We start from the raw sequence: 70,095 nt of genomic DNA, 5'->3' as shown, positions 1-70,095 counted from the left end.
GTCGACATAGAGGGGAAGTGAAGACCAAAAATAATAAGGGTGTTGATATTCAAATAGATTCGCTGGTAGTTCAAGGTCTCATATTATCTCCAGCTGGGTGTCACTATCGGTCTGTTTGACTGGTGTTCATGAAGTTACACTAGGGTTCCCAGGAGGTCATGTATATTTTTTTTTTCCAGTGGAGGGTGATAAGCAGATTTGCTGCTTTGAGCAGATGTATGTCTAGGGTCCTAGTGTCCCTTGGTATGGAGGGAGGCAATATAAGATATAGGAGTGTTTAAGGTGGGTAGGGTATGGTGGTTCCCGTTATGAGGTGTATGAGACTGGAGATCCGTGACCAGAACTTTTGGTTCACCGTGCATGACCACCAGATGTGAGCCGTGTCCCCAATGGCCTCTAGTCATCTACAGCAGTTATTGGACGTGCCTGGGAATGCCCGTTTGAGTTTGGATGGGGTGTAGTGCCATCTAGCTATCTTCTTATAGTTACTTTCTTGTGTCGCTAAGCTGGTGGATGATTTTTGTGTCAGGAGGAATATTTGCTTCCAGTCATTATCTGCGAAAGATAAGTGCAGTTCTTGTTCCCAGTGTTTTTTGTAGAGTAGGTTGATTGGTTGGCTAGTGTCCTGTAGTAGGCATATGTGGTTTTGACCTGTTTCTTTTTGAGTGTGCATTGGGTGCACGTAAGTTCGAATTTGGTCAGTGCTCGGTGACCTTGTTGGGGGTATTTGTTGGTCCGCAAAAAGTGAATGAGTTGATCGTAGAGAAATTTTTGAAGGGTCGTGGGAGTTCCCTGCGGGTGTAGGGACGACAGGGGCCTAACTCCCTCATTGTCAAGGAGGTCTCGTGAAGGTAGGTATGCTGTGGTATGATATTATCTGTATGCCGCTCCCGATTCACCAGGCTTGAAGAGCGGATTGTGAGTCAGTGGATATAGCGGTGATGGGTATGGTGATATGTCCGCCGCCAATGACTCATGTGTGACCACATTCTCAGTGTCGGAGTAATGGTCGGGTGTTGTTTGTGCATAAGGAAGGATTGGCCAGAGTTGTGCCATGGTATTGTGTGTATGGGGACACGGAAGATGTTATTCTCTACATCTACCCATTGTTTGGTCGTGTTCTTGCCTGTCCAGTCATAAATCCTGGCCAATAGTACTGCACTGTGGTATCGTTCCACATCTGGCAGCCCCAGACCCCCCTCCGTCTTTGATCTTGTGAGCAGCTGATAGGCTAGCCTGGGGCGTTTGTGGGACCAAATAAATGTCGTAAATAGTTTTTGTATGGCAGCAAAGAAGGTTGTGGGTAGAGTGATCGGGAGAACTTGCAGCAAGTATAATATTCTTGGGAGAATACTAATTTTCAGGATATTTATCCTGCAAAACCAGCTGAACTGCGAAGTGTGCCATTTAGTAAGATCTTTGGTTCTAGCTTGGATTAGCAGGGGGGTGGGGGGTGGTTTCATATAGTCGTGAGATAACGGATGGTAGTGCTACCCCCAGATATGTTATATGCTCTGTTCCCCAGGAGAATGGGAAGTTTGATTGTAGATGTGTTTTGGTCGAGTTTAGTACTTTCAGTGGGAGGAGTTCACATTTACCTAGAGTGGCATGAAAGGTGAACACTTTGCTATAGAGAGACATCTCCTCCAGTATATGAGGGAGTGAGGAGCTGGGTTCGGAGACCGTGAATAGCATGTCATCTGCAAATGCTGATATTTTGTGTTCTGCCCATCCAAATTTGAAACCCTTGATGTTAGGATTTTCTCTAACTCCCTGGAGGAATGGCTCCAGGACCAGGACGAAACAAAGAGGGGTGCTATTGGAGATGGGTACTGGGAGTGAGAGTTGGCCGTTCACGAGTAGCCTAGCCGTTGGTCTGGAGTATATAGCTCCCATCCACCTTAGCCAGTTTGGGCCAAAGCCCATCTGTTCCAGGGTGGCAAGCATCAGGGACCAGTCCACCCTGTTGAAAGCCTTTTCGGCATCTCTGGAGAGTAACAGTGTCTGGGTGTTTGTGTGTTCAGAGTGATGCATGAGATTAATGAGTTTGGTGATATTATTTTTTAGCTTCTCGGCCTTGTATAAATCCAGCCTGGTCTGGGTGAATTAGCTCTGGGAGCTTGAGGCGTAGGCGGTTAGCTAGTGTTTTAGTGAACATTTTTTAAATCAATATTTTTAAGTGAGATAGGCCAATAACTCCCACATTGGGTCAAATCTTTACCTGGTTTGGGTAGAGTGCAATAGTGGCTTCCGATGCCTGTGGGGGTATGGAATTGTCTTTAAGTAGGGAGTTGAGTGCGTCTAGGAGTGGGGGTATGAGCTGGATGGAAAAGCTCTTGTAGTATTTGGCCGTGAAGACATCTTGGCCCGGGCTCTTTCATGTGGGAGGGAGTGTATCACTACTTCTTTTTTTTTTCAATGTTTGATTTTTATTAACATTTTCTTCGAAATAACATACAATGGGGTACAGAAAGGAAAAAGGGGAAGGGGTAAAGGTACGTTATGATATAATTGATGAGATCGGACACAGTCATATTACGCTTTTACAGGTTAGTTACAGGTGGGTATAAAAACATAGAGATTCTGTTACAACAGTGTGCATAGCATATAAACCGTCGCTTAATTATATTTGCAGATATAGGATTAAGCATCATTTACCGTCAGATAAGATTTCAACTATGCCATATAGGAGGTAATGGCAAACTGTACCACAGTGTGTTGGTTGCAAGGGCCATGTACCCAAAATTATGGTTGTGCAAATGCATATAAACTTATACATATAAACAGAAACATATGTAATCATAAACACAGTCAAGATGTAATGTGTAGAAGCACAGCAAGATATAATATTGGTGTGTACATTTACGTCTTTGCCGAGACAAATAGTAGGGATAAATAGCAGGTAGAGGTAGAGGGTGCAATAACCTATTACATAGGGCCATTTAGTGTATCTCGTTTACAAAGAACTTCAATTAAATGCAAGTTTGCACACAGCTGCAAGGTTGCGTACGTCTTCACTTGTGAGAGGGATAGGAGGTAGGGGGTGTCAGTTGTGTAAAATAACAAGGCGTTATTGGGTGAAAAGAGGAGTAGGCTAGAGAGCCACACTAGTGTGATGCATAATTATGGAGTGTAGTTGGTGTAGTGAAGAGCATCAGATCAATTTGGTAAATTGGTTATAGATGGATTCCCAGTTCTCCCAGTGTTCGTTGAAATTGGTCAAGTCAACTCTCTTGGCCCATTCTCTCTCATGACAGTAAATAGTATTAACTTTGTTAAGTAATTCTTGCAGAGAGGGGGAGATGTTGCTTTTCCAATGAGTAGCAATACATGATTTAGCAGCTATTAAGATATTGATAATCGCTACTTTCATAGGGGTACATAGCAACTCAGGTAGCAAGTGGAGTAAGCAACCTGCTGGGTTTAAAGTTAATTGCATGCCATACAAAGAGTGTATAATTTTTTTTACAAAATACCAAAAGGTTTGAAGTTTCGGGCAGTCCCAAAAAATGTGTAGGAATGAGCCTGTACCTTTGTTGCATCTCCAGCACGTGGGTGTGGAGGTAGGGTAAATCTTGGTAAGTCTGTTAGGAACTAGGTACCATCTCATTAGCACTTTGAAGTACGCCTCCCATAGAGTTACGCATTTAGTGGATCTTTTAGTGGATGAAATAGCTGTGAGCCAATCTTGTGTGTGAAATTCTACGCCCAGCTCTCGTTCCCATTTGATCATATAGGGGAGTTTAACAGGGTTACGGGCCTCTGCTTGTGCTAGGTAGCATAGTTTAAGGAATTTCTGAGGGAAACGAGATTTGTCAGACATGTAGCAAGTGTGGCCTATCAGGCTTAATGATGATAAATCGAGGCGTGTGATATTAGCCGTGTGTATTATGTGTTTTATTCTTAAGTAAAGGAATATATCTCGATGTGGTAAGTTATGAGTGGACTGTAGGCAGGGCCGGTGCTAGGATTTTTAGTTACACAGGCGAAGATGCATTTTGGCGCCCCCAACCCTCATTAAAAAAAAAAAAAAAATGCATCTTCACCTGTGTGTCTTTCCTCCCAAGCGACAGGCACACAGGCATCATTTTTCAGTCACACAGTCAAAGTCATACAGGTACACTGTCATACAAAGACAGAAATAATCATACAGAGACATACAGACACATACAGTCAGAGACATACAAGCAGAGATATACATGCATACAGAGACATGCAGGCATATAAAGACATACATGCATACAGAGGCATACCGTCATACAGACACATACAGAAACATACATACAAAGACATTCAGGCACATACATACAGACATACAGGCATAAAGAAACATACATACAGAGACATACAGGCATGCAGACACATACATACATACAGAGGCATACCGTCATACAGACACATACAGAGGCATACCGTCATACAGACACATACATACATACATACAAAGACATACAGGCATACAGAGACACACACATACGTACATACATTGACATAAAGGCATACAGTTACATACATGCATACAGAGACATATATACAGACATTCAGAGACAAACATACATCCAGTTACATACATGCATACAGAGACATACAGAGGCATACCGTCATACAGATACATACATACAGACAGGCTTACAGAAAAATACATACTCACACACACACACACAAACTCACAGACACATACTCAAACACACACACACTGACAGACACACATACACACACACACACACTGACAGACACACACACACTCACTGACAGACACACACACACAGACAGACACACACACACACACTCACTGACAGACACACACACACTCACTGACAGACACACACACACACACTGACAGACACACACACACTGACAGACACACACACACACACACACACACTCACTGACAGACACACACTCACTGACAGACACACACACACTCACTCACACACACACACTGACAGACACACACACACACACTCACTCACACACACACACTGACACACACACTGACAGACACACACACACTCACTCACACACACACACTGACAGACACACACACACACACTCACTGACAGACACACACACACACTCACTCACACACACACACTGACAGACACACACAAACTCACAGACACATACTCGAACACACACACACACACACTGACAGACACACACACTCACACTCACATGCACACACACATACACACACAGTAATTAAATATCTAAATTAACTGTAAATTTCCCACCCAGCCTCCCTACCTGGAGTGCTGGCGTGGGTCTTTCATTGGTGGTCCAGTGGGGCTGCTGGGAGGCGTGCGGCTGCAGTTGATTAGGAGGAGGCGGCGAGGGAGCTCTCTGATCTCTCTGACCGGCTCCCTCGCGCGCCTTTTGCTGATGCCGCGGGAGCCGGAATATGACGTCATATTCCGGCTCCCGCGGCATCAGAAAACAGCCTGCGAGGGAGCCGGTCAGAGAGATCAGAGAGCTCCCTCGCCGCCTCCTCCTAATCAACTGCAGCCGCACGCCTCCCAGCAGCTCCGGGGATCCAGGAGGTGACCAGGCAGGAGGGAGCACTTCCCTCCTGCCGGTCACTGGAATTTTGCGCCCCCAGAGCCGGTGCGCCCTAAGGCGGCCGCCTGTGCCGCCTTATGGACGCGCCGGCCCTGACTGTAGGTCAGGAAAGGATCGAAGGCCTGTTGAGTCAAATAAGGAGTAAACATTGGTCAGACCGTGTGTTGGCCAGTGGTGTATGGGAAGATCTGGTGATAACGCAGTAAGAGCTCTTAGAGGAGCTAAGTAAAGTAGTTCTTCTTTGGGACATAACATTGTGCTCCATGAGTTCCAGGAGCATAGAAGAAATTTTGTGCTTGGCAATAAAGACGTGGAAGAATGGTTGCACTTGGACCACAGTACATTGGGTAGGGATGGGATGTTGCCACATGCTTGTTCCAATTTAAGCCAGACCGGGTTAGCTTTCTTGGTCATGATGTCCAAGCTCTGTGCTAAAGAAGAGGCCCTATAATATTTACTGACGTTGGGGATGCCTAACCCTCCTCGGTGGATGGGGCACCATAATGAGTGGAGTGCGATTCTTGGGGGTTTTCTCCTCCAAATATGTGCATTTAGAACAGTTTGAAACTCGGTAAGGATAGAGTTCGGGACAGTGATGGGTAGTGTGCGGAATAGGTAGAGTATGTGAGGAAGTGCCATCATTTTGATCGAATTTATCCTGCCTATCCAAGAGGTATTTAGTTTGTCCCATTGTTTCAATTGAGTTGAGATTTTGTGCAGAACCGCTTCGTGGTTCTCTTTTATAGTTTGTGATTTGGATTGGGTTAATTTAATGCCCAGGTAGGTGATGGAAGTCTTGCGCCAATCAAAGGGGAATTGTGATTTTAGAGTATCGATTGTTTGAGGATTTAAGTTCAATGGAAGTATCTGGGTTTTAGCGATGTTGTTTTTGTAGTACGAAACCGTACCATACATATTCAGAGTTTGTAGGAGGTAGGGAATAGAAGAAGTCGGGTGTTGCAAAAAAATAATAATATCATCCGCAAATGCAGCTAGCTTTTTTTCTCCTGCAGGGGTTTGAAGGCCTGGGAGTAAGGGATCGTTTTTAATTGTGCGAAGAAGAGGCTCTAAGCAGAGAATGAATATTAGAGGGGACAAAGTACATCCCTGTCTGGTACCATTAGAGATATTAAAATTGATGGATGAGAAGCCCGTATTGAAAACTCTTGCTGAGGGCATGGAGTAAAGGGCCATGATGCTAGTGAGAAAGGAGTCAGAGAAACCATAGGCTTTAAGGGTGGCCGACATATAAGACCAGTTCAGGCGGTCGAAGGCCTTTTCTGCATCGAGGGCCATAAGGACCCCAGATTGGCGATGACGAGTGGCCCAATCTATCAAGTCTGTACAGAATCTGGTGTTATCTCCCACCTGTTTGCCTGGCACGAAACCCGCTTGTTCTTCAGAGACTAAGTTCGGTAATATCTGTTTTAATCTATTAGCTATCAGTTTAGCATATAGTTTCACGTCTGCGTTTAGCAGAGAAATCGGGCGTAAGTTACTACATGATGTGGGCGGTTTGTTGGGTTTGGGCAGGGTAATGATATATGCTTCCAACATTTCCTTCGGGAAGCTACCTATTTTTTGTATTGTGTTGAAGAGTTTCGTGATGTGTGGGGTGAGTTGAGGTTCCATTTTAATATAATAATAGTTGGGGAGTCCATCTGGACCAGGGGCTTTATGCTTTGGTAGGGACCTTATGGCTGTGGCTACCTCGTGCTCCGTAAATGGAGTGGTCAATTGATCATTTTGTTGTGGTGTAACCTGTGGAAGTGAAATACGTTGTAGAAACGTCGATATGTTCTGGGCGCTCGGGATGTAGGTATTCTTGTCTAAGTTATAAAGATCGTTGTAGAATGATGATAATTCATTGACTATGTCTATGGGGTTAAATAATTTTGTGTGCGATTTGGAAAGAATATAAGGGATTTTTGTCTGGAGGTATCTAGATTTAAGCTGATTAGCTAGAAGTTTGCCGGCTTTATTGCCTAAGGTGTAATATCTCTGCTGGAGTTTAGTCGCCTTATTGGTAAAATCCTCAATTCTCAGATTTAGTATTTGTTCACGAATTATTGCGATTTGTTTCGTGGTAGAATGAGAGGGTGAGATTTTGTTGGAGTTTTCCAATGTTTCAAGCTTTCTTTGAAGTGAAGTATTTAGGTTACTAGCTGTTCTTTTTTTGATTGATCCTAGTTTGATGAACGTTCCTCTTATTACACTTTTGTGCGCTAGCCATTGGGTTTCTGTAGATGTGTCTGTAGTGACATTGTTATTAAAGTAGTCCTGTATTTCCAAGGCAACTGTTTGTAAATTGTCAGGCGAGTCTAGGATGGATTCGTTTAAGCGCCAAGTGCCGCGGCCTTTTGTGGGATAGGGTACTGCTATGGTGACTATAATAGGTGCATGATCGGACCACGTCCGTTGTCCTATGGTTTGATCTAAGAGGTGGGGCAGGGTCGATTTATCGAGTAAACATAAGTCTATCCTTGTATAAGTCAAATGAACTGGAGAGAAAAAGGTATAATCTTTGGCTGTGGGGAATAGATTTCTCCAGGTGTCAAAGAGATCGTGTGTGAAAATAAGGTTCGAAAACAGTTTACTGTTATGCACAGTGAGTTTGTTAGGTTTTAGGTTGTTGACCCGTTGGACGTCTAGTAAGGGATCAAGTGTGCAGTTACAGTCACCACATATTATGACATGACCTTGTTTTAGGGTAGATATCTTTTTAATAGCCTTGTTGAGAAAGGAGAATTGAGCGTCATTGGGCGCATAGAGGGAAGAGATTGTAACTTGAATACCATTAAGTTCACCAACCAAAATAAGCAGTCTGCCCGTGGGGTCAGCGTATTGTCTAATGGGAGTGAATACCCAGTCCTTGTGAAATATAATTGCCACTCCTTTAGATTTATTTGGTGCGTATGCATGGTATTCTGTAGGGTATTTGGATGATCTTATGTGGGGTGGATTGTTTTTGAAGAAGTGAGTTTCTTGGAGGCAGACTATGGCAGCCTCAGAGTTATGCATATCTCTTAACACTTGACTTCTTTTGTAGGGGCTGTTTAGGCCTTTTGCATTGAGGGAAAGGATTTTTAATGTATTAGTCGTCATTTTAGGTAAGTATGGTGCACGAGTGGAAAGAATGGATACTCTAGAATGAATAGGAATGTCCTAAGCTTCCGTTGGATATTGCACGCAGTAAAGGGCCTCAGTAATGGGGCTTGAAGATAGGTAACGAAGGGTGCGTCGTGATCCCTAGGGGGTAAATTCTGGTACCTTGGAGGAGTGCAAGGGGGAAGTAGGGGAGGGGTAGTGGCAGTAACGGGATAACTATATACACAGACATTTCCTTGAAGTGGAAAACGTAGAGTGGCCATTTTTAGACACTAGGAGTGCCTCAAGTGATGGCCGGGGGAGGGAGGGAGGTGTGAGAGGTCCTGCAACCAGGTTATATTGATCATAAAATAAATAACTGCGGGAAAGCATTTATCTTATATTCTATATAGAGTAGAAAATTGCCAACAGTGGTGTGGCTAGGGCTTTGAATGACAGGAGTTTCGTGCAAGGATTTCCGAGTCGAAACAAGTGGAATGTAGGTATAGATTGGGGAGTATTTGCACGTTAGCAAATAGTTGCAGTGAGTGCAAATCAACTGAGTGATTGATATTAACTCTAAGTGTAGGGTGGTGCGATGAAGCCAATTATCGTGAGTTGAGGGTAGCAAATATCATGTATAATTGTCTAAACATATACGTAACATATTTCCCATGAACAATTACAAAGTTTTTTGCATATTAAAACATAATCAATAAAAATAGACAATATTAGAGATAACTGAAAAAAAAATTTCTGCAATATGTGCCCTCAGCAATTGAGCTTGAAGCAGGGACTGGAGGTATAAATGGTCAGAGTTAGGGCCTCATGTGTGATTGGAGAGGGCTTGCAAAAAAATTGTTTAGAGCGTTGTGAACATTTACTTAGGTTTGGGGATGGTAAATATCGTACTTATCATCATTGTAGGACCCGTACACCTTAGTTATGAGCAAGCCTAGTTCTCGAAGTATTAAAACATAAATTATAAACATGAAAAAAAGGCAATAATAGAAACAGACCAATAAATGTTTGCTATACGTATGCTTATCCTTTGCACTTGAATTGCTGGCTGGAGGTGTGCATAGTCGTATATAGTCGAGATCGGGACGCTATATGTGAATTAGGGAGGACCTACAAAATAGGATAGCCATGCGGGTAGTGGGTGGCCCGGGGTAAGAACCTGTCGTCAGATGATTAAGGCCCGTGAAGCGTGCCTCCGGGATGCGGATATGAAACGCTTGGATCGGTGGTGTATTGTGACCATATACTGGACTGTAAGGAAAACAGTCAACGGATGTAATAGCCATGTGGCCTACATGGTGCGTTACCCTTAAGCATAGCATAGATCTCAAAATAATAAGTAAAAGCAACGATTTGGGATATAACAGTAAAACGTTACAACAAATACGATTCCGTATGCAGCAAGGAAAAGTGTTGTACATAAACAACAACTGGGCATATGTGTAATGATAGGAGGGAATTTATGATCGTGAAAGTGGTTCACGTCGGGTGTTGATTACATATCGCCGTGTAGGTACTGTATATGCGAAGAGTACTTATTGTGTAGGGAACCCACAAATCCAATTGTGTATATGTTGTAGTGTTAAAATCGAATGTGGCAGGATGGTTGTCGACCTGCAGGACAGAGATTGAGAAGCACGTGGACGTGCTCTAATAGTAGATTGTCGACCTGCCGCTATAAACCAAGTAATTAAGTTATACAGATTAGTGCCGAAGATGGTATAAATGATCGGTGTTAATTACTGTGACAGACCTCTTTCTAGTGTAACCGATACCATCTCGGAGAATTGCCGTTGCATATGGATTGTTGGGGATTTCGGGTACTTGTGGATCCGTACGGTATACATCGCCACGTGGAGAGAACAATGGGTCGCGGCCATTTTGACCGCGTGGACTAATGACCGAACTTTCCACACGATGAATTCCGACCTTACCAACGACATACGCCCATGCTATTCGACGGATCCAAAGTACCGAACTAAAGACACCCGGTCCAACAGAGAGTTTTCGTTTATCTTGTATAGTTTTTGAGTAATTGGTGCAAACGTGTATCTGGCGAACGGCCCAACCGATCTAGGGGATTTTCACGTATATTGTTCCCCTAGATCTCCGTTCCCTAATACACGTAGCACAATGTATTTTCGTTGCATATTGTGTGTGTTATATAAACTTGTAATAATGTTATAATATTCTGCTCGGTACAGTGGGAGTGACTCCCACTGTAAATGTATTATCTCCTCCGGATACGGGGAGGAGTTGTTGTACGGCATAAAAGCCCGAGTTACCGAATAAACATTACTCTTACTTTTGACCCTCAACACAGAGTCTCGTCTCGTGCTTGGAGGGGATGACTATTACTTGGATATCGTAATTATGGGGAACCTGTTGTGCTGTAGCTAACTTCGTGCTTGGGGGAAAGGACACCTTCTCAGCGGCGTAAACCCCCTACTACACCGGGGTGCCGCTACAATTGGTGGCAGCGGCGGGATCGTTCTTTCACCCCAGAAGGACAGCTACCGAGAGCAATCAGGATGGAGGCCTACTACGGAAGGTTGAAACGATCTACCCTAAAAGACTTGTTGGAGAGCCGTGGTCGTTCGGCTAGCAACAAAAAGAAAAGAGACATTTTGGCAGAGTTGGTCGCATTGGACTTAGCTGAACAGAATGACGGACTGGATGTCGACCCAAACCCAGAACCGGAGATCGCTTTGGTCCGAACGCCAGCAGATGAACAATTCGACCACGAGGTGAGGGTAAGGCTAGCTCACTACGGACCCAACCCCTCACCTAGGATTGTAACCCAAGTCATTGCGGCAGTCGATGCCAACCGGCGCCAGACTTCCACTGGCACCAGTCCAATTGCGGGGACTTTCCAAACTCCCGAGGAAAAGAGGAAAGTACACTTTGCCGCTTTTAAAAATTTTGTGGAAACAGAGGGGGAGATTGACCAATACCTAGCGGACTTTGAACGTCAATGTGCCCTACATAAAGTACCCTCCGAGGAGTGGGTCAAAATTTTGTCTGGCAAATTATCCGGACGAGCCAGCGATGCTTTCCGGGCGATCCCGGACCATGAGGTGGGAAACTACCGATTGGTAAAAGAAGCTCTATTGTCCCGATATGCAGTAACCCCCGAAGCATATCGGAGACGCTTCCGGGAATCCCGAAAGCAAACCGGTGACTCCTACACCGAATGGGCCTGCCGATTACAACGCACGGCTGGCCACTGGATGGATGGGTGCCAAGCTACCACCGCGGAGGAGGTTTTACAGTTGTTTTTGCTGGAACATTTTTTTGAAAAGGTGGACAAGGAGCTCAGAGAGTGGATTCGGGATAGGAGACCACTTACCCTACCCGAAGCCGCCCGGTTGGCCGACGAGTATGCAGACGCCCGCAAACCCGATCCCTCGGTCCAAAAGACAGCTGCCCGAGTAGAAAGCCGCCCTATCGGCCCTACTCCAACCACCCCCACTATCCAACCTAGCTACAACACTTCCTCCCGCTTCACCCAGTCAAGTGTCCCGGACCGCCGGCGGTGCCATAGGTGTCAGCAAGTGGGTCACCTGAGGGACAAATGCCCACTTGATCCCGCTCGACAAACGTCCTGGAGGAAGCCCGCTGAAGGGAACCCCCGACCTTTTACCTCAGGGGCCCATTGCATTGAAGCGCAACCTCTGGGGGAAGAGCAATGGGAGATTTTACACGAGGCCAATCCCCTATATGCGGCTGCTGTAGACAACCGGCAGCATCACCGACAAACAGTCCGAGTGAATGGACAAGTTGTCAGTGGGTTACGAGACACTGGGGCCACCTTAACCTTGATTCAACACGACCTGGTCCCAGAAAAAGAACATACTGGCCAAACGGTAGCCGTTAGAGTGGCCGGGGGTGCAGTACATCGCCTCCCCACGGCCCGAGTGCATTTGGATTGGGGGGTGGGAGCTGGCCAAGTGAATGTGGGCCTGATGAAAGGGCTACCCGCGGAAGTACTTTTGGGAAATGACTTAGCCCCGCTGTTGTCCGCTTTTGCTCCTCAAGGCCCTGCTGGAGCCTGCCCTGTCACCACCCGGGCTCAGGCTCGTGCAATTGGAATCGGCCCGCCAGTCGCGGAGACCCAGGTAAGATCTGACCCTCCGTCTGTGACCTTAGGACAGACCCCCTTAGACTGGGATACCCCTGAGACGTTTGGGAGGGAGACGCGGGAAGACGTCACTCTCCGGAAATATAGGGATAAGGCAGAGAAAGGGGAACCGGGGACAGATGGGGAAAGCTACGAGTGGGTGGGGGATAGACTGTATAGGATCCCCCAGGAGCCCGCAGCCGGTAAAAACCCCGTCCCACAGAAGCAACTAGTGCTACCGAAAAAATACAGGCGAGAGATCATGAGGATCGCTCACGATATACCCTTAGCTGGCCATTCAGGAGTACGTCGCACGGCCCATAGGATTACCCAGAATTTCTTCTGGCCAGGGTTTAACCGGGACGTGCGACAATATTGCAGAACCTGTGACACTTGCCAACGGGTGGGTAAGAGGGGAGATCGCCCGAAGGCCAAATTAATGTCGATGCCGATCATTGGGGAACCCTTCTATAGGGTCGCCGTCGACATTGTAGGCCCCCTAGCGCGACATAGCCCGTCCGGTAAGAAGTACATTCTTACCGTGGTGGACTATGGGACCCGGTACCCCGAGGCGGTGCCCCTGCCGAATATTGAAGCGGAGACGGTAGCCGATGCCTTGGTAAAGATATTCACTCGGGTGGGATTCCCTAAAGAAATCCTATCCGACCAGGGAACCCAGTTCACTGCCGTACTCACACAGCAGTTATGGAAAGTGTGCCACATTAAACCCCTGCTCAGTTCCCCGTACCACCCTCAAACTAACGGCCTCTGTGAGCGCTTTAATGGGACTCTCAAACAAATGTTGAGGACCTTTACGGACGGTTGCAGAGACTGGGAGAGATTCTTACCCCACCTGTTATTTGCCTATAGGGAGGTCCCCCAAGAATCTACGGGTTTTTCTCCCTTTGAGTTATTGTATGGGAGGAGGGTGCGAGGACCCCTCGATCTCATTCGGGACCACTGGGAAGGGGAAACCGAACAGGCAGGGACACCTATTGTGCCATATGTCCTGGAGCTCCGGGACCGCATGGAGCGACTCTCCCTATTGGTAAGGGAGAATCTCCAGGCGGCCCAGGGGCGACAGAAACGATGGTACGATAGGGGTGCCCGGCAACGACTGTTCCATATAGGGCAGAAGGTATTGGTGCTAAAACCGGTGAAGGACAACAAACTGCAGGCTGCGTGGCAGGGTCCTTACAAGGTTTTAGCCCAACTCTGTGATACCACCTACCTTATTGCCAGCTGTGCAGATGAAAGGATCCAACGCTCCTTTCATGTGAACATGCTGAAAGAGTACCAAGAGCGACAGGAAGATGTTAACGCTGTTTGTGCCCCAGCTACTGATGACCCTGAAAATTTACCCCTACCTGACCTGCTGGAAAAGGAGACTCACCCCGACCTAGTTAGCCTAGTGAAACTGGGAGAACGACTGAACCCTACGGAGCTAGAGCAGGCTAGACAGCTCCTATGGGAGAAGCAGAGTACCTTCTCCCAGGAGCCAGGATACACAACCCTGGCCATACACAAAGTAGAGACCCCAGGGCAGGCCCCCCTCCGACAACCCCCGTACCGTATTCCGGAAGCCGTCCGGGACGGAATGCTGAAGGAAATACGGGAAATGACACAGCTGGGGGTCATTGAGCCATCCGACAGTCCCTGGGCCTCTCCCGTAGTCTTAGTCCCCAAGAAAGACGGAACCACTCGGTTCTGCGTCGACTACAGGCGGCTAAATGAAAAGACTACCACTGACGCTTACCCCATGCCTCGGGTAGACGAATTATTAGATCGCATAGCCAGGGGTAACTACCTCTCTACCATAGACCTCTGCAAGGGTTATTGGCAGATCCCCCTGGCCGAGGATGCCGTGCCCAAGTCGGCCTTTGTCACCCCGTTTGGCTTATACCAATTTAAGGTCATGCCATTCGGGATGAAAAATGCCCCGGCTACGTTCCAGCGAATGGTGGATCGGCTCCTCGATGGCTTCCAGGAGTTTGCGTGTGCATACCTGGATGACATTGCGATCTACAGTGAGTCTTGGGAAGAACATTTAGTCCACGTAGGGGTAGTCCTAGATAAGATTCGGGCCGCGGGCCTGACACTAAAACCCGAGAAATGCCATCTCGGAATGGCCGAGGTCCAATACCTGGGACACCGGGTGGGGTGTGGAAACCAGAGACCGGAGCCTGCCAAGGTTGAGGCAGTAGCAAACTGGCCCACACCGAATACCAAGACCCAGGTATTGGCCTTCTTAGGGACCGCCGGGTACTATAGACGCTTTGTCCCTGATTATAGCACGGTAGCCAAACCTTTGACTGACTTGACCAAAAAGAATTTACCCAGACAGGTCCTGTGGTCTCCCGCTTGCGAAGCCGCCTTTCAATCTCTCAAACATGCTCTTGTTAATGCTCCTGTCTTGGCTGCCCCAGTACCTAACAAACGTTTCCTTGTACATACAGACGCTTCCATGTATGGACTGGGGGCTGTGCTGAGCCAAATCGGGGAAGATGGAAAGGAGCATCCGGTCGCATACCTCAGCCGAAAGCTGTTACCGAGGGAAGTGAGTTATGCGGCCGTAGAGAAAGAGTGCCTGGCCCTGGTATGGGCATTGAAAAAACTAACACCTTATTTGTATGGACAGGAATTCTCTTTGGTAACAGATCACAATCCATTGGTATGGCTTAACCGGGTCGCAGGAGACAACGGCCGATTGCTGAGATGGAGCTTGGCCCTGCAAACGTACAATTTCACCATCAGCTATCGACCCGGTAAGCTAAATGGCAACGCCGATGGGTTGTCTCGACAACTGGACAATTCTCCGGACAAATGAATTCCGGTCATCCCTAAGTTAATCCGAAAGGATCAATCCAGGTCTGCCGGAGTGTACCACTAGGAGGGAGCCGTGTGACAGACCTCTTTCTAGTGTAACCGATACCATCTCGGAGAATTGCCGTTGCATATGGATTGTTGGGGATTTCGGGTACTTGTGGATCCGTACGGTATACATCGCCACGTGGAGAGAACAATGGGTCGCGGCCATTTTGACCGCGTGGACTAATGACCGAACTTTCCACACGATGAATTCCGACCTTACCAACGACATACGCCCATGCTATTCGACGGATCCAAAGTACCGAACTAAAGACACCCGGTCCAACAGAGAGTTTTCGTTTATCTTGTATAGTTTTTGAGTAATTGGTGCAAACGTGTATCTGGCGAACGGCCCAACCGATCTAGGGGATTTTCACGTATATTGTTCCCCTAGATCTCCGTTCCCTAATACACGTAGCACAATGTATTTTCGTTGCATATTGTGTGTGTTATATAAACTTGTAATAATGTTATAATATTCTGCTCGGTACAGTGGGAGTGACTCCCACTGTAAATGTATTATCTCCTCCGGATACGGGGAGGAGTTGTTGTACGGCATAAAAGCCCGAGTTACCGAATAAACATTACTCTTACTTTTGACCCTCAACACAGAGTCTCGTCTCGTGCTTGGAGGGGATGACTATTACTTGGATATCGTAATTATGGGGAACCTGTTGTGCTGTAGCTAACTTCGTGCTTGGGGGAAAGGACACCTTCTCAGCGGCGTAAACCCCCTACTACACCGGGGTACCGCTACAATTACTAAGAATGGATTGGGTTGTCAGTTATAAAATAAGATACACTTAAGTAGCACCACAATAAGAACTTATACTCATCGCAATTTATAATGGACGGAAAGTTCATGTGTTGCGAGCCGGCGAGCCCGCCATCTTCCACTCCTTTTGAAGTCGTCTGGGAGAGCAGCTTCTAGACGGGGAATTAAGCGGAACAGCGTTGGAGTTAGTCCATAGGCCCCATTTGATGAGGAGTTTCATCCCGTCTTCTGGTTCGTTGATTGCATATGTTTTTCCTTGTCGCCAAATCAAAACTTTTGTGGGGTAACCCCATCTGTAAGAGACTTTGTTGTTGCGTAGTGTCTTTGTGACGGTTAGGAATTCCTTCCTTCGTGCCATGGTAGTGGCCGATAAATCAGCATACAAGGATATTTGTTGGTAGGGGTCCGGGAGCTGATCAGCTTTCCTGGCCGCATTCAGCAGAGCGTCTTTGTGTGTGAAATAATGAAATTTCACTATGACGTCCTTCGGTACATCACTAGACATGCGGGCCGGTCGTGGTAGCCTGTGCATGCGGTCAAAGGTCCATGCAGAGTCTGGCAGTTCCGGGACCAAGGATTTACATACAGCTAGTATGAATGCTGGTAAAGCGTTGTGGGACACATCGTCCGGTATGCCCCTGAACCGAACATTTTGTCTTCTCGACCTATCTTCTAGGTCAGCTAATTTAAATTTGAGCGTGGTATTTTCTTCCGAGATTTTCTGTAACTTATCAGCCATTTCGTTGTGGGCTGAGCAAATCTCATCGGATCTATGTTCAAGTTGGCTCGTTCTGTCACCCAGGGACGAAATTTCTTTCCTTAGCTCCCGGTCAATCTTCAGGAAGTCTTGACGTATAGTCGATCGGAGTTCCTGGAGCATTTTGTGCAGGCTACGGTCCGTGACCGCGATATCAGAGTGTTTTGAGGAGGTCGATTCGCAGTCAGAGTTGGCTTCCGATAAGGTAGCTCTGTCGCCGCCATCTTGGATTTCTCGTCTGCAATCTTTTTTCTTTTTATTTCTTGCCATATCGGGCAGTTTCAGTTGCTTGGGAGGAGACATTAGTGAGGGATGCTCCTTGGGGATATAATTAGTTGAAATTTAGCAGTTAATGCTGATATTGTCGCTCGTTAGGTTTGCAGGTCGACGGAGCTCTCAGTCCATGCGACTGCACTCGCCGGAAGTCGGACACGCCCCTCTATCACTACTTCTAACTCCTCTTTAGTTGTGGGAGAGTCAAGTCTTTGTTGTACGTTGGGTGGGATTGTCTTGGCGATCCTTTGTTTGAGGAAGGCTCTTATGTCAGTAACATCTGGGGGGAGAGTCCCTCAAGTTGTAAAGTTTGTGGTAAAACTCCTGGAAGGCTAGCATGATGTCCGCCATCAGATTTGACTTGGTCCCTTGTGGAGTCTGTATGGATGAGATAAATGTGGTTTGTCTTTGTGTTTTTAGAGCTTGCGCTGATAGTCGTCCCCCTTTGCCCCCTTGGGTATAGTACCGGTGTCTGGTAAGAAGAAGACTTTTCTTGATTTGTGTTCCATTAAGGGTGGCTAGCTCTGAGCGTTTATCCAAAAGTGTTTTATATGTGGTGAGGTCTAGATTGGTTTTGTCTGTGGATTCAAGTGTTTCAACAAACAACCGGGCACCTATTTTAACTAGCAAATTGTCCGGCAGAGCTGCAGAGGCATATCGAGCAGTATCAGAATCGGAAATGCATCTATACGAGAAGGTCAAGGAGAAATGAATGGTTCAATACAATTTAACCCCGGAAACCTACCGGAAAAACAAACAAACAAGAGGATTACGTTAAGGGCACAAAGACTACTATACCAAATGGGCATTTTGAAGCTCAGCCATGATATTCCCCTTGCAGGGCAATTAGGCATTTGGAAAGCGAATCATCGGATCATACAGGGATATAGCCAAACCTTTGATATGTGTCAGCGAGTAGAGAAAAAAGGTGAATACCCGAAAGCTAAATAAAAATCCGTACCCAGGGGGCGGAGCCTGACCGACAAGCAGTACAGACGTGGGCACCACGAGCTCTCGCCTGACGGGCCAAATTTGGGTCAAACTCAACGGCTACACTGACCGCAGACTCACCGGGTTGTGCTACCCATGCTGGGAATGCACTGCGGAACCGAAGGACACCCCTCTGAAAACCGTCGAGGCAGGGAAACCGAAACGCCGAGTGCGGCCTACTAAAGTTGGAGCCGGGGAGAGACGGCCGCTCACCCCGACGCCAGACACACCAAGCGTCTCTACAGGTCTCCTACCCCCCCCCCCCCTCTGGACCGGTGGGGGTTATCCCGGTCCCCACTGGGGGAACAGACTGTGGCATCAATCACCACCCCAGCTATCTGAACGCAGCAGGCGACACGAGGCACTCCAACCTCACGGTGGTAGAGGTTGAACGGTGGTAGAGTGCCTGAGGGAGAGACGGGGTGACACAGTAAGGGAGCAGGTTGCACAGTGGTGTGAAAGTGAGGGAGGGGATTGCAACTGGTGGCCCCTGCTTTCTACTCTCCGTACCCAGTCCCTAATGGTAGGTGGGGCTGTTTTTTTTTTTTTTTTTTTTTTTCCAGTGGAGGGTGATAAGCAGATTTGCTGCTTTGAGCAGATGTATGTCTAGGGTCCTAGTGTCCCTTGGTATGGAGGGAGGCAATATAAGATATAGGAGTGTTTAAGGTGGGTAGGGTATGGTGGTTCCCGTTATGAGGTGTATGAGACTGGAGATCCGTGACCAGAACTTTTGGTTCACCGTGCATGACCACCAGATGTGAGCCGTGTCCCCAATGGCCTCTAGTCATCTACAGCAGTTATTGGACGTGCCTGGGAATGCCCGTTTGAGTTTGGATGGGGTGTAGTGCCATCTAGCTATCTTCTTATAGTTACTTTCTTGTGTCGCTAAGCTGGTGGATGATTTTTGTGTCAGGAGGAATATTTGCTTCCAGTCATTATCTGCGAAAGATAAGTGCAGTTCTTGTTCCCAGTGTTTTTTGTAGAGTAGGTTGATTGGTTGGCTAGTGTCCTGTAGTAGGCATATGTGGTTTTGACCTGTTTCTTTTTGAGTGTGCATTGGGTGCACGTAAGTTCGAATTTGGTCAGTGCTCGGTGACCTTGTTGGGGGTATTTGTTGGTCCGCAAAAAGTGAATGAGTTGATCGTAGAGAAATTTTTGAAGGGTCGTGGGAGTTCCCTGCGGGTGTAGGGACGACAGGGGCCTAACTCCCTCATTGTCAAGGAGGTCTCGTGAAGGTAGGTATGCTGTGGTATGATATTCTCTGTATGCCGCTCCCGATTCACCAGGCTTGAAGAGCGGATTGTGAGTCAGTGGATATAGCGGTGATGGGTATGGTGATATGTCCGCCGCCAATGACTCATGTGTGACCACATTCTCAGTGTCGGAGTAATGGTCGGGTGTTGTTTGTGCATAAGGAAGGATTGGCCAGAGTTGTGCCATGGTATTGTGTGTATGGGGACACGGAAGATGTTATTCTCTACATCTACCCATTGTTTGGTCGTGTTCTTGCCTGTCCAGTCATAAATCCTGGCCAATAGTACTGCACTGTGGTATAGTTCCACATCTGGCAGCCCCAGACCCCCCTCCGTCTTTGATCTTGTGAGCAGCTGATAGGCTAGCCTGGGGCGTTTGTGGGACCAAATAAATGTCGTAAATAGTTTTTGTATGGCAGCAAAGAAGGTTGTGGGTAGAGTGATCGGGAGAACTTGCAGCAAGTATAATATTCTTGGGAGAATACTAATTTTCAGGATATTTATCCTGCAAAACCAGCTGAACTGCGAAGTGTGCCATTTAGTAAGATCTTTGGTTCTAGCTTGGATTAGCAGGGGGGTGGGGGGTGGTTTCATATAGTCGTGAGATAACGGATGGTAGTGCTACCCCCAGATATGTTATATGCTCTGTTCCCCAGGAGAATGGGAAGTTTGATTGTAGATGTGTTTTGGTCGAGTTTAGTACTTTCAGTGGGAGGAGTTCACATTTACCTAGAGTGGCATGAAAGGTGAACACTTTGCTATAGAGAGACATCTCCTCCAGTATATGAGGGAGTGAGGAGCTGGGTTCGGAGACCGTGAATAGCATGTCATCTGCAAATGCTGATATTTTGTGTTCTGCCCCTCCAAATTTGAAACCCTTGATGTTAGGATTTTCTCTAACTCCCTGGAGGAATGGCTCCAGGACCAGGACGAAACAAAGAGGGGTGCTATTGGAGATGGGTACTGGGAGTGAGAGTTGGCCGTTCACGAGTAGCCTAGCCGTTGGTCTGGAGCAGGGGTAGGCAACCTACGGCACTAGTGCCATGCACGGCACTCGAGGTGTCTTTGTACGGCACTCAAGGCTGCTGGAGCCAAACGCACTCTGGCCTATCAGGAGTCCCAGTAAAACTTCAGATATTTGCTAATACGAAGAGGTGGTGAAGGACAATCCTCAATTTATGCATTGCAGCACATAGAGTAACTGATCTCAGATCACTTCCTCCCAGCACTTGTGAATGGGAATCCACACTTTAGTAGAGCAGCTATCGCAGCTCCTGTCCTTGACCTGTACCTGGCCAGCCTGGTCCCCACTGGAACCCAGGGAACCCACCCACACTGCTAGATATACACAGAAATGCAGAATAACCCTCCCCTCATACAAATAATATGAACAGCCCACAAACAAACATACACACAATCCGCACAAATGCAACACCACTAACAATACACATACATGCACACAACCCCACATGCAGCCTCTCACATGCAATACCCCAAACAGCCCCCACACACTACCAAACACACAATGTGACATATCCATCCACACACAATTCCACAAGCAGCCCTCATACACAGCCCACATTCATATGTATCATACACGATACCATAAACTACTAATGAACATATACAATATAATAGCTCATATACGCACAAAATATACGATACAAAGCAATTACAGTAAAAATAACACAAGCAGAATACGGCAGCATACACACCTTAATTTAAAAAAAAATAGGATCGGCACTCTACGGGACATCACAATCCTATATCGGCACAGTGCTGCTAAAAGGTTGCCTACCCCTGGTCTGGAGTATATAGCTCCCATCCACCTTAGCCAGTTTGGGCCAAAGCCCATCTGTTCCAGGGTGGCAAGCATCAGGGACCAGTCCACCCTGTTGAAAGCCTTTTCGGCATCTCTGGAGAGTAACAGTGTCTGGGTGTTTGTGTGTTCAGAGTGATGCATGAGATTAATGAGTTTGGTGATATTATTTTTTAGCTTCTCGGCCTTGTATAAATCCAGCCTGGTCTGGGTGAATTAGCTCTGGGAGCTTGAGGCGTAGGCGGTTAGCTAGTGTTTTAGTGAACATTTTTTAAATCAATATTTTTAAGTGAGATAGGCCAATAACTCCCACATTGGGTCAAATCTTTACCTGGTTTGGGTAGAGTGCAATAGTGGCTTCCGATGCCTGTGGGGGTATGGAATTGTCTTTAAGTAGGGAGTTGAGTGCGTCTAGGAGTGGGGGTATGAGCTGGATGGAAAAGCTCTTGTAGTATTTGGCCGTGAAGACATCTGGGCCCGGGCTCTTTCCTAGTGGGAGGGAGTGTATCACTACTTCTAACTCCTCTTTAGTTGTGGGAGAGTCAAGTCTTTGTTGTACGTTGGGTGGGATTGTCTTGGCGATCCTTTGTTTGAGGAAAGCTCTTATGTCAGTAACATCTGGGGGGAGAGTCCCTCAAGTTGTAAAGTTTGTGGTAAAACTCCTGGAAGGCTAGCATGATGTCCGCCATCAGATTTGACTTGGTCCCTTGTGGAGTCTGTATGGATGAGATAAATGTGGTTTGTCTTTGTGTTTTTAGAGCTTGCGCTGATAGTCGTCCCCCTTTGCCCCCTTGGGTATAGTATCGGTGTCTGGTAAGAAGAAGACTTTTCTTGATTTGTGTTCCATTAAGGGTGGCTAGCTCTGAGCGTTTATCCAAAAGTGTTTTATATGTGGTGAGGTCTAGGTTGTTTTTGTCTGTGGATTCAAGTGTTTCAACAAACAACCGGGCACCTATTTTAACTAGCAAATTGTCCGGCAGAGGCATATCGAGCAGTATCAGAATCGGAAATGCATCTATACGAGAAGGTCAAGGAGAAATGAATGGTTCAATACAATATAACCCCGGAAACCTACCGGACAAACAAACAAACTAGAGGATTACGTTAAGGGCACAAAGACTACTATACCAAATGGGCATTTTGAAGCTCAGCCATGATATTCCCCTTGCAGGGCAATTAGGCATTTGGAAAGCGAATCATCGGATCATACAGGGATATAGCCAAACCTTTGATATGTGTCAGCGAGTAGAGAAAAAAGGTGAATACCCGAAAGCTAAATAAAAATCCGTACCCAGGGGGCGGAGCCTGACCGCCAAGCAGTACAGACGTGGGCACCACGAGCTCTCGCCTGACGGGCCAAATTTGGGTCAAACTCAACGGCTACACTGACCGCAGACTCACCGGGTTGTGCTACCCATGCTGGGAATGCACTGCGGAACCGAAGGACACCCCTCTGAAACCCGTCGAGGCAGGGAAACCGAAACGCCGAGTGCGGCCTACTAAAGTTGGAGCCGGGGAGAGACGGCCGCTCACCCCGACGCCAGACACACCAAGCGTCTCTACAGGTCTCCTACCCCCCCCCCCTCTGGACCGGTGGGGGTTATCCCGGTCCCCACTGGGGGAACAGACTGTGGCATCAATCACCACCCCAGCTATCTGAACGCAGCAGGCGACACGAGGCACTCCAACCTCACGGTGGTAGAGGTTGAACGGTGGTAGAGTGCCTGAGGGAGAGACGGGGTGACACAGTAAGGGAGCGGGTTGAACCATAACGGGGGGCGTGGCCGACTGCGGAGCCTAATGGACGCTTGCTGAATTAGCTCCAAAGGACCCGGGCACTAATCCGTTGCAATCGGAGACTAAAAAGCGAAATGGGCAACCATAAGAAGCAAGGTACTACTCAGGGGCATACAGGGAGAACACCTTCCACGAAATCGGGTACGTTGACCCGTTATCTCAAAGAAAATCCTGATCGTGGAGAGGAGGCCGCAGCGTCCCCTCTAGTAATGGCGGAAACAGACCCGCCACCGAGCAGCCCCTCAGCCTCAGAAGTATCGCATATCTCGTACGACACAACACAGGAGGCCGATATTCGAACTTTACTGAAGAACTTGCCCTCGAAATCGGACCTACAAGGTATGAAAAATGACCTACAAACCTCAATGAAAAATCTGGAAACCACGTTTCACACGAAAATGGAAGCGATTGGCACGGAGGTCCGTCAGCTTAATCTCAGAGTGGTTGATCTGGAGGAAGAAAGAGATGTGATCCAAGCTCAATTAACTAATATTTCAACAACTATAGACTCCCATGCCCTGCATTTGGCCTCTACACAGAGGCACCTAGATGATTTAGACAATCGCGGGAGAAGAAACAATCTTCGAATCAGAGGCCTACCGGAATCCCAAGGTGAGAACCTAGAGGATATCCTATCTGAGCTCTTTAACCTTATATTGGGAGAACAAGGTGACAATAGAATTTTACTGGATAGGGCTCATCGCTCTCTGCGCCCTAGGGGCCTGTCGCCTGATACACCAAGGGACGCAATTTGCAGGGTACATTATTTCTCTATAAAGGAGAATATTTTAAAATCTCTAAGGGACACTTCTCAACCACTCCTATTCCACGGGCACCCAGTGCAGATATACCCGGACCTTTCCCGATATACCCTTCAAGCACGCAGAGCCTTAAAACCGATCACGGAACATCTCCGGAACAGAAACATCAAATACCGGTGGGGATTTCCCTTTGCTCTAATAGTGAACCACAAAGGCAACATACTGTCAATCGCATCTATATTGGATGTCCCTCCATTCCTTCAAGCACTCGATTTACCTGTCACCAACGTTATGGACTGGAATGGGATACAGCATCAACAGGATACCACAATCCTTCCCCAAAGACAACGCTGGGTCACACCTGCCAAAAAACGAAGAAACGACCAACAGTTTATATCACCGCAACAAAGACCAAGAATTCCAACAGACAACATCAACCTCCGTAACATGCACTCCCCTCCATAAGGGAACTCTGATTTTACCCACGTCTCATACACTACTCGGAAGCCCCGCGCTATTATCTACAATACCATGTCAGACGACCATAAATGAACTCTCAACAATATACGTCCAGACTAGAATGACTACACTTTTCCACAACCTCTACTCCTACATCTGCTGGAGTATTCACGTATAATCAGCCAATTCCACCCACCATCTCCAATCAACTCTTCAATAAACTCTGCTCTCGAACCTACCACACAGCGCACCCCTTTAACATTGAAGATATCAGTCCTGAATTTAAGTGGAACTATCTTATTGACTACTAAGAACATCCCACGTAATCGAACCACTTATACTTCACAACTGAGGACAGGTTGTATGTTAAACGATGTTTATTGAAAAATTGTTATTCTCAATCTTTTTTTTGGTATTATACGATTTGTTGAGACTACAGCAAAATGTCATATCAAAGGTCCCTGAATGCCAGCTGTTTATAACCTAGGTTCAGTTAAGGTTAAGGAAATGTTATATTTCTTATATTGTATAGGCCGACCTCCTTTCCTCCCACTCTCATCACGCTCATTACTCCATTCTCATACTACCCATTTACCTCGCGGTTGGTATTCACAGCTGTGCAACCCATTTCTCCAAATGGTCATGATATCTAGCGCTAGATCTAATCACAAGTCTCCGTAAGATTACTAATTCACTAATCGTTTAAGGATATGAGTGCCAGGGATCCTCACCCTTAGTATTGGCACACCGATCCCCCATTCACAAATAGGTATCTATCGGTAGCGTCTAGATAGATTACCTTAACTCTCATTGACTGAGAGAGACTTCCCATCACAGGGAAGAATAACTCCTTTCTATCCCCACTTTCCAAATCAACGACCCTTCTCCACCCTTCTGTGTATTAACTGTCTTCCCCCCTCTCCCCACCTCCGCCTCCCTCTCCCCCGCAGCCCCCTATATACCCTTTACGACTTCCCCCTTTTTACCTAGGGTTGAGGCATAGCCCATATTCGAGTGACAGGACTTCATTGCTAGTACTCCATAGCAACCTGACCACTTGTTTACGTTCATTTTTCAGATTCAAGCAACGCAATTATTTGAGGAGTGCTTTACTGCCCAGTAATAGGAGTAATATTATTGCAAACAGTTGTATACGACAGGTTTTGTCTATGTGCATTCTTTTTATCTTAATTATTAATATTCCTATTTTTCGATAAAATTGTATGTTATCTGCATAAGAGTGTGACCATCCAACAAACTACAGGTGCTGTATATAACAATATCTATCAAAACAATATTCCAAGTGGATAAATAACGTTATAGCACTCGAAAGAATAAGAAAACCCCATACTGATACTATATTCACATCAATCACTTTCTTGCGATTACACCTCCCTGCAGGAAAGATATACACCCCACCATTATACTTTTGTCTCTTGATAGGACTTATTACACTTTTCGTCAAACAAATTAGACCTGACATTAGATGATGGCTTCGATTGTTATACTTACTCAAAATGCCAAAGGCCTCAATACTCCAGAAAAAAGAACAATAGCACTATCTGACTTTCACAGACAGAAAGCAGATATAGTTTTCATTCAGGAAACACACCTACGTAAGGGAACAACCACAAATATACGAAATAAAGATTACCCACAGGGATACTATGGCCACTACTCAGAATCTAAATCAAGAGGAGTAGCGATACTTATAGGTAAACACACCCCTTTCACCTTTCAGGAACAACTAACAGATGATTCGGGCAGATTCCTGTTTCTTAAGGGAGTCCTGGGCACAGTCACAGTAACTTTAGCCAATCTCTACGCACCCAACAGGAAACAAAACCAATTCTTGAAAAAAATACTAAGTAAGCTATCTGATTTTCAAGAGGGTATCCTAATAGTTGGAGGGGACATAAATGTCTCTCTGGACGGGGAGCTGGACTCCACGGCCAAACTGCAACCTCACACAACTCAAATTAGGAAACAAATAAACTCTACACTACACGAAGCACAACTGTTTGACTGTTGGAGGTTGCTACACCCCACACGGAAAGATTATTCCTTTTACTCCCCTCCTGCGCACACCTACTCTAGGATTGACTCGATATTTTTACAACACAGATACTTAACACTAGTTTCAGCAGCTGCATATGGCCCAATCACTTGGTCGGACCATGCACCGTTGACCCTCTCGCTAAAGCTCCCACATCTACAAAACCCATCAGCCCAATGGAAACTAAACGACCTATTACTAAACGACACAGACAATATTACTCATATAAAAAAGGCTGCAAGTGTTTACTTCAATGAGAACACCAGACCTGACATAGCTCCTCCTCTCACCTGGGAAGCCCATAAAGCCGTAATGAGAGGTGAACTTATCAGAATTGCTTCCGCAGCCAAACGCAATAGAGAAAAAAAAATAGCACAATTGACAAAAGAACTTAAATCTCTAGAATCTTTACATCAAGACAACAATTTATCCCTCGACACATATAAATCAATCATTCATAAAAGATCAGAACTCACGACTACACTACAACTCCACGCCAAACGCAAAATCTCTTTAACAAAACATCTCTTTTACGAAAAAGGAGGGAAAGCGGGTAAATTACTTGCACAATCATTGAAACCTATCAAACAATCCACTTTTATCCCCGAAATTAAAATGGAATCAGGGATTCTGACCAAAAAAATGCCTGACATAATGGGGGAATTTCAGAAATTTTACACCAACCTATATAACATATCCAAGGTCCAACCATCCAAAGAGGAAATCCTCGCATATTTACATACTAGAATCAAGAAAACAATCCCACCTAACGAAGTTGCTTTTCTAGACGAACCTATTACACCCGAGGAATTTCACAGGATAGTCAAATCATTACCACTAGGTAAGAGCCCAGGCCCAGACGGTTATACAGGGAAATATTATAAAACATTTGCCGCAGAACTAGCGCGCCCCTTTACAGAGGCATTCAATACTCAAAGCCTCTCTCACCAAATACCCAGAGCAGCTCTGGAAGCCACTATTACACTCATCCCAAAAACGGGCAAAGACCCAACTATGTGTGGCAACTATAGACCCATCTCCCTAATAAACATTGATTTAAAAATACTAACAAAGATCATGGCGACCAGACTCAAAGCATTCCTTCCGAACTTGATACACCAGGATCAAGCAGGCTTCGTTCCAGGTAGGGAGGCAAAAAACAATACTATGAAAGTAATCAATCTAATCCACTGGGCCCATACACATAAGATACACAGTTCCATACTAGCAATAGACGCTGAGAAGGCCTTTGATAGGGTCAATTGGTCCCTACTCACACACACAATGCTTGCTTTGGGTTTTGGGCCTCGCTGGATGGAGTGGTTAGCAGCTATCTACTCCAAACCAACAGCGCGCATTCGTATAAATGGCCAACTCTCACAACCGGTCTCAATCACAAATGGGACAAGACAAGGTTGTCCCCTCTCGCCCCTCTTGTTCATACTCATCCTAGAACCATTTCTTCAGGGCATAAGAGATAACTCAAAGATCAAGGGCCTCAAAGTAGACAACCAGGAATACAAGGTCATGGCATTTGCCGACGACCTACTCTTTACGATCACCAACCCACTTTCCACAATACCACGTATCATATCAGAAATGGAGCTCTATGGCAAAATATCCAACTTCCAAGCAAATATTACAAAATGTGACCTTATGCCTCTATACTCTACTAAATTTCTAAACACCCAACTTAAGAATAGGTTTCAATTTACATGGCAACAAACCTCAATTAAATACTTGGGGGTTCACATCCCACACACACTAAAGCTCCTATATGAATTAAACTTCCATAAATTAATTACAGAAATCAATCTCGACCTACAAAAGTGGCACAAACCCTGCTTCGGCTGGTTCAGTAGAATCAACATTATTAAGATGAATATTCTTCCTCGCCTATTATACATTCTCCAAACCCTCCCAATCCAATTACACTCGAGTTTTTTCTCTAAAATCCGATCGACTCTCATGAATTTTATTTGGTCACACGCTCAACCGAGAATAGCTTACGAGACTCTACTAAAAAGCAGAAACCTCGGGGGTCTGAACTTTCCAGACCTAGATACATATCACAAAGCAATCCATCTTAGCAGAATATTCGAATGGACCAGAACAGGAGTGGTCCAGCATTGGGTCCAGATAGAAAACGAATTTTCAACCACCCCGCTGAAGGTCCTCCCTTGGCTACCCAAACAACTATCTCACACCACACCCATCTCTGACACACACCCAACTATCAAAACTACACTCCAAATCTGGCATAAACTTGTAAACTCTTCAACAATCTCCCCCTACCCTTCTCCTCTATACCCGCTTACAAACAATCCGAAATTTCAAAGAGGACAGTCAGGGAAGACCTATAATATCTATCACAAGGGTACCTCATTACTGCTAGGTGACATGATCACGGACAATAATAGTCTGAAAACAATACATCAAATCTTCCCAAATAAAAGTCCAACAGAAATTCAAATATTCCAATACACGCAACTTCAAAAATTCATAGAAACTCAAAACTTGCTGCCGGCAGGTAATCGTCCCCTGACGGACTTTGAAATCATATGCACAACTCTTAAACCCCAAAAGAAAATAATGTCTACCCTATATCAGGTGATTAAAAACTCACGTTCACTCGAACTCCCAAAATTCACACAAAAATGGTCCCAAGAACTACAAATGGTTATCTCACAAAAACAATGGCAAGCCATTTTCACATCTACACACAGGGCTTCGATCTCTCTAGCAGCCCAAGAAAGTAACTATAAGCGAATATCACGTTGGCACCACACTCCAGCAAAAATACATCATATACATAAGACAGAAAGTGACAAGTGTTGGAGGTGCAATAACAGCAATGCAGATCACGCACACATTTGGTGGCACTGCCCAATTGTAACTAACTACTGGAGAAGAATCCACACGTTTATCCAGCTGATCCTGGGCGGAAAAATATCTCTAACACCCTTACACTTCATCTTTCTAGAACCACCCACTAATTTGAAGCTAAACAAATCACAATGCATCCTATTTCAACACCTAGCCATGGCTGCAGCCCAATTAATCCCCATTTATTGGAAATCGCCACAAGCTCCGTCCACAAGGGAATGGATTATGAGGGTAGAAAGTACTAAACAAATGGAAGCGATCACTTTCGCCAGGTCAAAAGACTACACTAAATTTACCAAAATATGGGAACCTTGGACACAATTTATGGAAAACACAGACATTCACTAAACTTTGCCTCCCCACTCCTCCCCTCCCCCCCCCCACCATACTACTACCCACCAGTACCCTCCCTCCCTATTCCTCCCATACCTTTATTTGTTATCTTTTAATTTATTACAACTTCTACCGATGAGGGTTTGTGACTCACCTTCTTCGCACCCTAAACGGAACTTTAAACTGGTATTAATACTCTGTAAATAGTTGTTCAAATGTATATTTCTTGTACCATTTATATGAACCACTGTATAACTTGATACCCTCACTGAACTATTGTACAACGGTTTTGTTCGACTGTTCCACTTGCATTATATGTTCTCAGTTTTACATTCAGTCAACTACTGAACATTTGTAACCAATGCATTACTGATGTTGTAAACCCTTTTCACATGAAAAAATAAAAAAATTGAAAATAAGTAAGGGAGCGGGTTGCACAGTGGTGTGAAAGTGAGGGAGGGGATTGCAACTGGTGGCCCCTGGTGTCTTTGATCCCTGGTGCTCCAGTAAGCTCTCTCTACAATTTGCCCTGAGAGACTGCACAGTCTGCAACTCCACCAGGTGTGAGCTGCAGATTGTGCAGTGCCTCACAATATCCAGAAGTCAGAGCATTGAAGTGGTATCCCGCGGCGACGGTCTGATTGGCCAGAGATCGCGAGACACTGCATAGTCAGCGGAGCTGCAGACTGTGCTGGCTTTCTGCTTCTCAGGACAGAGTGGAGGGACCTCGCAACCAGCAGCATACCGGGCAAGGTGTGGGGTCCTTGTACCTGACACAGTATGCCTGCCCGATGGCGAGTTAGGCCTTAGGCAGCCGCCTAAATCGCTGCTCAGTGCCGACTGCGGTCTCTCTCCCTCCAGTGCAGCATTTTCTATTTGAAGCTGGGAGGTAATGATAGTCAGTCACTTCCCAGCATCTCATGCTACAGGGATTCCGTTGGGCAATTAAACAGTGCTTACCGAGTCCCTCTGCAGCAATGCCCATCAGGTTTCTTTAAGTGTATGGGCTACCCAATGGGCAAATCACTACAGAACTCCAGTTTTGTTCTCGCTGGACCATAGGTTCCTGCAGAAAACCAATTGGAAAACGCTGTTTGAGTGTATACAGGCACATCTGGTGAGAAAGTGTATAATGTGTTGGCGCAATAAACAGGAAAAAAAGGCAAGTTACAAAAAAAATAAAATGCTTATGTCTTTAAGATCAAAACAGGCTTATCAGATTGTCTTTAATAAGCTCAACATGTCTGCAGACACTGAAATCATCATGCTGATATTTAGATGAAGCCTCAATGGTCTAAATTGTTCTTTACTGGCAAACACCAAATCAAAAAAAAAAAAAAAAAAAGGAGGATTTCCATGTATCCAAAAAGTAATGAACAATCGTATGTGGACTAATGTAGATACTTTCTAAGGACAGGTATCTAATTCAGTCGGGGGTTGGCTGAACAAATGGATACAACTAAACCTTTAATAAGAATAAAGCTAAAGGGGTGGGATACCCCAAAAGAAGTCACCAATATCAAGACTTACACAAAATAAAGACAATTACAAAAATAAATCCGTACATATCCAATGTGCAATAAAGGGAAAAGCCTGCTAAATGTTCCAAAGTAAGCCTGCGCACATTCCCCATAACTAGTGGAAATGATAGAAAATAGGGTAGGTAGGCTAGATATTGCACACTAGCTGTTTTGAGGTATATATGTCAAAAAAAGACCTTTTAAAGTCTAGTAAAATACTAGCGTGAGCAAAAAGACGCTAGAACCACATACTAGGCTTCCATGAGTTGCAACATAGTAATAGACAGTATCAGGATGAAGTGAAACATTGTTTCAATAGGCTATAACAAAAGAGAGAAAGAAACGGATACACTTATCGAGTGAAATCCCTGGCCATGTAGCCATTTGGTAAAGTATTAGGTATAAGATCTCCTACAGTAGCAGCTTTTATAATATCCCTAATGTGACTTCAAGCGCTACCCTGAATAAGAAGCCTGTCCCTAATCTACAGTTACTAGATATACAGCCGCCCAACGAATATCTTCTAAGATCAAGTCCGGTATCTAGGTAGACTTGAAAGTAATAGAGCGGAGCAAACTGAGCATTAGGTGGCTAAATCAGCATGTGAGTGATACAAGTGTCTAAAATGTGCAAACACGAGCAGCTCGAGATCTTCAGAGTTACAGGACAGCATGGAAAGGGTTAAGTGAAAGGAAAGCTACACGTTTGCGTGAGCTTGTGGTGGGCAGCAAGTAAGCTGTAGAGTTGATGCATGGGTGTGATGCCAGCTCTGAGAGAGACAGTGTGGGTGGCTCTTAAAAGAGCCTTTGTGTTAGCGGGTGGTCAGGGAGGCGGACATTTACTTGGCGCTGGTGTACTTTGTGACAGCCTTGGTGCCCTCAGACACGGCGTGCTTTGCCAGCTCTCCGGGTAGTAGCAGGCGCACGGCAGTCTGGATCTCCCGGGAGGTGATGGTGGAGCGCTTGTTGTAGTGAGCCAGGCGAGAAGCTTCTCCTGCGATGCGCTCAAAGATATCATTGACAAAGGAGTTCATGATCCCCATTGCCTTGGAGGAGATGCCGGTGTCGGGATGGACCTGCTTCAGCACCTTGTACACGTAGATGGCATAGCTCTCCTTCCTGCTCTTTCTACGCTTCTTGCCATCTTTCTTCTGAGTCTTGGTGACGGCTTTTTTGGAGCCTTTCTTGGGGGCTGGTGCGGACTTTGCTGGATCAGGCATGATTAACGCTGTTAGCTCGCGAGCGAATAGCAAGCTGCTCCTCCGGCGGTTCTATTTATAGGCGGACCATGTAAATGAGGCCCTTCCGCTTCCCTTCCTGCGATTGGTTGCTAAAGTCAGATGACGTAAGGAAGCGGCTGTTTAACACTAGCTCCAGCAATAGATTGGTTCCCTGTATAACGTGTCTCTAATTGGCTGCTTGTAAAGTCATCCAATCACAGAGCACAGTGTGTTTATAAATAGCCTGTGGTAGGGGAGGAGTTTTCATCTTCTTGCATTCAATCAAGAACAAACATGTCTGGCCGCGGAAAGCAAGGTGGAAAGACCCGTGCAAAGGCGAAGACTCGCTCATCCCGAGCGGGACTTCAGTTCCCAGTCGGCAGAGTCCACCGTTTGCTGAGGAAGGGCAATTATGCAGAGCGTGTGGGAGCCGGTGCCCCCGTCTATCTGGCTGGAGTACCTGACCGCTGAGATTCTGGAGCTGGCAGGGAATGCCGCTAGAGACAACAAAAAGACCCGCATCATTCCCCGCCATCTCCAGCTCGCTGTCCGTAACGATGAAGAGCTCAACAAACTGCTGGGAGGAGTGACTATCGCCCAGGGAGGTGTCCTGCCTAACATCCAGGCTGTGCTGCTGCCCAAGAAGACCGAGAGCCACAAGCCCAAGAGCAAGTAAAGCGGACAGCTGCTGCACCTGCCTCCCTCACCTACCAAACACAAAGGCTCTTTTAAGAGCCACCCACGTTCTCCACAAAGAGCCGATTAATTGTTCTGCTGCGCGCAAACCGTTCCCTGTATCTACACACACACCACGCTGGCAGCTCATAAGCAAGCTAAAATATTAGGGCGCTTCTGTCACAGCACTGACTGAGTCCCATTTGCAGTCCATATCCTGTCCAACATTCCAGCTATAGAACTAGTTAAAATCAATGGCTGCCATGCATGTCTATGATAAACGCAGCAGCAAATTAATACCAATTGGGGCAAGTGTATATAGTGTACAGGTCCTCTTTTGTTAAGCGGGGCATCTCTACATGTCGCTCACTCTCAGGATTCCCCCCTCTCCCGCTGTCTGGAGGACATGCCGGGTGAAACCTACTATGAGCGTTCAAATCCTAGCGGCGCTACAGCTCTGTTGTCTGTGCTGCTGGATGAGTTAACGCAGCCTTAATAGCCTGGCCTCTCGGCTGAAAACATTGTTTCAATAAGTGGATGCTTTGTAACATTTCCTGCTGCTCTGTCTCCTGGAGCTCATTTGTATGGCTACTGAGCGTCCTGTGAGTGAAAGTCCTTTATCAGACGTAGCTTCTATCCCATCGAAAGAAGCGGCCTTTCTGCATGTGTAAGAGGTCAATGTCCCATGCACCCCTCCCCCTCGATAAAGCCTATACAGCTATTAATAAGTATGTTGGGAGGAATACGTCCATTACTGCCCACTGCCATTCCTTTCAACTAGTAGCGTCTATAATAAATGCTGTCAGGACAGGAAGGGTCACTAAAGGCTTAGATCCCTTCTTTGGGCGCGTGGTCTCAATAGATGGAGGAGGGGGGAGGGGATGAAGCAGTTGATTTGAGCGGGCATTTTGAATGTGGGGGAGGGGATGAGAAGCAGTTGATTTGAGCGGGTATTTTGAAATGGTTTACTATTTGTTTTCAGCCAATCAGAACATACCACCATTGATGAACCAATGAAAACGCCGTATCGGCTATAAAGCCCAGGCTACAGCGAGCAGCGTTCATTCCCTTTCGTTTTGCTACAATGGCCAGAACTAAGCAGACAGCCCGTAAGTCGACCGGAGGCAAGGCTCCCCGCAAGCAGCTAGCCACCAAAGCTGCTAGAAAGAGCGCCCCAGCTACCGGGGGAGTGAAAAAGCCTCACCGTTACCGTCCAGGAACTGTGGCTCTCAGGGAGATCCGCCGTTATCAGAAGTCCACCGAGCTGCTCATCCGCAAGCTGCCCTTCCAGCGCCTTGTCCGTGAGATCGCTCAGGATTTCAAGACTGATCTGCGCTTCCAGAGCTCTGCTGTCATGGCTCTGCAAGAGGCTAGCGAGGCTTACCTGGTTGGTCTTTTTGAGGATACCAACTTGTGCGCCATCCACGCTAAGAGGGTCACAATCATGCCCAAAGACATCCAGCTGGCTCGTAGGATCCGAGGCGAACGTGCTTAAGTTGAAACCTGCTAACACAAAACACAAAGGCTCTTTTAAGAGCCACCAAATCTGCACTCGAACGAGCTCCAACACATTCATAAAAACGTGTCTTTTAGCCTGTGACTTTGAGCGGGCTAGCTACGGAGCCCACACACTACAATGCTCAAATGTCCCCACATATCCCATTTTCACGTCAGGCAACGATGTAGCCATCATCTCTGCTGGTCTATTTCACTGGCGATTTTACAATAACTTCACTATTTAGAATCCATCGTGTGGAGAGGCAGCAGGAAAAAGACTACTTTTTCGCTTAGAGGAGAATACATAGTTAACACAGGAGTGCATATGCAAAGCTAGTAACAATGTTTCTATTTAAGTGGCTGCAAGCATGTATTAAATGTAGGCAACAGTAACAATACACCAAAACCAGAGCTTTCTTGACAGTGTGTGTGTACGTACTTGCTCATATTTTTTTACATCCCCTACCATTAACAGAAGGCGGCTCCAAATCCTCCGATGGTTCAAAAATGCGGTCTACAAATACAGTGTTTAGCAACCTTTCCCGTCTAGATGTTTGGGAGCAGCCTCTACTACTATCTCCTTCTCGGTGTATCTATGTAGATAGCAGGCAATTTATCAGGTGTGGAAGGGGTTAAAGTGATTAGGTTCAGTCTTTTAGTGAAAAAGTGGGTGGCCCTGAAAAGGGCCTTTGGGTTAATGGGGTGTGCGGTAAAGTCAAGCCCGAGTTTTAACCTCCGAAGCCATAGAGAGTGCGGCCCTGGCGCTTAAGAGCATAAACTACGTCCATGGCGGTGACAGTCTTCCTCTTGGCATGCTCGGTGTAAGTGACGGCGTCCCGGATGACGTTCTCCAGGAATACCTTCAGCACCCCGCGAGTCTCCTCATAGATGAGGCCGGAAATACGCTTCACGCCTCCCCTGCGAGCAAGGCGACGAATTGCAGGCTTGGTAATGCCCTGGATGTTGTCACGAAGAACCTTCCTGTGACGCTTAGCGCCACCTTTTCCGAGACCCTTTCCTCCTTTGCCTCTGCCAGACATGGTTCTGCTCTTCTTTCTGCACGAACGATATGAGATGCTGTGCAAAGCTCTTCCTTATATACTCCTCGGACGGACCGTATGGGGACCTGCAGCAAAGGAGGCGGGCGTTTTAAACACGCCCCTTCACTTTTTTTTTTCCTCTCAATAATATGCTTAACCCTCTCCTTCCGTGCTCGAAATGGTTCTGGCTTTTAAAACCAAAGCTGTTTATGCTTCAAAAGATTTCACAATCGTGAAGTCTTTTGAAGTATAATCATTTTATCATGTCTTTAGTGTTTCTTTGATAGTCGGCTTAGCTACTGCACAAGGTATCATTTCTTGGGCTTTATCACTCTTTGAATATCGAAATAAGCGCCCGTTTCACACGTGGAGAGAGGACGAGGACAGTCCCTTTTATTATCACCATGTACAAAATCGCAATCCCTAAAATATGTTCTGCTTTATTATCTTACTGAAAAAGGCAATAACATTAAATCTAGTCTGGAAGGACACTGTGTGATATTCTATATATTATATGCGTTTCTCACTAAAACTGGCCTTTCGCAATTTAATGAAGAAACACCCTCAGTATCTTAGAACGGAGGGAATTTCTAAGCCAAAAAAAATAAAAAAAATCAACGCTCAAGTGTAGCACTGGTATACGGGGACTTAGCCACACCGACAAGATACATTCCTGTGTAATCTTTTCGAGCACTAGATGCTGGGATTACAGGATTCATTAGGTTATTCCTGACTTTAGAATGAGGGATGGAGGGCGAACGATATGTGTGACATGACACCAAAACAAACACGTTGCCATCACTGATATATAGCTCTGAAATGAGAATGTGGTGGCTCTTACAAGAGCCTTTGGGGTTTGGAAAATAAAATTAAATGCGAGCAAGGCTTATTTCTTTTTGGGAGCTGCCTTTTTAGCCTTTGCAGGACTCTTTGCGGCTTTGGGTTTGGCTGCCTTTTTGGCAGGGCTCTTCACGGTCTTCTTAGCCGGGCTTTTCACTACCTTCTTGGGCTTGGCGGCTTTGACTTTCTTCGGACTTTTGGTGGCCTTTTTAGCGGAGGCGGCCGGCTTTTTGGCCTTTTTCGGGCTCTTTGCAGCTACCTTCTTAGGTTTGGCTGGAGACTTGGTGGCTTTCTTCGGGGCAGGCTTCTTGACTTTAGCCGGTGCCTTTTTCTTGGTAGCCTTGTCCTTGCTCTCCGCCTGCTTTTTGTTGAGCTTGAAGGAGCCGGAAGCTCCGCTTCCTTTGACCTGGACGAGAGTGCTTTTAGTCACCAAGCCCTTGAGAGCCAGCTTGAGGCGGCTGTTATTCTTTTCCACATCATAACCAGAAGCAGCCAAAGCCTTCTTCAGAGCTGCCAGGGACACCCCGCTGCGCTCTTTAGAAGCGGACACAGCTTTGACAATGAGCTCGGACACGCTAGGACCGGAGGGCTTAGCGGCTTTCTTGACACCGGCTGCTTTCTTGGGCTGCTTCTTCTTGGAGGCGCTTTCTACCGCAGGTGCGGCGGCGGGAGCTGGGGCGGCTTCAGACATGGTCACTATTCTCTATGAAGATCAAGCAATAATACGCGCCCGCAGCAGCCTCCAAATTATACATCTCCAGCTAGCATCTTATTGGCTGATCTAACCACGCTCTGATTGGATACAGTCTTATGACACACCCTCCACTGTCCCTACTCCATCTTTTCACACTCTGCTCTCACACTGTGTTTCCGAATGGATAAAACGAATACATTTAGGTAAAATAAGAGGACGGAGGTCGATGCCATCTATCGTGGAATGTACTAAACTATCTAACCAAGAATTCATTAGCAGCTCCATGGGTCCCGAGGGTTGTCACGATCTAGCAGAGCCGGTGAAAGCTGACACATCTCCTTTGGGATGAGCCTGATGTTCTCCACAAACATTACTGTGATAACTATTAAAAGAATATATTCCAAGGTTTTCTTTCTCACTCTTATGCAAGAAAGGGAAGGGGCCAGTGTTATCAAGGTGGGTTGAAGCTCGTGTCGTAAAGAAACAGAGAAAAGGGATTTTGATCCTCGTTTGTTCAGACAGGTAGCTCAGGTAGGATGTAGTAAGATCATAGCAGAAGAGCTCTTAGTCGTGGCAATTTTTAAATTACATAATTACATAATTGTATGTTATATATCTATGTTTACCCTCTAACAACAACTAAGACCAGTTATATTAAAACACACACACTGTGTTCTCCAGGAAATCCTTTATGAAGCCTGGTGTAGGTCTGGCACAGTAAACAACAGCAATGAGTTCCGCACTCTAGGGACTTTTTTCCAAAACATCAAAAACATTTCAATGCTATTTCAAATCATGATAAAAACATGACAGCAAAAATTGTCCTAATTTTAGCACCAAATTAGGAGCTAACATGTTGATCTGTGTGGCGGACCACCAGGGTATCACCTTCATGGATTCCCTTTCCCGTTGTATTAGCTAGTACAGCTTTCCACAAATACATTTGTCTAAACGTAATGCTGGGAGTCAGTGGCGTACACACGACCCATGGGGCCCCGGTGCTAAAATTGATCCGTGCCCTTCCCCCCGCACTTACTCTGCGCGGGCAACAGATGGCGGCAGGCTCCGGGTTGCAGGGCTGCAGGGCTGCGACCGCGGTATGTACGCAAGTGTATGCAGATACACATACACTTAAAGGACCACTTTAGACACCCAGATCACTTCAGCTCAATGAAGTGGTCTGGGTTCCAGGGCCCTCTAGTTTAACCCTGCAGCTGAATACATAGCAGTTTCAGAGAAACTGCTATGTTTCACTGATGGTTAATCCAGCCTCTAGTGGCTGTGTCACTGACAGCGGCTAGAGGCGCTTCCGCGATTCTCCCTGTGAAAATCACAGTGAGAAGACGCTCGACGTCCATAGGAAAGCATTGAGTAATGCTTTTCTATGGGCGGTTTGAATGCGCGCGCGGCTCTTGCCACGCATGCGCATTGGGAGCTGAGAGGCAGGTCGGGGCGGAGGGATCCCCAGCGCCAAGGGAGTCCGGCGCTGGAGAAAGGTAAGTGCTTAAGGGGTTTAAAACACACACACACTCTCACGAACAGACGCATACACACTAGCTAACAGACACACAAATTTACTGCCAAAGACACACTCAGTGACAGACAGAGACACATACACACTCACTTATAAAACACACACTCTCACTGACAAACACACACTCACTAAGACACCTAAGACTCACTAGACTCACTAACCTAAGACTCACTAGACTCACTAACAGACTCACTAACAGACACACACAAACTAGCACACTCAGTAACAGACACACACACTCACTCACACACAGACACACACACTGACACTCACTAACAGACACACACTCAATAACAGACACACACAACTAACACACAGTAACACACGCAAACAAAAACTAACACACTCACTGACACTCACTAGCAGACACAGTAACACACACACTGGCACAAAAATGTGCACTAACACACACACACACACACACACTGTAGCACTAACACACATACACACGTTTTTTGTGTGTTTTTTTTTTCAGATTTAATCCCGCAGCCTCCCTTTCCAGTCCAGTCCAGGGGCTGCCCGGCGGCCGGTCCTGCTGGCTCGTGAGGGAACACTGTCCCCTGAGCGCTCTCTGCCCAGCTCCCTCGCACATTTTTACTGATGCCGGAGCCAGAATATAACTTCATATTCCGGCTGCAGCATAAGTGCGGGGCGCGCAAGGGAGCTGATCAGAGAGCGCTCAGGGGAGAGTGCTCCCTCGCGCGCGCGCCCGGTAACACCAGGGCCGGCCTCGGGGGCCCTGATGTGGCCAGCTCCTTGTCCCCCCAGTAGAAGAGTCTGCCCACACTGGCGTACATACCGAGTCGCTAGGTGGCCGGGCCCCCTGGTGGGCCGGGCCCAGTCGCAGCTGCAACCCCTGCGACCGCGGTATGTACGCCAGTGCTGGGAGTAGATCTGGTTTATTCAGGCAAGGCACACAGAATTTATACACAGACCCCCAGCATGGGGTCTCCATTCATGGACACACAATCCTGGACACACTTTGATGGACTGCATGGTACCCTGACTGGGCACCTCTGCCAAGCTTGCTTCCTAGCTATCACTGGGACACCAGTAGTGCTATAGCCCCTACCCGCTGCAGCTTGGCTGGGGTCTATCCAAACTTTCCTAACCTGTAACAGGGTCCTAGTGATTAAGCTCTCTTGCACAGAGTATAGCTGTCTCACCCAAACATGAGCCCAGCAAGAGTGCGGCTTGGAGTGGGCAAAGATGGCCGCCAACACGTGACCAAGTTTGTCCCAGACTCCAGGGATCCCATTGCCCTGGCATTTGAACGCTTTTGGGAGCAATACTGGGAACAAGCTAAACAGAGCCAAACAAGACCCACGGCTGCAACAAGCCCTCCACAGAACGGGGACAAACCACCACAGCCAGGGCGGAAAGCTGGCGCTACACAAGCGGGGAAGCGGAGGAGGAAGCCGCACAAAGCGTCCCGACACAGAGCTGACAAGCGGGTGCACTCATCTCCGTACCCCTTACATGCCTACCAAACAGCGGGGACCGCCAACAGCCTCTAAAGCGGCTCCTACATCGGAGAAATCGGAGACGCAGCGGGCCCACCCGAAGGTAGTCACCCATCATGCAATGCCCAACACCCGATATGACCAGCACCTTGGCACAGACCTGCTGCACTCTCCCAGACGGGGAACAGGCTGAGGGTCGGACCGGCCCTGGGACAGCATGACTGTTGAGAGACGTACTCACAAACTGCTACTACACCCTGGACATTAACTGTCCCTCTTGGCGAACACGAGTACTAGCCCTTATGCATACTGCTGGCCTGTGAGGGTGACTTTATCCCAACACGAGCTTGTTATAGATAGAAGCAGCATTATCTATTTGTTTTTTTTTTTTTCGTTTTATTACTCCATGGCACAGATACATCTATGCCGGCTAATTGCATGTCATTACTTAACTTAGCCTGATTACAGCCAGGCTACCAACATGCTTACTAATGTAGAAAGGTACTGCTGGGGATATCTCACCTCTATTAACGTGCTTACCAGGTGGTTTTATAGCTCACCGGTTTAACATTGTAGTCTAACCTGTTTTCAATGTTGTAAATTCTCTGATATATAGCTGATAACAATCTAACCTGGATAACCTAGTTTAACGCTGTTATTGATAATATTATTAGATATAACTCTTTGTCATGCGATAATAATCCATAAAACTGTGCTATGTTTTAATGCCTAACCAATGTAAATCTATGTATGACGCTCTGCATGCTCTAGCTGTTGTGGCATTGTGTGCTTTATGTGATTTTTCATGCACAAATAAAATAAAGAATTTAAAAAAAAACACGAGCCAAGACTTAGTAAAGGGTGAAGTAGAACTGTGTTATCCAGTGTGTGGTGGCCACTCGGGTAGGGGCAGAAGTCTCCCAGCTACTCTGTGTCCCAGATACCGCACTTCAGCCATACCAATGTGACACTTGTCTGGCTTCAGAGTTAAGCCAGCTGCTCTAATTCGGCCGATAACCTTCCCTACATGGGAAATCTTCCTCCTATGAGTCACAATTGATAGCTATGCTGTCCAGGTACGCACGTGCAAATTCCTGGAAGCCATTGAGGAACCTATCCACCATACGTTGAAAGGTGGCTGGGACATTCTTCATCTAGAACGGCATGACCTGATATTGGAATAGGCCAAGCGGGGTGACGAATGCCGACTTGGGGATAGCCTCCTCGGCCAGGTGAATCTGCTAGTAGCCCTTGCATAGGTCTGTTGTGGCGAGATACTGTCCCCATGCTATATGATGAAATAGTTCCTCCAGGGCATGGGATAAGAGTTGGTAAGAGTCCGATCGTTCAGTCGCCTGTAGTCCACGCAGAAGAGTGTTGTTCCGTCCCGCTTCGGTACTAGGACTACAAGCCAAGTCTGAAGCCTCAATCACTCCTAGTCACAGCATTTACTGTATATCCTTCCGTATCTCTTACCGGACTGCCTCGAGAATGTGGTAGGGGTGGTTGCCTCATAGGTGCTTGTCCTGGGATTTCCACGTTGTGTACAGCCAGGGTGATGTACCCAGGGTCTTGGGAGAAGGTCTTTCGTTTAGCTTTCAATAATTTGTGGGCCTGAACTATTTCTTTATCAGTCAGTTTGTCTCCTAGTTTGACTTGAGCGATAAGGTCAACTTGGGAGTCTCCCTCTAGCAAGTCAGGTAATGCGAGGCTGTCTAGATCCTCAGAAGCTGGGGCGCACACTGCAGTTACATCGTCCTTCCTTTTTTTGTACTCTTTAAGCATATTAACGTGGAAGGAGCAGTTTACTCTCTCATCTGCACAGCTGGCTACCACATAGGTGGTATTGCAGATATGCTCCACCACCTTGTAGGGACCCTGCCATGCCGCCTGTAATTAATCATGTCAGACCGGTTTAATCTTTTGTCCAACACGGAAACTACGCAGTCGGGTACCCCGGTCATACCATACTTTCTGTCACCCCTTGTCAGCTTGGAGGTTCTCTTTTACCAACTTAGCCAACTGTTCCATGTGGTCACAGAGTTTTAGCACATTCCCCCATCCCAATGCACTGTGATGAGGTCCTCGTAATCTTCTCCCATATAATAGTCCAAAGCAGTTCCTGCGGTACCTCCCAATATGCACATAAGAAGTGCGGTAGGAGTCGCTCCCAGTCTCGGCAAGCAGTGTTCTGTTGAACCGCTCGCAGATATATATATATATATATATATATATATATATATATATATTTTTTTTTTTTTTTTTTTTTTCAGAATGGATTTTACTGAGGCTACCTAGAAATCCCAAAGCTGACCTAAAACGGATCAAGCAGTGTCTGTTCGGCTTTTTTTCCTTTTTCCTTTTTTTTTTAGAAATTGTTTATTTTAAAATTCTTGCAAATGTAACAATTGATACTTCAAAAATGTGTATAACATTGCTGCTTTAGTCATAATGTCTAGTACAAAGTTCACATTCAGTAACAGAAATACTTGTAGTCGACATAGAGGGGAAGTGAAGACCAAAAATAATAAGGGTGTTGATATTCAAATAGATTCGCTGGTAGTTCAAGGTCTCATATTATCTCCAGCTGGGTGTCACTATCGGTCTGTTTGACTGGTGTTCATGAAGTTACACTAGGGTTCCCAGGAGGTCATGTATATTTTTTTTTTCCAGTGGAGGGTGATAAGCAGATTTGCTGCTTTGAGCAGATGTATGTCTAGGGTCCTAGTGTCCCTTGGTATGGAGGGAGGCAATATAAGATATAGGAGTGTTTAAGGTGGGTAGGGTATGGTGGTTCCCGTTATGAGGTGTATGAGACTGGAGATCCGTGACCAGAACTTTTGGTTCACCGTGCATGACCACCAGATGTGAGCCGTGTCCCCAATGGCCTCTAGTCATCTACAGCAGTTATTGGACGTGCCTGGGAATGCCCGTTTGAGTTTGGGTGGGGTGTAGTGCCATCTAGCTATCTTCTTATAGTTACTTTCTTGTGTCGCTAAGCTGGTGGATGATTTTTGTGTCAGGAGGAATATTTGCTTCCAGTCATTATCTGCGAAAGATAAGTGCAGTTCTTGTTCCCAGTGTTTTTTGTAGAGTAGGTTGATTGGTTGGCTAGTGTCCTGTAGTAGGCATATGTGGTTTTGACCTGTTTCTTTTTGAGTGTGCATTGGGTGCACGTAAGTTCGAATTTGGTCAGTGCTCGGTGACCTTGTTGGGGGTATTTGTTGGTCCGCAAAAAGTGAATGAGTTGATCGTAGAGAAATTTTTGAAGGGTCGTGGGAGTTCCCTGCGGGTGTAGGGACGACAGGGGCCTAACTCCCTCATTGTCAAGGAGGTCTCGTGAAGGTAGGTATGCTGTGGTATGATATTATCTGTATGCCGCTCCCGATTCACCAGGCTTGAAGAGCGGATTGTGAGTCAGTGGATATAGCGGTGATGGGTATGGTGATATGTCCGCCGCCAATGACTCATGTGTGACCACATTCTCAGTGTCGGAGTAATGGTCGGGTGTTGTTTGTGCATAAGGAAGGATTGGCCAGAGTTGTGCCATGGTATTGTGTGTATGGGGACACGGAAGATGTTATTCTCTACATCTACCCATTGTTTGGTCGTGTTCTTGCCTGTCCAGTCATAAATCCTGGCCAATAGTACTGCACTGTGGTATCGTTCCACATCTGGCAGCCCCAGACCCCCCTCCGTCTTTGATCTTGTGAGCAGCTGATAGGCTAGCCTGGGGCGTTTGTGGGACCAAATAAATGTCGTAAATAGTTTTTGTATGGCAGCAAAGAAGGTTGTGGGTAGAGTGATCGGGAGAACTTGCAGCAAGTATAATATTCTTGGGAGAATACTAATTTTCAGGATATTTATCCTGCAAAACCAGCTGAACTGCGAAGTGTGCCATTTAGTAAGATCTTTGGTTCTAGCTTGGATTAGCAGGGGGGTGGGGGGTGGTTTCATATAGTCGTGAGATAACGGATGGTAGTGCTACCCCCAGATATGTTATATGCTTTGTTCCCCAGGAGAATGGGAAGTTTGATTGTAGATGTGTTTTGGTCGAGTTTAGTACTTTCAGTGGGAGGAGTTCACATTTACCTAGAGTGGCATGAAAGGTGAACACTTTGCTATAGAGAGACATCTCCTCCAGTATATGAGGGAGTGAGGAGCTGGGTTCGGAGACCGTGAATAGCATGTCATCTGCAAATGCTGATATTTTGTGTTCTGCCCATCCAAATTTGAAACCCTTGATGTTAGGATTTTCTCTAACTCCCTGGAGGAATGGCTCCAGGACCAGGACGAAACAAAGAGGGGTGCTATTGGAGATGGTTACTGGGAGTGAGAGTTGGCCGTTCACGAGTAGCCTAGCCGTTGGTCTGGAGTATATAGCTCCCATCCACCTTAGCCAGTTTGGGCCAAAGCCCATCTGTTCCAGGGTGGCAAGCATCAGGGACCAGTCCACCCTGTTGAAAGCCTTTTCGGCATCTCTGGAGAGTAACAGTGTCTGGGTGTTTGTGTGTTCAGAGTGATGCATGAGATTAATGAGTTTGGTGATATTATTTTTTAGCTTCTCGGCCTTGTATAAATCCAGCCTGGTCTGGGTGAATTAGCTCTGGGAGCTTGAGGCGTAGGCGGTTAGCTAGTGTTTTAGTGAACATTTTTTAAATCAATATTTTTAAGTGAGATAGGCCAATAACTCCCACATTGGGTCAAATCTTTACCTGGTTTGGGTAGAGTGCAATAGTGGCTTCCGATGCCTGTGGGGGTATGGAATTGTCTTTAAGTAGGGAGTTGAGTGCGTCTAGGAGTGGGGGTATGAGCTGGATGGAAAAGCTCTTGTAGTATTTGGCCGTGAAGACATCTGGGCCCGGGCTCTTTCCTAGTGGGAGGGAGTGTATCACTACTTCTAACTCCTCTTTAGTTGTGGGAGAGTCAAGTCTTTGTTGTACGTTGGGTGGGATTGTCTTGGCGATCCTTTGTTTGAGGAAGGCTCTTATGTCAGTAACATCTGGGGGGAGAGTCCCTCAAGTTGTAAAGTTTGTGGTAAAACTCCTGGAAGGCTAGCATGATGTCCGCCATCAGATTTGACTTGGTCCCTTGTGGAGTCTGTATGGATGAGATAAATGTGGTTTGTCTTTGTGTTTTTAGAGCTTGCGCTGATAGTCGTCCCCCTTTGCCCCCTTGGGTATAGTACCGGTGTCTGGTAAGAAGAAGACTTTTCTTGATTTGTGTTCCATAAAGGGTGGCTAGCTCTGAGCGTTTATCCAAAAGTGTTTTATATGTGGTGAGGTCTAGGTTGTTTTTGTCTGTGGATTCAAGTGTTTCAACAAACAACCGGGCACCTATTTTAACTAGCAAATTGTCCGGCAGAGGCATATCGAGCAGTATCAGAAATGCATCTATACGAGAAGGTCAAGGAGAAATGAATGGTTCAATACAATATAACCCCGGAAACCTACCGGACAAACAAACAAACTAGAGGATTACGTTAAGGGCACAAAGACTACTATACCAAATGGGCATTTTGAAGCTCAGCCATGATATTCCCCTTGCAGGGCAATTAGGCATTTGGAAAGCGAATCATCGGATCATACAGGGATATAGCCAAACCTTTGATATGTGTCAGCGAGTAGAGAAAAAAGGTGAATACCCGAAAGCTAAATAAAAATCCGTACCCAGGGGGCGGAGCCTGACCACCAAGCAGTACAGACGTGGGCACCACGAGCTCTCGCCTGACGGGCCAAATTTGGGTCAAACTCAACGGCTACACTGACCGCAGACTCACCGGGTTGTGCTACCCGTGCTGGGAATGCACTGCGGAACCGAAGGACACCCCTCTGAAACCCGTCGAGGCAGGGAAACCGAAACGCCGAGTGCGGCCTACTAAAGTTGGAGCCGGGGAGAGACGGCCGCTCACCCCGACGCCAGACACACCAAGCGTCTCTACAGGTCTCCTACCCCCCCCCCCCCCTCTGGACCGGTGGGGGTTATCCCGGTCCCCACTGGGGGAACAGACTGTGGCATCAATCACCACCCCAGCTATCTGAACGCAGCAGGCGACACGAGGCACTCCAACCTCACGGTGGTAGAGGTTGAACGGTGGTAGAGTGCCTGAGGGAGAGACGGGGTGACACAGTAAGGGAGCGGGTTGCACAGTGGTGTGAAAGTGAGGGAGGGGATTGCAACTGGTGGCCCCTGGTGTCTTTGATCCCTGGTGCTCCAGTAAGCTCTCTCTACAATTTGCCCTGAGAGACTGCACAGTCTGCAACTCCACCAGGTGTGAGCTGCAGATTGTGCAGTGCCTCACAATATCCAGAAGTCAGAGCATTGAAGTGGTATCCCGCGGCGACGGTCTGATTGGCCAGAGATCGCGAGACACTGCATAGTCAGCGGAGCTGCAGACTGTGCTGGCTTTCTGCTTCTCAGGACAGAGTGGAGGGACCTCGCAACCAGCAGCATACCGGGCAAGGTGTGGGGTCCTTGTACCTGACACAGTATGCCTGCCCGATGGCGAGTTAGGCCTTAGGCAGCCGCCTAAATCGCTGCTCAGTGCCGACTGCGGTCTCTCTCCCTCCAGTGCAGCATTTTCTATTTGAAGCTGGGAGGTAATGATAGTCAGTCACTTCCCAGCATCTCATGCTACAGGGATTCCGTTGGGCAATTAAACAGTGCTTACCGAGTCCCTCTGCAGCAATGCCCATCAGGTTTCTTTAAGTGTATGGGCTACCCAATGGGCAAATCACTACAGAACTCCAGTTTTGTTCTCGCTGGACCATAGGTTCCTGCAGAAAACCAATTGGAAAACGCTGTTTGAGTGTATACAGGCACATCTGGTGAGAAAGTGTATAATGTGTTGGCGCAATAAACAGGAAAAAAAGGCAAGTTACAAAAAAAATAAAATGCTTATGTCTTTAAGATCAAAACAGGCTTATCAGATTGTCTTTAATAAGCTCAACATGTCTGCAGACACTGAAATCATCATGCTGATATTTAGATGAAGCCTCAATGGTCTAAATTGTTCTTTACTGGCAAACACCAAATCAAAAAAAAAAAGGAGGATTTCCATGTATCCAAAAAGTAATGAACAATCGTATGTGGACTAATGTAGATACTTTCTAAGGACAGGTATCTAATTCAGTCGGGGGTTGGCTGAACAAATGGATACAACTAAACCTTTAACAAGAATAAAGCTAAAGGGGTGGGATACCCCAAAATAAGTCACCAATATCAAGACTTACACAAAATAAAGACAATTACAAAAATAAATCCGTACATATCCAATGTGCAATAAAGGGAAAAGCCTGCTAAATGTTCCAAAGTAAGCCTGCGCACATTCCCCATAACTAGTGGAAATGATAGAAAATAGGGTAGGTAGGCTAGATATTGCACACTAGCTGTTTTGAGGTATATATGTCAAAAAGACCTTTTAAAGTCTAGTAAAATACTAGCGTGAGCAAAAAGACGCTAGAACCACATACTAGGCTTCCATGAGTTGCAACATAGTAATAGACAGTATCAGGATGAAGTGAAACATTGTTTCAATAGGCTATAACAAAAGAGAAAGAAACGGATACACTTATCGAGTGAAATCCCTGGCCATGTAGCCATTTGGTAAAGTATTAGGTATAAGATCTCCTACAGTAGCAGCTTTTATAATATCCCTAATGTGACTTCAAGCGCTACCCTGAATAAGAAGCCTGTCCCTAATCTACAGTTACTAGATATACAGCCGCCCAACGAATATCTTCTAAGATCAAGTCCGGTATCTAGGTAGACTTGAAAGTAATAGAGCGGAGCAAACTGAGCATTAGGTGGCTAAATCAGCATGTGCGTGACACAAGTGTCTAAAATGTGCAAACACGAGCAGCTCGAGATCTTCAGAGTTACAGGACAGCATGGAAAGGGTTAAGTGAAAGGAAAGCTACACGTTTGCGTGAGCTTGTGGTGGGCAGCAAGTAAGCTGTAGAGTTGATGCATGGGTGTGATGCCAGCTCTGAGAGAGACAGTGTGGGTGGCTCTTAAAAGAGCCTTTGTGTTAGCGGGTGGTCAGGGAGGCGGACATTTACTTGGCGCTGGTGTACTTTGTGACAGCCTTGGTGCCCTCAGACACGGCGTGCTTTGCCAGCTCTCCGGGTAGTAGCAGGCGCACGGCAGTCTGGATCTCCCGGGAGGTGATGGTGGAGCGCTTGTTGTAGTGAGCCAGGCGAGAAGCTTCTCCTGCGATGCGCTCAAAGATATCATTGACAAAGGAGTTCATGATCCCCATTGCCTTGGAGGAGATGCCGGTGTCGGGATGGACCTGCTTCAGCACCTTGTACACGTAGATGGCATAGCTCTCCTTCCTGCTCTTTCTACGCTTCTTGCCATCTTTCTTCTGAGTCTTGGTGACGGCTTTTTTGGAGCCTTTCTTGGGGGCTGGTGCGGACTTTGCTGGATCAGGCATGATTAACGCTGTTAGCTCGCGAGCGAATAGCAAGCTGCTTGCTCCGGCGGTTCTATTTATAGGCGGACCATGTAAATGAGGCCCTTCCGCTTCCCTTCCTGCGATTGGTTGCTAAAGTCAGATGACGTAAGGAAGCGGCTGTTTAACACTAGCTCCAGCAATAGATTGGTTCCCTGTATAACGTGTCTCTAATTGGCTGCTTGTAAAGTCATCCAATCACAGAGCACAGTGTGTTTATAAATAGCTTGTGGTAGGGGAGGAGTTTTCATCTTCTTGCATTCAATCAAGAACAAACATGTCTGGCCGCGGAAAGCAAGGTGGAAAGACCCGTGCAAAGGCGAAGACTCGCTCATCCCGAGCGGGACTTCAGTTCCCAGTCGGCAGAGTCCACCGTTTGCTGAGGAAGGGCAATTATGCAGAGCGTGTGGGAGCCGGTGCCCCCGTCTATCTGGCTGCAGTGCTGGAGTACCTGACCGCTGAGATTCTGGAGCTGGCAGGGAATGCCGCTAGAGACAACAAAAAGACCCGCATCATTCCCCGCCATCTCCAGCTCGCTGTCCGTAACGATGAAGAGCTCAACAAACTGCTGGGAGGAGTGACTATCGCCCAGGGAGGTGTCCTGCCTAACATCCAGGCTGTGCTGCTGCCCAAGAAGACCGAGAGCCACAAGCCCAAGAGCAAGTAAAGCGGACAGCTGCTGCACCTGCCTCCCTCACCTACCAAACACAAAGGCTCTTTTAAGAGCCACCCACGTTCTCCACAAAGAGCCGATTAATTGTTCTGCTGCGCGCAAACCGTTCCCTGTATCTACACACACACCACGCTGGGAGCTCATAAGCAAGCTAAAATATTAGGGCGCTTCTGTCACAGCACTGACTGAGTCCCATTTGCAGTCCATATCCTGTCCAACATTCCAGCTATAGAACTAGTTAAAATCAATGGCTGCCATGCATGTCTATGATAAACGCAGCAGCAAATTAATACCAATTGGGGCAAGTGTATATAGTGTACAGGTCCTCTTTTGTTAAGCGGGGCATCTCTACATGTCGCTCACTCTCAGGATTCCCCCCTCTCCCGCTGTCTGGAGGACATGCCGGGTGAAACCTACTATGAGCGTTCAAATCCTAGCGGCGCTACAGCTCTGTTGTCTGTGCTGCTGGATGAGTTAACGCAGCCTTAATAGCCTGGCCTCTCGGCTGAAAACATTGTTTCAATAAGTGGATGCTTTGTAACATTTCCTGCTGCTCTGTCTCCTGGAGCTCATTTGTATGGCTACTGAGCGTCCTGTGAGTGAAAGTCCTTTATCAGACGTGGCTTCTATCCCATCGAAAGAAGCGGCCTTTCTGCATGTGTAAGAGGTCAATGTCCCATGCACCCCTCCCCCTCGATAAAGCCTATACAGCTATTAATAAGTATGTTGGGAGGAATACGTCCATTACTGCCCACTGCCATTCCTTTCAACTAGTAGCGTCTATAATAAATGCTGTCAGGACAGGAAGGGTCACTAAAGGCTTAGATCCCTTCTTTGGGCGCGTGGTCTCAATAGATGGAGGAGGGGGGAGGGGATGAAGCAGTTGATTTGAGCGGGCATTTTGAATGTGGGGGAGGGGATGAGAAGCAGTTGATTTGAGCGGGTATTTTGAAATGGTTTACTATTTGTTTTCAGCCAATCAGAACATACCACCCACTTGATGAACCAATGAAAACGCCGTATCGGCTATAAAGCCCAGGCTACAGCGAGCAGCGTTCATTCCCTTTCGTTTTGCTACAATGGCCAGAACTAAGCAGACAGCCCGTAAGTCGACCGGAGGCAAGGCTCCCCGCAAGCAGCTAGCCACCAAAGCTGCTAGAAAGAGCGCCCCAGCTACCGGGGGAGTGAAAAAGCCTCACCGTTACCGTCCAGGAACTGTGGCTCTCAGGGAGATCCGCCGTTATCAGAAGTCCACCGAGCTGCTCATCCGCAAGCTGCCCTTCCAGCGCCTTGTCCGTGAGATCGCTCAGGATTTCAAGACTGATCTGCGCTTCCAGAGCTCTGCTGTCATGGCTCTGCAAGAGGCTAGCGAGGCTTACCTGGTTGGTCTTTTTGAGGATACCAACTTGTGCGCCATCCACGCTAAGAGGGTCACAATCATGCCCAAAGACATCCAGCTGGCTCGTAGGATCCGAGGCGAACGTGCTTAAGTTGAAACCTGCTAACACAAAACACAAAGGCTCTTTTAAGAGCCACCAAATCTGCACTCGAACGAGCTCCAACACATTCATAAAAACGTGTCTTTTAGCCTGTGACTTTGAGCGGGCTAGCTACGGAGCCCACACACTACAATGCTCAAATGTCCCCACATATCCCATTTTCACGTCAGGCAACGATGTAGCCATCATCTCTGCTGGTCTATTTCACTGGCGATTTTACAATAACTTCACTATTTAGAATCCATCGTGTGGAGAGGCAGCAGGAAAAAGACTACTTTTTCGCTTAGAGGAGAATACATAGTTAACACAGGAGTGCATATGCAAAGCTAGTAACAATGTTTCTATTTAAGTGGCTGCAAGCATGTATTAAATGTAGGCAACAGTAACAATACACCAAAACCAGAGCTTTCTTGACAGTGTGTGTGTACGTACTTGCTCATATTTTTTTACATCCCCTACCATTAACAGAAGGCGGCTCCAAATCCTCCGATGGTTCAAAAATGCGGTCTACAAATACAGTGTTTAGCAACCTTTCCCGTCTAGATGTTTGGGAGCAGCCTCTACTACTATCTCCTTCTCGGTGTATCTATGTAGATAGCAGGCAATTTATCAGGTGTGGAAGGGGTTAAAGTGATTAGGTTCAGTCTTTTAGTGAAAAAGTGGGTGGCCCTGAAAAGGGCCTTTGGGTTAATGGGGTGTGCGGTAAAGTCAAGCCCGAGTTTTAACCTCCGAAGCCATAGAGAGTGCGGCCCTGGCGCTTAAGAGCATAAACTACGTCCATGGCGGTGACAGTCTTCCTCTTGGCATGCTCGGTGTAAGTGACGGCGTCCCGGATGACGTTCTCCAGGAATACCTTCAGCACCCCGCGAGTCTCCTCATAGATGAGGCCGGAAATACGCTTCACGCCTCCCCTGCGAGCAAGGCGACGAATTGCAGGCTTGGTAATGCCCTGGATGTTGTCACGAAGAACCTTCCTGTGACGCTTAGCGCCACCTTTTCCGAGACCCTTTCCTCCTTTGCCTCTGCCAGACATGGTTCTGCTTTTCTTTCTGCACGAACGATATGAGATGCTGTGCAAAGCTCTTCCTTATATACTCCTCGGACGGACCGTATGGGGACCTGCATCAAAGGAGGCAGGCGTTTTAAATACGCCCCTTCACTTTTTTTTTTTCCTCTCAATAATATGCTTAACCCTCTCCTTCCGTGCTCGAAATGGTTCTGGCTTTTAAAACCAAAGCTGTTTATGCTTCAAAAGATTTCACAATCGTGAAATCTTTTGAAGTATAATCATTTTATCATGTCTTTAGTGTTTCTTTGATAGTCGGCTTAGCTACTGCACAAGGTATCATTTCTTGGGCTTTATCACTCTTTGAATATCGAAATAAGCGCCCGTTTCACACGTGGAGAGAGGACGAGGACAGTCCCTTTTATTATCACCATGTACAAAATCGCAATCCCTAAAATATGTTCTGCTTTATTATCTTACTGAAAAAGGCAATAACATTAAATCTAGTCTGGAAGGACACTGTGTGATATTCTATATATTATATGCGTTTCTCACTAAAACTGGCCTTTCGCAATTTAATGAAGAAACACCCTCAGTATCTTAGAACGGAGGAAATTTCTAAGCCAAAAAAAATAAAAAAAATCAACGCTCAAGTGTAGCACTGGTATACGGGGACTTGGCCACACCGACAAGATACATTCCTGTGTAATCTTTTCGAGCACTAGATGCTGGGATTACAGGATTCATTAGGTTATTCCTGACTTTAGAATGAGGGATGGAGGGGGAACGATATGTGTGACATGACACCAAAACAAACACGTTGCCATCACTGATATATAGCTCTGAAATGAGAATGTGGTGGCTCTTACAAGAGCCTTTGGGGTTTGGAAAATAAAATTAAATGCGAGCAAGGCTTATTTCTTTTTGGGAGCTGCCTTTTTAGCCTTTGCAGGACTCTTTGCGGCTTTGGGTTTGGCTGCCTTTTTGGCAGGGCTCTTCACGGTCTTCTTAGCCGGGCTTTTCACTACCTTCTTGGGCTTGGCGGCTTTGACTTTCTTCGGACTTTTGGTGGCCTTTTTAGCGGAGGCGGCCGGCTTTTTGGCCTTTTTCGGGCTCTTTGCAGCTACCTTCTTAGGTTTGGCTGGAGACTTGGTGGCTTTCTTCGGGGCAGGCTTCTTGACTTTAGCCGGTGCCTTTTTCTTGGTAGCCTTGTCCTTGCTCTCCGCCTGCTTTTTGTTGAGCTTGAAGGAGCCGGAAGCTCCGCTTCCTTTGACCTGGACGAGAGTGCTTTTAGTCACCAAGCCCTTGAGAGCCAGCTTGAGGCGGCTGTTATTCTTTTCCACATCATAACCAGAAGCAGCCAAAGCCTTCTTCAGAGCTGCCAGGGACACCCCGCTGCGCTCTTTAGAAGCGGACACAGCTTTGACAATGAGCTCGGACACGCTAGGACCGGAGGGCTTAGCGGCTTTCTTGACACCGGCTGCTTTCTTGGGCTGCTTCTTCTTGGAGGCGCTTTCTACCGCAGGTGCGGCGGCGGGAGCTGGGGCGGCTTCAGACATGGTCACTATTCTCTATGAAGATCAAGCAATAATACGCGCCCGCAGCAGCCTCCAAATTATACAACTCCAGCTAGCATCTTATTGGCTGATCTAACCACGCTCTGATTGGATACAGTCTTATGACACACCCTCCACTGTCCCTACTCCATCTTTTCACACTCTGCTCTCACACTGTGTTTCCGAATGGATAAAACGAATACATTTAGGTAAAATAAGAGGACGGAGGTCGATGCCATCTATCGTGGAATGTACTAAACTATCTAACCAAGAATTCATTAGCAGCTCCATGGGTCCCGAGGGTTGTCACGATCTAGCAGAGCCGGTGAAAGCTGACACATCTCCTTTGGGATGAGCCTGATGTTCTCCACAAACATTACTGTGATAACTATTAAAAGAATATATTCCAAGGTTTTCTTTCTCACTCTTATGCAAGAAAGGGAAGGGGCCCGTGTTATCAAGGTGGGTTGAAGCTCGTGTCGTAAAGAAACAGAGAAAAGGGATTTTGATCCTCGTTTGTTCAGACAGGTAGCTCAGGTAGGATGTAGTAAGATCATAGCAGAAGAGCTCTTAGTCGTGGCAATTTTTAAATTACATAATTACATAATTGTATGTTATATATCTATGTTTACCCTCTAACAACAACTAAGACCAGTTATATTAAAACACACACACTGTGTTCTCCAGGAAATCCTTTATGAAGCCTGGTGTAGGTCTGGCACCTTAAACAACAGCAATGAGTTCCGCACTCTAGGGACTTTTTTCCAAAACATCAAAAACATTTCAATGCTATTTCAAATCATGATAAAAACATGACAGCAAAAATTGTCCTGATTTTAGCACCAAATTAGGAGCTAACATGTTGATCTGTGTGGCGGACCACCAGGGTATCACCTTCATGGATTCCCTTTCCCGTTGTATTAGCTAGTACAGCTTTCCACAAATACATTTGTCTAAACGTAATGCTGGGAGTCAGTGGCGTACACACGACCCATGGGGCCCCGGTGCTAAAATTGATCCGTGCCCTTCCCCCCGCACTTACTCTGCGCGGGCCGGGGTCGCAACAGATGGCGGCAGGCTCCGGGTTGCAGGGCTGCGACCGCGGTATGTACGCAAGTGTATGCAGATACACATACACTTAAAGGACCACTTTAGACACCCAGATCACTTCAGCTCAATGAAGTGGTCTGGGTTCCAGGGCCCTCTAGTTTAACCCTGCAGCTGAATACATAGCAGTTTCAGAGAAACTGCTATGTTTCACTGATGGTTAATCCAGCCTCTAGTGGCTGTGTCACTGACAGCGGCTAGAGGCGCTTCCGCGATTCTCCCTGTGAAAATCACAGTGAGAAGACGCTCGACGTCCATAGGAAAGCATTGAGTAATGCTTTTCTATGGGCGGTTTGAATGCGCGCGCGGCTCTTGCCACGCATGCGCATTGGGAGCTGAGAGGCAGGTCGGGGCGGAGGGATCCCCAGCGCCAAGGGAGTCCGGCGCTGGAGAAAGGTAAGTGCTTAAGGGGTTTAAAACACACACACACTCTCACGAACAGACGCATACACACTAGCTAACAGACACACAAATTTACTGCCAAAGACACACTCAGTGACAGACAGAGACACATACACACTCACTTATAAAACACACACTCTCACTGACAAACACACACTCACTAAGACACCTAAGACTCACTAGACTCACTAACCTAAGACTCACTAGACTCACTAACAGACTCACTAACAGACACACACAAACTAGCACACTCAGTAACAGACACACACACTCACTCACACACAGACACACACACTGACACTCACTAACAGACACACACTCAATAACAGACACACACAACTAACACACAGTAACACACGCAAACAAAAACTAACACACTCACTGACACTCACTAGCAGACACAGTAACACACACACACTGGCACAAAAATGTGCACTAACACACACACACACACACACACACACTGTAGCACTAACACACATACACACGTTTTTTGTGTGCTTTTTTTTTCAGATTTAATCCCGCAGCCTCCCTTTCCAGTCCAGTCCAGGGGCTGCCCGGCGGCCGGTCCTGCTGGCTCGTGAGGGAACACTGTCCCCTGAGCGCTCTCTGCCCAGCTCCCTCGCACATTTTTACTGATGCCGGAGCCAGAATATAACTTCATATTCCGGCTGCAGCATAAGTGCGGGGCGCGCAAGGGAGCTGATCAGAGAGCGCTCAGGGGAGAGTGCTCCCTCGCGCGCGCGCGCCCGGTAACACCAGGGCCGGCCTCGGGGGCCCTGATGTGGCCAGCTCCTTGTCCCCCCAGTAGAAGAGTCTGCCCACACTGGCGTACATACCGAGTCGCTAGGTGGCCGGGCCCCCTGGTGGGCCGGGCCCAGTCGCAGCTGCAACCCCTGCGACCGCGGTATGTACGCCAGTGCTGGGAGTAGATCTGGTTTATTCAGGCAAGGCACACAGAATTTATACACAGACCCCCAGCATGGGGTCTCCATTCATGGACACACAATCCTGGACACACTTTGATGGACTGCATGGTACCCTGACTGGGCACCTCTGCCAAGCTTGCTTCCTAGCTATCACTGGGACACCAGTAGTGCTATAGCCCCTACCCGCTGCAGCTTGGCTGGGGTCTATCCAAACTTTCCTAACCTGTAACAGGGTCCTAGTGATTAAGCTCTCTTGCACAGAGTATAGCTGTCTCACCCAAACATGAGCCCAGCAAGAGTGCGGCTTGGAGTGGGCAAAGATGGCCGCCAACACGTGACCAAGTTTGTCCCAGACTCCAGGGATCCCATTGCCCTGGCATTTGAACGCTTTTGGGAGCAATACTGGGAACAAGCTAAACAGAGCCAAACAAGACCCACGGCTGCAACAAGCCCTCCACAGAACGGGGACAAACCACCACAGCCAGGGCGGAAAGCTGGCGCTACACAAGCGGGGAAGCGGAGGAGGAAGCCGCACAAAGCGTCCCGACACAGAGCTGACAAGCGGGTGCACTCATCTCCGTACCCCTTACATGCCTACCAAACAGCGGGGACCGCCAACAGCCTCTAAAGCGGCTCCTACATCGGAGAAATCGGAGACGCAGCGGGCCCACCCGAAGGTAGTCACCCATCATGCAATGCCCAACACCCGATATGACCAGCACCTTGGCACAGACCTGCTGCACTCTCCCAGACGGGGAACAGGCTGAGGGTCGGACCGGCCCTGGGACAGCATGACTGTTGAGAGACGTACTCACAAACTGCTACTACACCCTGGACATTAACTGTCCCTCTTGGCGAACACGAGTACTAGCCCTTATGCATACTGCTGGCCTGTGAGGGTGACTTTATCCCAACACGAGCTTGTTATAGATAGAAGCAGCATTATCTATTTGTTTTTTTTTTTTTTCGTTTTATTACTCCATGGCACAGATACATCTATGCCGGCTAATTGCATGTCATTACTTAACTTAGCCTGATTACAGCCAGGCTACCAACATGCTTACTAATGTAGAAAGGTACTGCTGGGGATATCTCACCTCTATTAACGTGCTTACCAGGTGGTTTTATAGCTCACCGGTTTAACATTGTAGTCTAACCTGTTTTCAATGTTGTAAATTCTCTGATATATAGCTGATAACAATCTAACCTGGATAACCTAGTTTAACGCTGTTATTGATAATATTATTAGATATAACTCTTTGTCATGCGATAATAATCCATAAAACTGTGCTATGTTTTAATGCCTAACCAATGTAAATCTATGTATGACGCTCTGCATGCTCTAGCTGTTGTGGCATTGTGTGCTTTATGTGATTTTTCATGCACAAATAAAATAAAGAATTTAAAAAAAAACACGAGCCAAGACTTAGTAAAGGGTGAAGTAGAACTGTGTTATCCAGTGTGTGGTGGCCACTCGGGTAGGGGCAGAAGTCTCCCAGCTACTCTGTGTCCCAGATACCGCACTTCAGCCATACCAATGTGACACTTGTCTGGCTTCAGAGTTAAGCCAGCTGCTCTAATTCGGCCGATAACCTTCCCTACATGGGAAATCTTCCTCCTATGAGTCACAATTGATAGCTATGCTGTCCAGGTACGCACGTGCAAATTCCTGGAAGCCATTGAGGAACCTATCCACCATACGTTGAAAGGTGGCTGGGACATTCTTCATCTAGAACGGCATGACCTGATATTGGAATAGGCCAAGCGGGGTGACGAATGCCGACTTGGGGATAGCCTCCTCGGCCAGGTGAATCTGCTAGTAGCCCTTGCATAGGTCTGTTGTGGCGAGATACTGTCCCCATGCTATATGATGAAATAGTTCCTCCAGGGCATGGGATAAGAGTTGGTAAGAGTCCGATCGTTCAGTCGCCTGTAGTCCACGCAGAAGAGTGTTGTTCCGTCCCGCTTCGGTACTAGGACTACAAGCCAAGTCTGAAGCCTCAATCACTCCTAGTCACAGCATTTACTGTATATCCTTCCGTATCTCTTACCGGACTGCCTCGAGAATGTGGTAGGGGTGGTTGCCTCATAGGTGCTTGTCCTGGGATTTCCACGTTGTGTACAGCCAGGGTGATGTACCCAGGGTCTTGGGAGAAGGTCTTTCGTTTAGCTTTCAATAATTTGTGGGCCTGAACTATTTCTTTATCAGTCAGTTTGTCTCCTAGTTTGACTTGAGCGATAAGGTCAACTTGGGAGTCTCCCTCTAGCAAGTCAGGTAATGCGAGGCTGTCTAGATCCTCAGAAGCTGGGGCGCACACTGCAGTTACATCGTCCTTCCTTTTTTTGTACTCTTTAAGCATATTAACGTGGAAGGAGCAGTTTACTCTCTCATCTGCACAGCTGGCTACCACATAGGTGGTATTGCAGATATGCTCCACCACCTTGTAGGGACCCTGCCATGCCGCCTGTAATTAATCATGTCAGACCGGTTTAATCTTTTGTCCAACACGGAAACTACGCAGTCGGGTACCCCGGTCATACCATACTTTCTGTCACCCCTTGTCAGCTTGGAGGTTCTCTTTTACCAACTTAGCCAACTGTTCCATGTGGTCACAGAGTTTTAGCACATTCCCCCATCCCAATGCACTGTGATGAGGTCCTCGTAATCTTCTCCCATATAATAGTCCAAAGCAGTTCCTGCGGCACCTCCCAATATGCACATAAGAAGTGCGGTAGGAGTCGCTCCCAGTCTCGGCAAGCAGTGTTCTGTTGAACCGCTCGCAGATATATATATATATATATATATATATATATATATATATATATATATATTTTTTTTTCTGCCGGTTATAAGGAGAACTCAGAATGGATTTTACTGAGACTACCTAGAAATCCCAAAGCTGACCTAAAACGGATCAAGCAGTGTCTGTTCGGCTTTTTTTCCTTTTTCCTTTTTTTTTTAGAAATTGTTTATTTTAAAATTCTTGCAAATGTAACAATTGATACTTCAAAAATGTGTATAACATTGCTGCTTTAGTCATAATGTCTAGTACAAAGTTCACATTCAGTAACAGAAATACTTGTAGTCGACATAGAGGGGAAGTGAAGACCAAAAATAATAAGGGTGTTGATATTCAAATAGATTCGCTGGTAGTTCAAGGTCTCATATTATCTCCAGCTGGGTGTCACTATCGGTCTGTTTGACTGGTGTTCATGAAGTTACACTAGGGTTCCCAGGAGGTCATGTATATTTTTTTTTTTTCCAGTGGAGGGTGATAAGCAGATTTGCTGCTTTGAGCAGATGTATGTCTAGGGTCCTAGTGTCCCTTGGTATGGAGGGAGGCAATATAAGATATAGGAGTGTTTAAGGTGGGTAGGGTATGGTGGTTCCCGTTATGAGGTGTATGAGACTGGAGATCCGTGACCAGAACTTTTGGTTCACCGTGCATGACCACCAGATGTGAGCCGTGTCCCCAATGGCCTCTAGTCATCTACAGCAGTTATTGGACGTGCCTGGGAATGCCCATTTGAGTTTGGATGGGGTGTAGTGCCATCTAGCTATCTTCTTATAGTTACTTTCTTGTGTCGCTAAGCTGGTGGATGATTTTTGTGTCAGGAGGAATATTTGCTTCCAGTCATTATCTGCGAAAGATAAGTGCAGTTCTTGTTCCCAGTGTTTTTTGTAGAGTAGGTTGATTGGTTGGCTAGTGTCCTGTAGTAGGCATATGTGGTTTTGACCTGTTTCTTTTTGAGTGTGCATTGGGTGCACGTAAGTTCGAATTTGGTCAGTGCTCGGTGACCTTGTTGGGGGTATTTGTTGGTCCGCAAAAAGTGAATGAGTTGATCGTAGAGAAATTTTTGAAGGGTCGTGGGAGTTCCCTGCGGGTGTAGGGACGACAGGGGCCTAACTCCCTCATTGTCAAGGAGGTCTCGTGAAGGTAGGTATGCTGTGGTATGATATTATCTGTATGCCGCTCCCGATTCACCAGGCTTGAAGAGCGGATTGTGAGTCAGTGGATATAGCGGTGATGGGTATGGTGATATGTCCGCCGCCAATGACTCATGTGTGACCACATTCTCAGTGTCGGAGTAATGGTCGGGTGTTGTTTGTGCATAAGGAAGGATTGGCCAGAGTTGTGCCATGGTATTGTGTGTATGGGGACACGGAAGATGTTATTCTCTACATCTACCCATTGTTTGGTCGTGTTCTTGCCTGTCCAGTCATAAATCCTGGCCAATAGTACTGCACTGTGGTATCGTTCCACATCTGGCAGCCCCAGACCCCCCTCCGTCTTTGATCTTGTGAGCAGCTGATAGGCTAGCCTGGGGCGTTTGTGGGACCAAATAAATGTCGTAAATAGTTTTTGTATGGCAGCAAAGAAGGTTGTGGGTAGAGTGATCGGGAGAACTTGCAGCAAGTATAATATTCTTGGGAGAATACTAATTTTCAGGATATTTATCCTGCAAAACCAGCTGAACTGCAAGTGTGCCATTTAGTAAGATCTTTAGTTCTAGCTTGGATTAGCAGGGGGGTGGGGGGTGGTTTCATATAGTCGTGAGATAACGGATGGTAGTGCTACCCCCAGATATGTTATATGCTCTGTTCCCCAGGAGAATGGGAAGTTTGATTGTAGATGTGTTTTGGTCGAGTTTAGTACTTTCAGTGGGAGGAGTTCACATTTACCTAGAGTGGCATGAAAGGTGAACACTTTGCTATAGAGAGACATCTCCTCCAGTATATGAGGGAGTGAGGAGCTGGGTTCGGAGACCGTGAATAGCATGTCATCTGCAAATGCTGATATTTTGTGTTCTGCCCATCCAAATTTGAAACCCTTGATGTTAGGATTTTCTCTAACTCCCTGGAGGAATGGCTCCAGGACCAGGACGAAACAAAGAGGGGTGCTATTGGAGATGGGTACTGGGAGTGAGAGTTGGCCGTTCACGAGTAGCCTAGCCGTTGGTCTGGAGTATATAGCTCCCATCCACCTTAGCCAGTTTGGGCCAAAGCCCATCTGTTCCAGGGTGGCAAGCATCAGGGACCAGTCCACCCTGTTGAAAGCCTTTTCGGCATCTCTGGAGAGTAACAGTGTCTGGGTGTTTGTGTGTTCAGAGTGATGCATGAGATTAATGAGTTTGGTGATATTATTTTTTAGCTTCTCGGCCTTGTATAAATCCAGCCTGGTCTGGGTGAATTAGCTCTGGGAGCTTGAGGCGTAGGCGGTTAGCTAGTGTTTTAGTGAACATTTTTTAAATCAATATTTTTAAGTGAGATAGGCCAATAACTCCCACATTGGGTCAAATCTTTACCTGGTTTGGGTAGAGTGCAATAGTGGCTTCCGATGCCTGTGGGGGTATGGAATTGTCTTTAAGTAGGGAGTTGAGTGCGTCTAGGAGTGGGGGTATGAGCTGGATGGAAAAGCTCTTGTAGTATTTGGCCGTGAAGACATCTGGGCCCGGGCTCTTTCCTTGTGGGAGGGAGTGTATCACTACTTCTAACTCCTCTTTAGTTGTGGGAGAGTCAAGTCTTTGTTGTACGTTGGGTGGGATTGTCTTGGCGATCCTTTGTTTGAGGAAGGCTCTTATGTCAGTAACATCTGGGGGGAGAGTCCCTCAAGTTGTAAAGTTTGTGGTAAAACTCCTGGAAGGCTAGCATGATGTCCGCCATCAGATTTGACTTGGTCCCTTGTGGAGTCTGTATGGATGAGATAAATGTGGTTTGTCTTTGTGTTTTTAGAGCTTGCGCTGATAGTCGTCCCCCTTTGCCCCCTTGGGTATAGTACCGGTGTCTGGTAAGAAGAAGACTTTTCTTGATTTGTGTTCCATAAAGGGTGGCTAGCTCTGAGCGTTTATCCAAAAGTGTTTTATATGTGGTGAGGTCTAGGTTGTTTTTGTCTGTGGATTCAAGTGTTTCAACAAACAACCGGGCACCTATTTTAACTAGCAAATTGTCCGGCAGAGGCATATCGAGCAGTATCAGAAATGCATCTATACGAGAAGGTCAAGGAGAAATGAATGGTTCAATACAATATAACCCCGGAAACCTACCGGACAAACAAACAAACTAGAGGATTACGTTAAGGGCACAAAGACTACTATACCAAATGGGCATTTTGAAGCTCAGCCATGATATTCCCCTTGCAGGGCAATTAGGCATTTGGAAAGCGAATCATCGGATCATACAGGGATATAGCCAAACCTTTGATATGTGTCAGCGAGTAGAGAAAAAAGGTGAATACCCGAAAGCTAAATAAAAATCCGTACCCAGGGGGCGGAGCCTGACCGCCAAGCAGTACAGACGTGGGCACCACGAGCTCTCGCCTGACGGGCCAAATTTGGGTCAAACTCAACGGCTACACTGACCGCAGACTCACCGGGTTGTGCTACCCGTGCTGGGAATGCACTGCGGAACCGAAGGACACCCCTCTGAAACCCGTCGAGGCAGGGAAACCGAAACGCCGAGTGCGGCCTACTAAAGTTGGAGCCGGGGAGAGACGGCCGCTCACCCCGACGCCAGACACACCAAGCGTCTCTACAGGTCTCCTACCCCCCCCCCCCCCTCTGGACCGGTGGGGGTTATCCCGGTCCCCACTGGGGGAACAGACTGTGGCATCAATCACCACCCCAGCTATCTGAACGCAGCAGGCGACACGAGGCACTCCAACCTCACGGTGGTAGAGGTTGAACGGTGGTAGAGTGCCTGAGGGAGAGACGGGGTGACACAGTAAGGGAGCGGGTTGCACAGTGGTGTGAAAGTGAGGGAGGGGATTGCAACTGGTGGCCCCTGGTGTCTTTGATCCCTGGTGCTCCAGTAAGCTCTCTCTACAATTTGCCCTGAGAGACTGCACAGTCTGCAACTCCACCAGGTGTGAGCTGCAGATTGTGCAGTGCCTCACAATATCCAGAAGTCAGAGCATTGAAGTGGTATCCCGCGGCGACGGTCTGATTGGCCAGAGATCGCGAGACACTGCATAGTCAGCGGAGCTGCAGACTGTGCTGGCTTTCTGCTTCTCAGGACAGAGTGGAGGGACCTCGCAACCAGCAGCATACCGGGCAAGGTGTGGGGTCCTTGTACCTGACACAGTATGCCTGCCCGATGGCGAGTTAGGCCTTAGGCAGCCGCCTAAATCGCTGCTCAGTGCCGACTGCGGTCTCTCTCCCTCCAGTGCAGCATTTTCTATTTGAAGCTGGGAGGTAATGATAGTCAGTCACTTCCCAGCATCTCATGCTACAGGGATTCCGTTGGGCAATTAAACAGTGCTTACCGAGTCCCTCTGCAGCAATGCCCATCAGGTTTCTTTAAGTGTATGGGCTACCCAATGGGCAAATCACTACAGAACTCCAGTTTTGTTCTCGCTGGACCATAGGTTCCTGCAGAAAACCAATTGGAAAACGCTGTTTGAGTGTATACAGGCACATCTGGTGAGAAAGTGTATAATGTGTTGGCGCAATAAACAGGAAAAAAAGGCAAGTTACAAAAAAAATAAAATGCTTATGTCTTTAAGATCAAAACAGGCTTATCAGATTGTCTTTAATAAGCTCAACATGTCTGCAGACACTGAAATCATCATGCTGATATTTAGATGAAGCCTCAATGGTCTAAATTGTTCTTTACTGGCAAACACCAAATCAAAAAAAAAAAAAAAAAAAGGAGGATTTCCATGTATCCAAAAAGTAATGAACAATCGTATGTGGACTAATGTAGATACTTTCTAAGGACAGGTATCTAATTCAGTCGGGGGTTGGCTGAACAAATGGATACAACTAAACCTTTAATAAGAATAAAGCTAAAGGGGTGGGATACCCCAAAAGAAGTCACCAATATCAAGACTTACACAAAATAAAGACAATTACAAAAATAAATCCGTACATATCCAATGTGCAATAAAGGGAAAAGCCTGCTAAATGTTCCAAAGTAAGCCTGCGCACATTCCCCATAACTAGTGGAAATGATAGAAAATAGGGTAGGTAGGCTAGATATTGCACACTAGCTGTTTTGAGGTATATATGTCAAAAAGACCTTTTAAAGTCTAGTAAAATACTAGCGTGAGCAAAAAGACGCTAGAACCACATACTAGGCTTCCATGAGTTGCAACATAGTAATAGACAGTATCAGGATGAAGTGAAACATTGTTTCAATAGGCTATAACAAAAGAGAAAGAAACGGATACACTTATCGAGTGAAATCCCTGGCCATGTAGCCATTTGGTAAAGTATTAGGTATAAGATCTCCTACAGTAGCAGCTTTTATAATATCCCTAATGTGACTTCAAGCGCTACCCTGAATAAGAAGCCTGTCCCTAATCTACAGTTACTAGATATACAGCCGCCCAACGAATATCTTCTAAGATCAAGTCCGGTATCTAGGTAGACTTTAAAGTAATAGAGCGGAGCAAACTGAGCATTAGGTGGCTAAATCAGCATGTGAGTGATACAAGTGTCTAAAATGTGCAAACACGAGCAGCTCGAGATCTTCAGAGTTACAGGACAGCATGGAAAGGGTTAAGTGAAAGGAAAGCTACACGTTTGCGTGAGCTTGTGGTGGGCAGCAAGTAAGCTGTAGAGTTGATGCATGGGTGTGATGCCAGCTCTGAGAGAGACAGTGTGGGTGGCTCTTAAAAGAGCCTTTGTGTTAGCGGGTGGTCAGGGAGGCGGACATTTACTTGGCGCTGGTGTACTTTGTGACAGCCTTGGTGCCCTCAGACACGGCGTGCTTTGCCAGCTCTCCGGGTAGTAGCAGGCGCACGGCAGTCTGGATCTCCCGGGAGGTGATGGTGGAGCGCTTGTTGTAGTGAGCCAGGCGAGAAGCTTCTCCTGCGATGCGCTCAAAGATATCATTGACAAAGGAGTTCATGATCCCCATTGCCTTGGAGGAGATGCCGGTGTCGGGATGGACCTGCTTCAGCACCTTGTACACGTAGATGGCATAGCTCTCCTTCCTGCTCTTTCTACGCTTCTTGCCATCTTTCTTCTGAGTCTTGGTGACGGCTTTTTTGGCGCCTTTCTTGGGGGCTGGTGCGGACTTTGCTGGATCAGGCATGATTAACGCTGTTAGCTCGCGAGCGAATAGCAAGCTGCTTGCTCCGGCGGTTCTATTTATAGGCGGACCATGTAAATGAGGCCCTTCCGCTTCCCTTCCTGCGATTGGTTGCTAAAGTCAGATGACGTAAGGAAGCGGCTGTTTAACACTAGCTCCAGCAATAGATTGGTTCCCTGTATAACGTGTCTCTAATTGGCTGCTTGTAAAGTCATCCAATCACAGAGCACAGTGTGTTTATAAATAGCCTGTGGTAGGGGAGGAGTTTTCATCTTCTTGCATTCAATCAAGAACAAACATGTCTGGCCGCGGAAAGCAAGGTGGAAAGACCCGTGCAAAGGCGAAGACTCGCTCATCCCGAGCGGGACTTCAGTTCCCAGTCGGCAGAGTCCACCGTTTGCTGAGGAAGGGCAATTATGCAGAGCGTGTGGGAGCCGGTGCCCCCGTCTATCTGGCTGCAGTGCTGGAGTACCTGACCGCTGAGATTCTGGAGCTGGCAGGGAATGCCGCTAGAGACAACAAAAAGACCCGCATCATTCCCCGCCATCTCCAGCTCGCTGTCCGTAACGATGAAGAGCTCAACAAACTGCTGGGAGGAGTGACTATCGCCCAGGGAGGTGTCCTGCCTAACATCCAGGCTGTGCTGCTGCCCAAGAAGACCGAGAGCCACAAGCCCAAGAGCAAGTAAAGCGGACAGCTGCTGCACCTGCCTCCCTCACCTACCAAACACAAAGGCTCTTTTAAGAGCCACCCACGTTCTCCACAAAGAGCCGATTAATTGTTCTGCTGCGCGCAAACCGTTCCCTGTATCTACACACACACACACACACACACACACACCACGCTGGCAGCTCATAAGCAAGCTAAAATATTAGGGCGCTTCTGTCACAGCACTGACTGAGTCCCATTTGCAGTCCATATCCTGTCCAACATTCCAGCTATAGAACTAGTTAAAATCAATGGCTGCCATGCATGTCTATGATAAACGCAGCAGCAAATTAATACCAATTGGGGCAAGTGTATATAGTGTACAGGTCCTCTTTTGTTTAGCGGGGCATCTCTACATGTCGCTCACTCTCAGGATTCCCCCCTCTCCCGCTGTCTGGAGGACATGCCGGGTGAAACCTACTATGAGCGTTCAAATCCTAGCGGCGCTACAGCTCTGTTGTCTGTGCTGCTGGATGAGTTAACGCAGCCTTAATAGCCTGGCCTCTCGGCTGAAAACATTGTTTCAATAAGTGGATGCTTTGTAACATTTCCTGCTGCTCTGTCTCCTGGAGCTCATTTGTATGGCTACTGAGCGTCCTGTGAGTGAAAGTCCTTTATCAGACGTGGCTTCTATCCCATCGAAAGAAGCGGCCTTTCTGCATGTGTAAGAGGTCAATGTCCCATGCACCCCTCCCCCTCGATAAAGCCTATACAGCTATTAATAAGTATGTTGGGAGGAATACGTCCATTACTGCCCACTGCCATTCCTTTCAACTAGTAGCGTCTATAATAAATGCTGTCAGGACAGGAAGGGTCACTAAAGGCTTAGATCCCTTCTTTGGGCGCGTGGTCTCAATAGATGGAGGAGGGGGGAGGGGATGAAGCAGTTGATTTGAGCGGGCATTTTGAATGTGGGGGAGGGGATGAGAAGCAGTTGATTTGAGCGGGTATTTTGAAATGGTTTACTATTTGTTTTCAGCCAATCAGAACATACCACCCACTTGATGAACCAATGAAAACGCCGTATCGGCTATAAAGCCCAGGCTACAGCGAGCAGCGTTCATTCCCTTTCGTTTTGCTACAATGGCCAGAACTAAGCAGACAGCCCGTAAGTCGACCGGAGGCAAGGCTCCCCGCAAGCAGCTAGCCACCAAAGCTGCTAGAAAGAGCGCCCCAGCTACCGGGGGAGTGAAAAAGCCTCACCGTTACCGTCCAGGAACTGTGGCTCTCAGGGAGATCCGCCGTTATCAGAAGTCCACCGAGCTGCTCATCCGCAAGCTGCCCTTCCAGCGCCTTGTCCGTGAGATCGCTCAGGATTTCAAGACTGATCTGCGCTTCCAGAGCTCTGCTGTCATGGCTCTGCAAGAGGCTAGCGAGGCTTACCTGGTTGGTCTTTTTGAGGATACCAACTTGTGCGCCATCCACGCTAAGAGGGTCACAATCATGCCCAAAGACATCCAGCTGGCTCGTAGGATCCGAGGCGAACGTGCTTAAGTTGAAACCTGCTAACACAAAACACAAAGGCTCTTTTAAGAGCCACCAAATCTGCACTCGAACGAGCTCCAACACATTCATAAAAACGTGTCTTTTAGCCTGTGACTTTGAGCGGGCTAGCTACGGAGCCCACACACTACAATGCTCAAATGTCCCCACATATCCCATTTTCACGTCAGGCAACGATGTAGCCATCATCTCTGCTGGTCTATTTCACTGGCGATTTTACAATAACTTCACTATTTAGAATCCATCGTGTGGAGAGGCAGCAGGAAAAAGACTACTTTTTCGCTTAGAGGAGAATACATAGTTAACACAGGAGTGCATATGCAAAGCTAGTAACAATGTTTCTATTTAAGTGGCTGCAAGCATGTATTAAATGTAGGCAACAGTAACAATACACCAAAACCAGAGCTTTCTTGACAGTGTGTGTGTACGTACTTGCTCATATTTTTTTACATCCCCTACCATTAACAGAAGGCGGCTCCAAATCCTCCGATGGTTCAAAAATGCGGTCTACAAATACAGTGTTTAGCAACCTTTCCCGTCTAGATGTTTGGGAGCAGCCTCTACTACTATCTCCTTCTCGGTGTATCTATGTAGATAGCAGGCAATTTATCAGGTGTGGAAGGGGTTAAAGTGATTAGGTTCAGTCTTTTAGTGAAAAAGTGGGTGGCCCTGAAAAGGGCCTTTGGGTTAATGGGGTGTGCGGTAAAGTCAAGCCCGAGTTTTAACCTCCGAAGCCATAGAGAGTGCGGCCCTGGCGCTTAAGAGCATAAACTACGTCCATGGCGGTGACAGTCTTCCTCTTGGCATGCTCGGTGTAAGTGACGGCGTCCCGGATGACGTTCTCCAGGAATACCTTCAGCACCCCGCGAGTCTCCTCATAGATGAGGCCGGAAATACGCTTCACGCCTCCCCTGCGAGCAAGGCGACGAATTGCAGGCTTGGTAATGCCCTGGATGTTGTCACGAAGAACCTTCCTGTGACGCTTAGCGCCACCTTTTCCGAGACCCTTTCCTCCTTTGCCTCTGCCAGACATGGTTCTGCTCTTCTTTCTGCACGAACGATATGAGATGCTGTGCAAAGCTCTTCCTTATATACTCCTCGGACGGACCGTATGGGGACCTGCAGCAAAGGAGGCGGGCGTTTTAAACACGCCCCTTCACTTTTTTTTTTCCTCTCAATAATATGCTTAACCCTCTCCTTCCGTGCTCGAAATGGTTCTGGCTTTTAAAACCAAAGCTGTTTATGCTTCAAAAGATTTCACAATCGTGAAGTCTTTTGAAGTATAATCATTTTATCATGTCTTTAGTGTTTCTTTGATAGTCGGCTTAGCTACTGCACAAGGTATCATTTCTTGGGCTTTATCACTCTTTGAATATCGAAATAAGCGCCCGTTTCACACGTGGAGAGAGGACGAGGACAGTCCCTTTTATTATCACCATGTACAAAATCGCAATCCCTAAAATATGTTCTGCTTTATTATCTTACTGAAAAAGGCAATAACATTAAATCTAGTCTGGAAGGACACTGTGTGATATTCTATATATTATATGCGTTTCTCACTAAAACTGGCCTTTCGCAATTTAATGAAGAAACACCCTCAGTATCTTAGAACGGAGGGAATTTCTAAGCCAAAAAAAATAAAAAAAATCAACGCTCAAGTGTAGCACTGGTATACGGGGACTTAGCCACACCGACAAGATACATTCCTGTGTAATCTTTTCGAGCACTAGATGCTGGGATTACAGGATTCATTAGGTTATTCCTGACTTTAGAATGAGGGATGGAGGGGGAACGATATGTGTGACATGACACCAAAACAAACACGTTGCCATCACTGATATATAGCTCTGAAATGAGAATGTGGTGGCTCTTACAAGAGCCTTTGGGGTTTGGAAAATAAAATTAAATGCGAGCAAGGCTTATTTCTTTTTGGGAGCTGCCTTTTTAGCCTTTGCAGGACTCTTTGCGGCTTTGGGTTTGGCTGCCTTTTTGGCAGGGCTCTTCACGGTCTTCTTAGCCGGGCTTTTCACTACCTTCTTGGGCTTGGCGGCTTTGACTTTCTTCGGACTTTTGGTGGCCTTTTTAGCGGAGGCGGCCGGCTTTTTGGCCTTTTTCGGGCTCTTTGCAGCTACCTTCTTAGGTTTGGCTGGAGACTTGGTGGCTTTCTTCGGGGCAGGCTTCTTGACTTTAGCCGGTGCCTTTTTCTTGGTAGCCTTGTCCTTGCTCTCCGCCTGCTTTTTGTTGAGCTTGAAGGAGCCGGAAGCTCCGCTTCCTTTGACCTGGACGAGAGTGCTTTTAGTCACCAAGCCCTTGAGAGCCAGCTTGAGGCGGCTGTTATTCTTTTCCACATCATAACCAGAAGCAGCCAAAGCCTTCTTCAGAGCTGCCAGGGACACCCCGCTGCGCTCTTTAGAAGCGGACACAGCTTTGACAATGAGCTCGGACACGCTAGGACCGGAGGGCTTAGCGGCTTTCTTGACACCGGCTGCTTTCTTGGGCTGCTTCTTCTTGGAGGCGCTTTCTACCGCAGGTGCGGCGGCGGGAGCTGGGGCGGCTTCAGACATGGTCACTATTCTCTATGAAGATCAAGCAATAATACGCGCCCGCAGCAGCCTCCAAATTATACATCTCCAGCTAGCATCTTATTGGCTGATCTAACCACGCTCTGATTGGATACAGTCTTATGACACACCCTCCACTGTCCCTACTCCATCTTTTCACACTCTGCTCTCACACTGTGTTTCCGAATGGATAAAACGAATACATTTAGGTAAAATAAGAGGACGGAGGTCGATGCCATCTATCGTGGAATGTACTAAACTATCTAACCAAGAATTCATTAGCAGCTCCATGGGTCCCGAGGGTTGTCACGATCTAGCAGAGCCGGTGAAAGCTGACACATCTCCTTTGGGATGAGCCTGATGTTC

At 47.0% G+C, this 70,095-nt stretch overlaps 10 protein-coding genes across 10 annotated transcripts; 3 read left to right on the top strand and 7 right to left on the bottom strand.

Moving 5' to 3' along the window:
* Positions 1-32,172: 32,172 nt before the first annotated feature.
* Positions 32,173-32,553, bottom strand: LOC134584700 (histone H2B 1.1-like). Its single transcript, XM_063440539.1, has one exon. It carries the CDS (start codon positions 32,551-32,553, stop codon positions 32,173-32,175), a length of 381 nt encoding a protein of 126 aa, XP_063296609.1.
* A 2,900-nt stretch (positions 32,554-35,453) lies between these two features.
* On the bottom strand, positions 35,454-35,768 carry LOC134584731 (histone H4). The gene has a single exon (XM_063440565.1). The coding sequence runs from the start codon at positions 35,763-35,765 to the stop codon at positions 35,454-35,456; it is 312 nt and encodes a 103-aa protein (XP_063296635.1). The 5' UTR covers positions 35,766-35,768.
* Positions 35,769-36,651: 883 nt separating this feature from the next.
* LOC134584726 (histone H1B-like) lies at positions 36,652-37,299 on the bottom strand. The gene has a single exon (XM_063440561.1). The coding sequence runs from the start codon at positions 37,294-37,296 to the stop codon at positions 36,652-36,654; it is 645 nt and encodes a 214-aa protein (XP_063296631.1). The 5' UTR covers positions 37,297-37,299.
* An 11,053-nt stretch (positions 37,300-48,352) lies between these two features.
* LOC134584702 (histone H2B 1.1-like) lies at positions 48,353-48,784 on the bottom strand. Its single transcript, XM_063440541.1, has one exon. The coding sequence runs from the start codon at positions 48,731-48,733 to the stop codon at positions 48,353-48,355; it is 381 nt and encodes a 126-aa protein (XP_063296611.1). The 5' UTR covers positions 48,734-48,784.
* Positions 48,785-49,028: 244 nt separating this feature from the next.
* LOC134584729 (histone H2A type 2-B-like) lies at positions 49,029-49,418 on the top strand. The gene has a single exon (XM_063440563.1). The coding sequence runs from the start codon at positions 49,029-49,031 to the stop codon at positions 49,416-49,418; it is 390 nt and encodes a 129-aa protein (XP_063296633.1).
* A 1,085-nt stretch (positions 49,419-50,503) lies between these two features.
* LOC134584707 (uncharacterized) lies at positions 50,504-67,183 on the top strand. Its single transcript, XM_063440545.1, has 4 exons — positions 50,504-50,906; positions 51,392-51,536; positions 52,873-53,454; positions 66,709-67,183. Exons 1-4 carry the CDS (start codon positions 50,504-50,506, stop codon positions 67,157-67,159), a joined length of 1,581 nt encoding a protein of 526 aa, XP_063296615.1. The 3' UTR covers positions 67,160-67,183.
* Positions 51,645-58,383, bottom strand: LOC134584709 (histone H4-like). Its single transcript, XM_063440547.1, has 2 exons — positions 58,362-58,383; positions 51,645-51,943 (listed from the first exon to the last, which is right to left on the bottom strand). The coding sequence occupies exons 1-2, from the start codon at positions 58,381-58,383 to the stop codon at positions 51,645-51,647; spliced, it is 321 nt and encodes a 106-aa protein (XP_063296617.1).
* On the top strand, positions 65,256-65,645 carry LOC134584708 (histone H2A type 2-B-like). The gene has a single exon (XM_063440546.1). It carries the CDS (start codon positions 65,256-65,258, stop codon positions 65,643-65,645), a length of 390 nt encoding a protein of 129 aa, XP_063296616.1.
* Positions 67,184-67,889: 706 nt separating the features above from the next.
* LOC134584710 (histone H4) lies at positions 67,890-68,204 on the bottom strand. Its single transcript, XM_063440548.1, has one exon. The coding sequence runs from the start codon at positions 68,199-68,201 to the stop codon at positions 67,890-67,892; it is 312 nt and encodes a 103-aa protein (XP_063296618.1). The 5' UTR covers positions 68,202-68,204.
* Positions 68,205-69,087: 883 nt separating this feature from the next.
* On the bottom strand, positions 69,088-69,735 carry LOC134584719 (histone H1B-like). Its single transcript, XM_063440555.1, has one exon. The coding sequence runs from the start codon at positions 69,730-69,732 to the stop codon at positions 69,088-69,090; it is 645 nt and encodes a 214-aa protein (XP_063296625.1). The 5' UTR covers positions 69,733-69,735.
* Positions 69,736-70,095: the final 360 nt, after the last annotated feature.

Source organism: Pelobates fuscus, unplaced genomic scaffold (assembly GCF_036172605.1).
Source record: "Pelobates fuscus isolate aPelFus1 unplaced genomic scaffold, aPelFus1.pri scaffold_46, whole genome shotgun sequence".
In the NCBI taxonomy this organism is placed as follows: Eukaryota; Metazoa; Chordata; class Amphibia; order Anura; family Pelobatidae; genus Pelobates; species Pelobates fuscus.
This window is presented reverse-complemented; position numbering and strand designations above follow the sequence as displayed.

Excerpts from the sequence above, each read along its gene's own strand:
- LOC134584700 (XM_063440539.1), bottom strand. The coding sequence starts at position 32,553 with ATGCCTGATCCAGCAAAGTCCGCACCAGCCCCCAAGAAAGGCTCCAAA.
- LOC134584731 (XM_063440565.1), bottom strand. The coding sequence starts at position 35,765 with ATGTCTGGCAGAGGCAAAGGAGGAAAGGGTCTCGGAAAAGGTGGCGCT.
- LOC134584726 (XM_063440561.1), bottom strand. The coding sequence starts at position 37,296 with ATGTCTGAAGCCGCCCCAGCTCCCGCCGCCGCACCTGCGGTAGAAAGC.
- LOC134584702 (XM_063440541.1), bottom strand. The coding sequence starts at position 48,733 with ATGCCTGATCCAGCAAAGTCCGCACCAGCCCCCAAGAAAGGCTCCAAA.
- LOC134584729 (XM_063440563.1), top strand. The coding sequence starts at position 49,029 with ATGTCTGGCCGCGGAAAGCAAGGTGGAAAGACCCGTGCAAAGGCGAAG.
- LOC134584707 (XM_063440545.1), top strand. The coding sequence starts at position 50,504 with ATGGCCAGAACTAAGCAGACAGCCCGTAAGTCGACCGGAGGCAAGGCT. Across the intron at positions 50,907-51,391 it reads TCGTAGGATCCGAGGCGAAC|AAGGCGGCTCCAAATCCTCC; the intron begins GTGCTTAAGTTG and ends TACCATTAACAG. Across the intron at positions 51,537-52,872 it reads GATAGCAGGCAATTTATCAG|CCTTTGCAGGACTCTTTGCG; the intron begins GTGTGGAAGGGG and ends CTGCCTTTTTAG.
- LOC134584709 (XM_063440547.1), bottom strand. The coding sequence starts at position 58,383 with ATGGCAGGGTCCCTACAAGGTG. Across the intron at positions 51,944-58,361 it reads GGCAGGGTCCCTACAAGGTG|GCAAAGGAGGAAAGGGTCTC; the intron begins GTGGAGCATATC and ends TGTCTGGCAGAG.
- LOC134584708 (XM_063440546.1), top strand. The coding sequence starts at position 65,256 with ATGTCTGGCCGCGGAAAGCAAGGTGGAAAGACCCGTGCAAAGGCGAAG.
- LOC134584710 (XM_063440548.1), bottom strand. The coding sequence starts at position 68,201 with ATGTCTGGCAGAGGCAAAGGAGGAAAGGGTCTCGGAAAAGGTGGCGCT.
- LOC134584719 (XM_063440555.1), bottom strand. The coding sequence starts at position 69,732 with ATGTCTGAAGCCGCCCCAGCTCCCGCCGCCGCACCTGCGGTAGAAAGC.